Below are 72089 nucleotides of genomic sequence, written 5' to 3'. Positions count from 1 at the left end.
TTGGTTATTCAGCAGTGTGTTGTTCCGCCTCCATATGTTGGATTTTTTAATAGTTTTTCTCCTCTAATTGAGATCTAATCTTACTGCATTGTGGTCAGAAAAGATGCTTGGAATGATTTCAGTTTTTTTGAACTTACCAAGACTAGATTTATGGCCCAGGATGTGATCTATTCTGGAGAAGGTTCCATGTGTGCTTGAGAAAAAGGTGAAATTCATTGTTTTGGGGTGAAATGTCCTATAGATATCAATTAGGTCTAATTGTATCATTTAAAGTTTGTGTTTCCTTGTAAATTTTCTGTTCAGTTGATCTATCCATAGGTGTGAGTGGGGTTTTAAAGTCTCCCACTATTATTGTGTTATTGTTAATTTCCCCTTTCATACTTGTTAGCATTTGTCTTACATATTGTGGTGCTCCTATGTTGGGTGCATATATGTTTATAATTGTTATATCTTCTTCTTGGATTGATCCTTTGATCATTATGTAGTATCCTTCTTTGTCTCTTTTCACAGCCTTTGTTTTAAAGTCTATTTTATCTGATATGAGTATTGCTACTCCTGCTTTCTTTTGGTCTCTATTTGCCTGGAATATCTTTTCCCAGCCCTTCACTTTCTGTCTGTATGTGTCCCTTGTTTTGAGGTGGGTCTCTTGTAGACAACAAAAATAGGGGCCTTGTTTTTGTATCCATTCAGCCAGTCTTTGTCTTTTGGTTGGGGCATTCAACCCATTTACGTTTAAGGTAATTATTGATAAGTATGATCACATTGCCATTTACTTTATTGTTTTGTGTTCAAGTTTATACATCCTTTCTGTGTTTCCTGTCTAGAGAAGATCCTTTAGCATTTGTTGGAGAGCTGGTTTGGTGGTGCTGAATTCTCTCAGCTTTTGCTTGTCTGTAAAGCTTTTGATTTCTCCTTCATATTTGAATGAGATCCTTGCTGGGTACAATAATCTGGGCTGTAGGTTATTTTCTTTCATCACTTTAAGTATGTCTTGCCATTCCCTCCTGGCTTGAAGAGTTTCTATTGAAAGATCAGCTGTTATCCTTATGGGAATCCCCTTGTGTGTAATTTGTTGTTTTTCCCTTGCTGCTTTTAATATTTTTTCTTTGTGTTTGATCTTTGTTAATTTGATTAATATGTGTCTCGGGGTGTTTCACCTTGGGTTTATCCTGTTTGGGACTCTCTGGGTTTCTTGGTCTTTGGTGATTATTTCCTTCCCCATTTTAGGGAAGTTTTCAACTATTATCTCCTCAAGTATTTTCTCATGGTCTTTTTGTCTTCTTCTTCTGGACTCCTATGATTCAAATGTTGGGGCATTTAACATTGTCCCAGAGGTCTCTGAGATTGTCCTCATTTCTTTTAATTCGTTTTTCTTTTTTCCTCTCTGTTTCATTTATTTCTACCATTATATCTTCTACCTCACTTATCCTATCTTCTGCCTCCATTGTTCAACTGTTGGTTCCCTCCAGAGTGACTTTTATCTCATTTATTGCATTCTTCATTATATATTGACTCTTTTTTATTTCTTCTAGGTCCTTGTTAAACCTTTCTTGCATCTTCTCCATCCTTGTCTCCAGGCTATTTATCTGTGTTTCCATTTTGTTTTCAAGATTTTGGATCATTTTCACTATCATTATTTGGAATTCTTTATCAGGTAGATTTCCTATCTCTTCCTCTTTTGTTTGGTTTGGTGGGTATTTATCCTGTTCCTTTACCTGCTGGGTATTCCTCTGTCTTCATCTTGTTTATATTGCTGTGTTTGGGGTGGCCTTTGTGTATTCTGGCAGTTTGTGGAGTTCTATTTATTGTGGAGTTTCCTAGCTGTGGGTGGGGTTGTACAGGTGGCTTGTCAAGGTTTCCTGGTTAGGGAAGCTTGTGTCGGTGTTCTGGTGGGTGGAGCTGGATTTCTTCTCTCTGGAGTGCAATGAAGTGTCCAGTAATGAGTTATGAGATGTCAATGGGTTTGGAGTGACTTTGGGCAGCCTGTATATTGAAGCTCAGGGCTGTGTTCCTGTGTTGCTGGAGAATTTGCATGGTATGTCTTGCTCTGGAACTTGTTGGCCCTTGGGTGGTTCTTGGTTTCAGTATAGGTATGGAGGCATTTGATGAGCTCCTGTCAATTAATGTTCCCTGGAATCAGGAGTCCTCTGGTGTTCTCAGGATTTGGACTTAAGCCTCCTGCTTCTGGTTTTCAGTCTTATTCTTAAAGTAGCCTCAAGACTTCTCCACCGTTTATAAAACATCCAGGTTAAAGATGAAAAGTTTCTCCACACTGAGGGACACCCAGAGAGGTTCACAGAGTTACATGGAGAAGAGAAGAGGGAGGAGGGAGATAGAGGTGACCAGGATGAGATGAGGTGGAATCAAAAAAGGAGAGAGCAAGCTAGCCAGTAATCACTTCCTTATGTGTGCTCCACAGTCTGGACCACTCAAAGATGTTCAAGGAGTTATACAGAGAAGAGAAGAGGGAGGAAGGAGACAGAGGTTGCAGGAGGATAAAGAGGGGAATCAAAAGAAGAGAGACAGATCCAGCCAGTAATTAGTTTCCTAAGTGTTCTCCACTGTCTGGAACATGCAAAGAGATTCACAGAGTTGGGTAGAGAAGAGAAGGGGGAGGGAGGAGATAGAGGCGACCTGGTGGAGGAAAAGGAGAGTCCAGAGGGGGAGAGAGCAGTCAAGCCAGTAATCTCGCTGCCAAGTAAAAATGGGTACTGAAGATTGGGTTCTTAAAGGTACAAAATTGATAACAAATACCAAAAAGCAAAGATTAAAAATCTAGAGTAGAGGTTGGATTTTCAAAAATAAAATATTTAAGAAAAAAAATAAAAAAAAACAAAGTCACAAAAATTATAAAATATATATATATGAAGTTTGTTTTAAAAAATAGGGTCTCTTTTTTTTTTGCAAAGTAATTGTTGGTTATAAAAATTAAAATTAAGTAATAGAGGATTTAAAAATAAAAAAATAAAGAATGATCATAAAAATAATAAAAATATATCTAGGACTTTCTCTGGTGTTTCTGTGGGCAGTGTGGGGGTCAGTTCATTTTCGGATAGTTCCTTGGTCTGGCTTATATTTCTCCAGATCTATAGGCCCCTTCCTATGTAGTCGGTACTAACTACAGGGTTTTAATCTATTGCACCTGTCACTTCCAAGGCGGGTCCCTCTGTTTTAGCTTCTTCTGTTTGTGGGTCTCTTCAGTGTTTAATTTCCACCCTGGCACAAGGGGGCGGTGGTGGACACTTTTTTAGGCTCACTTGTTCAGTCGTGCTGTGGGGAGGGAGGGATGCTGCAAACAAATATCTCTGGCCTGTGTGGGGAGTGCTCCCAGTGTCTTGGCCACACTGGGTTTGCCCCCACTCATGGCGTGTGTGCTTTCCCCGTTTACACAGATTAGGCTCCAAGTTGCTGTGCCGGGAATTGTCTGAGGCCAGCCCTGGGTTATATGCACTTCCCAGGTCTAAGCCGCTCAGGTTCAGGTACTCGTGTAGTCCTCAGAGGCGCAGACTCGGTTGGGCCTGCGTTTTGTGCCCTTCCCAAGTCCGAGCAGCTCAGGTGACCAGGTGTTTGGTGAAGGTGGTCGCTGTGACTTATCACCTCCCCTGTCCCTACCGCTTGGTTTTCTGGGTGTACAACTGGCGCACCTTCTCAGGCGGATGTTGACTGTCCAGAATCCCAAGAAATCTTGGTTAGCAAAGAAAACCTGCTTGCAGTTTGGTAGACGATGTCTCTCTGAGGCCACGATTGCCCCCTTCTGGCTCTGGCTGCCCTCGCCTGCCTGTCACCGGAGGGGGATGGGCTGGTCTGCAGCTGGCTAGCTCTGCTCAGTCCTTTGTTCTGTGAGCGGGCCTGACAGTGTCTTGCTGCTGCTACTGCTAAGTCGCTTCAGTCGTGTCTGACTCTGTGCGACCCCATAGACGGCATCCCACCAGGCTCCCCCGTCCCTGGGATTCTCCAGGCAAGAACACTGGAGTGGGTTGCCATTTCCTTCTCCAATGCATGAAAGTGAAACGAGAAAGTGAAGTCGCTCAGTCGTGTCTGACTCTTAGTGACCCCGTGGACTGCAGCCTACCAGGCTCCTCCATCCATGGGATTTTCCAGGCAAGAGTACTGGAGTGGGGTGCCATTGCCTTCTCCAGTTAGGGCTTTTCGTGTGGTATCTATCCCACAGTCTGGTTTGCTAGCCCAAGTTAGTTCCCTCAGATTGCCCTTGGGGCATTCAGGCCCTGTCCTTACTCTAAGCAATGCAGCCCGCGCCTCCCTGCCCAGACCCTGCTTGCTTGTGGCGGATGCAGGCATCTGCACTGTTTCTCCGCTGGGGGAGTTACCGTTGGGCATGTAATCTGTGGGTTTTAACTATTTATTTATTTTTCCTCCCAGTTATGTTGCCCTCTGTGGTTCCAAGGCTTGCCACAGACTTGGCAGTGAGAGTGTTTCCTGGTGTTTGAAAACTTTTCACTTTTTAAGACTCCCTTCCCAGGACGGAGCTGTGTCCCTACCTCTTTTGTCTCTCCTTTTATCTTTTATATTTTTCCCTACCTCCTTTCGAAGACAGTGGGCTGCTTTTCTGGGTGCCTGATGTCCTCTGCCAGCATTTAGAAGTTGTTTTGTGGAATTTACTCAGCGTTCTTTTGATGAATTTGTGGATGAGAAAGTGGTTTCCCCGTTCTATTCCTCCGCCATCTTAGGACTGCCCCCGTCCTTTAGCTTTTTAAGTTACGGTGTTTTCATATATCTGAGTCCGAAAGGAATTCAGATGAAGTCTAGGGGAAATCAGAAGAAAATCTAAAAGAGACACTACAAAAATCTTTGTATTTTTGCTTTATATTCATTCTCAGCTAGATTTATATTCGTTCTCAGCTAGATTTACATTCATTCTTTGCTAGATTTTTAAAATGTCAGTCAGAAGATTACAAATTTCATGGACTAATAAAAAACCAAGGTTGATATTCAGTGCCATGGCTTGAAGTATAGGGACCACAAAACATAGTTTTAAGAGTACAAATAGTTTTAAGAGTACAAACTTTCCAGAATAAGTTCTGGAGGTCTAATAATGTACAGCAATGTGATGATAGTTAATAATGCCATACTCGAAGTTTGCTAAGTTTGTCCATTCTTACTACACAGACACACACATACACACACACCAAAGATACTTATGTGAGGTGATGGATGTGTTAATTAATTTGATGTGGTTATCATTTTATAGCTTATACATATATAAAATGTATAGAATTTTATTTGTCACTTATACCACAAGAAAGAAAAAAATAGAAATTTATTTAGGGAAAAAAACAGAACTCCCACCCGAACCCCACAGTAGATGATTTTCATTGCAAAGTGAAGTTTAGCATTAATAATAGAGGTTGAAGAATGGGTCTGGGGAGGAAGTGCCAGATGGGCCATCCAGAAGCAAAACAGTAGTATTGTCCCTGTGAACCTTCCATCATTAGAGCTTCTTTTCTGCCTCTCAGGGGTTAAGGCTTCTAAGGATTGATATCTAGGTTTAATTCTAGGACATGCTTTGGGAATAATGAAAAACATTAAGTTCTACAGGGTGACTGAACTCTAGTTAAAATCTTAAAAATCTAGTCTGCCACCTGGATACCTACAAGGCTCATTTGCTAGTTTTTTCATTGTCCAGCTATAGCGACTAGCAAATAAATCAGGCACATCAGATCAGCAGAGACTGTGGATCAATTCTGCTTTTCCAAGAAATGAAGTCCTAGTAGATGTTTTGTCCTTTTAGTGGAAGTCAGACTGATGCTGCAGTTCTTTTTGCCTGTCATGGAGTGGAAGTAGCCCTGGACAGTTAAAGTTATTGTGAACCAGCACTTTAAAAATGCCAGACACTTGAAATTCATTTATTTTGTAAGTGCTTTCATAGGTCATTACCCATTCTTTACCCCTTTGAAACCATTTAAGATATGCTAGGATTGGTAATCAGAGAAAGCAATGGCACCCCACTCCAGTACTCTTGCAGGAAAATCCCATGGACGGAGGAGCCTGGTAGGCTGCTGTCCATGGGGTCGCTAAGAGTTGGACATGACTGAGCGACTTCACTTTCACTTTTCATGTTCATGCATTGGAGAAGGAAATGGCAACCCACTCCAGTGTTCTTGCCTGGAGAATCCCAGGGATGGCAGAGCCTGGTGGGCTGCTGTCTATGGGGTCACACAGAGTTGGACACGACTGAAGTGACTTAGCAGCAGTAGCAGCAGCAGCAGCAGGATTGGTAAGCCTCACACAAAATTCACTTTGGACATTGAATAGGTTGGATTTTTTTGAGCAGTATTTATTCTCTAAGATTCTAGGACTCCTGGGGACCACATCCCTTTGATTTTTGACATTCAGAATTTCCATTTCTTCCATTCTGCCATCTGGGTGTATGAGACTGTGAACCTTGCAAAGAAAAGAGAGAGCTGTTAACATTAGTTTGTGCCAGCACTCTCACAATATATCTAAGTTCTCTATATTGTATTTTGTACTTTTGTACATTTAATTGGATTAAACAGGTACCCAGTGCTTTGTGTGTCTGGAGAAGATTTCTAGGTACTTTAATGTACAGAAAGCAGAGTAAGAGTCCTATGGCCCGAGAAAGCTTACATTCTAATACACACAAGGCACAGTGTGTATCATAGTCTTGAAAGGAAAGACTTTGGGGAGATCTGAGAAGACTTCTTAGAAAGGATGACATAAGACTAGAAGGCAGTCGGGTGTAGTTTTGAACTCTAATACTAGTCTCTTAGAATTCAAATCGCTGGTGTACCACTTACTAGTTGGATGATCTCGGGCTACCTTCTTGCACCTGTTTCTTGAGGAACTCAGATGATAACATCAGATCAGACCTCACAGCAATGTTGTGAGAAGCAAATAAGTTGTTTACTGTAGAGGTCAGGGCCTCTCCATTGGTCTGGGATAGCAGAGGACCCAGGGGGAGGGCTTAGGAGGAGGGTCAGGATTGGGTTGGTGGATTGGATCATGCTGTCTGAGAGGTGAGGATGGAGTGGAGTGGGGAAAGAGTGTAGATGGATGAGGGTGATGTGGTTGCAGGGTTTGAGATGAAAGGGCCTGAACTTGAGGTCTGGTGTGGATGATCAACAGAAGCAGACAGGCATGAGCCCCAGTGCAGAGGCAGATGCTGATCAGACTGGCCCAAATGGGGGCAGAGAGACAAGAGAGTTATGGAGGGTACCTTGGCAACCTTCGTTTGCAGGACTAGATTGATGATGGTCATGCTTAGGAGTTTGGTCATACAACTGGGGTTTTTCTCTGCTAATATCTTGCAACCAAGGGAAGCAAATGTTGGGTTTGTTGATGAATGAGGAAGGGGCAGAAACAAACCTTAGGTCACCTCCTTGCTGCTGATCAGCCAGATTCCTAGGTAGCCTTGGGATTCAGGAGGACAGGGTTGTGGAAGGAACACTCAGTTTGACCATGGACGAGGATGGAGATTACTTAGAGACTTCATGTACAACCCAGGCAAAGGCTGGGTGATAGGATGTAGAGAGCTGTGTCAGAGTGGTGGGTGGCCAGAAAACTCAGAAGTGTCCCATTTATTCAGATGCTGTCTTCTCCAACAATTGAGCCTCCAAAATAGTTCAGAGAGCTTTCAGAGTAATCATCTCAGGATTTAATGAAAGAGAAATAAAGTGGGTGGTGTAGCAAGACCTTTTTACTGAGGTTTGAAAAGCAATGTAGGGGAGACGAGGCACATGTGCAAAGACTCATTTGAATCCCACTTCTGTCAGGTACTTACCTGTGTCCTGTGTCCTGTGTTGATATGCTCAGTCGTGTTTGACTCTTTGCGGTCCCACAGACTGTAGCTTTCCAGGCTCCTCTGTCCATGAGATTTTCCAGGCAAGTATACTGGAGTGGGTTGCCATTTCCTTCTCCAGGGTATCTTCCCAACCCAGGGATCGAACCTGCATCTCTTGTGTCTTCTGTACTGGAAGGTGGATTCTTTACCACTAGCACTTCAGAGAAATTACATCAGCTACAATCTTAAAACTTCTTTCCAGTTTTATTGAGATATAATTGGCATATAACATTGTGTAAGTTTAGGGGGTACAATATAATGATTATATATATTTATGAAATGATAACTTCAATACATTTAGTTAATACCTATCACCTCACATAGTTAAATTTTTTCCCCTTGTGACAAGAACTTTTAAGATCTACTCTCTGAGCAGATTTCAAATATACAATGCAGTATTGTTGACTATAATCACCATGCTGTAAATCACCTCCCCAAAACTTATTTACTAAAATGGGAAGTTTGCATGTTTTGACCACTGTCACTAATTTCCCCCTCCATCTCCTCTCCGTGGCCCACCTCTGGCAACGCCTGATCTTGTTTCTATGAGGTTTGTTTGCTTGTTTGTTTTTAGATTCCACATATGAGTGGCATCATGCAGTATGTCTTTTTCTCTGTCTGATGCATTTCACTTAGCGTAATGCCTCAAGATCCATCCTTGTCAAAAATGGCAGGATTGCCTTCTGTGCTATGGCTGAATGATATTCCACGTGGCAAGTGAGAGTAATAGTACGTTATGCACTGGGCTGTTGTGAGGAATGAAGAGTGGTTCATGAAATACTGACACCAAGCTATGTGCGAATAAACTCCATAAAATTGTGGCTCCACTCTGCTCGAGCCCTCAGCCTCTCCCAGCCCAACTCCTTGGGTCTTCTAGCCCAGTGCTTCTGCAAGGTCATTGTGCATAGGCACCACCTGGAGATCCAGCACCACAATTTATTTAGCAGGTCTGGTGCAGCCTGAGACTATGATTTCAGGTAGGACCCATTTTGCCGAGCTGGGAACCACATTTAAAAAAAAATTGTTTTTAGATTTTTTTTTTTAATGTGGACCATTTTTAAAGTCTTTATTGAACTTGTTACAGTATTGCTTCAGTTTTATGTTTTGGGGTTTTTTGGCCACAAGGCATGTGGGATCTTAGCTCCATGACCAGGGATTGAATTTGTACCCATTGCATTGGGAAATCTGGATTTTGCAATCAATGGGACCTGGATTTAAATTCCAATTCTACATCTTTATAATTGTGTGAGTTTTGTTGAGTTCCTTAACCTTTATAAGTCTTGAGTATCCCAGCTGTAATATCTGGATTATAATACTGACATGTCAAGGTTTTTGTGAGAATTAACATGTAGAAAGTGGCACAGAGTAGCCACTCAAGAAGTGGTAGCTTTCATTAGAGATATATTAACAGCAGTGTAAAGTCAAAAAGACTGTGAGGAAGGTGCAATCTTCTCAGAGAGGGAAGCAATGGCAAAAACAAACAAAACAAAACAAAACTGGCACTACAGAGTGGTTTCTTGATGCCACTTGTTGGGGCAAGAAGGAGAGAACCCTGAGATCAAGCCCCATGCAGTCAGCAAGCCACAGAAATCTAACACGCCAGGGACTGGTGGTATCTCAGATCTGGATGTAGGGTTGGGCCATGAGGATACTTCATGGATGTCCCCATCATCAGCAATGTCAGGGGAAAGAGCCTGGCTCCGTAGTGGTACCGAGCTGCACAGAAGCCTCATTTTCCCTTAGCAAAGCACAGCTGCCCCTCTGTAGCAATGGAGGAGGGGGGTGATCAGAATGACGCTTCTTGGGCGTCTTTCCGAGCACCAAGACAAGGATATTGGCCAGAAAATGTACTTGAAGTCTGGGACCATAATGTAAAGATGCACTAGTAAAGATGCTGTGGGATTGGATGGAGGCAGGGAGGTTCACAGAGAGGAAAGGATAGCAGTCAAGTGGCTGGAATGAACTGGAGGAATGTGAAGAGGAGGGCTCCTAAATGTGCCACAGAAAGGGCAATGGTAGAGAGTGGTCAGGGGGCATTGCTGGGGAGGAGGCAAAGGAAAACGTCCCGGTGGTTTCCAGTAATCCCTAATATACCATCATGAAAAATACTCTTTCATACAGAGAGAGAGCATGCACAGCTCTTCACCCTTCCACACCCCTGAAGGGGCTGAAGTTAACTAGTTAGTAAGCACTCAATCACCAAGGAAAAACTGCCTTCTCTGTGGGGTTCCCTGAATCCCCTGCAGTTCCTGGGAGGCCTCATGAGCTAGTCAAGCGGATTTAGTCTTGTGTTAGCAGCAAGCTGAACTCCACTGGGCTTTCCCCCACCTTCCTCCTGCCAGTCTGACAGAGACAAGGAAGCCCCGGTGACCTCCACTGTGCAATAATGGCCAGAAAGTGTTTGGCTTGTGTAAACATCTTTTCAAATGTTTATGTGGAATTGGAAAGAAAACCAGAGAGAGTGTGAAGAAAAGCAGAATGTAGAGGTGAATGCATCTTTGGCTCTAACTGTGGTTTCCATATATTTGTTTCTTTTTCAAGTAAAAAGCTCCAAGTATTTAAAATGACATTCACAACATCATTGTGGAAGACAATCACGAAGTGTATTTGGAGTTATAAAATTTGCTGTGCATCATCAGGGATCAAGTCTAGTCTTTCTACAGACACACGCATTTTTCTATAAACAATTGCTCAAAAAAGTGGTCTTTCAAATTTCAATAGAATGCTGTTTTTTTTTTTAAGTTTATAGGAAGAAATGCATGATGGCATGCTTCATCAATTTGAAGTTATCTTCTCTCACTTGTATAAGGTTTATTAAATATATTTAATCAGTGAGGACGAATGAAATTTTTACAATTCTCATGTAGACAATAATGTCATTAAATGTGTATGGCATAAATACATCAGCCCAGTCAGTGGGATTTTCCAATTTATTTTCAATCAAAACTTTCTTCAAAAATTATAACTCACAAGATTATATGTCATCACTTGTTCATCCATCTGAAGGGAACATAATTTTCCAATGGTTAAAGTCAAGAATGGAAATTAACCTACAGTGAATTATGCAATATGTGTATCACATACCATGCCAAATAAGCCCAGAAGGGCAAGTGGCAAAAGAGACCCAGAAACAGAATCAGGCTTCCTGATTCCTTCAGAGTCTCCCTAAAGAATGGCTTTTCTTTTCTTGAACATGAGTTCCTCCACAGGCTCTCCCTGCATCAGCCTGAGTGCTTACCTGGGTGAGGTGGTGGACAAGCCAGTCAATGAAGACAATGAGCCCCATAGCACAGGTGCACACACAGCAACAGGTCAAAGGTCCACTCCTTCTGAGACTGAAGCCGAGGTCTGTTCTCAGCATATCTTGTGTCCCCTTCTGAGGACAGTGTCAGGTCAACTGTGTCCGTTGTTGTATTCCTAGCATCCCACACTGAATAAATGTTTGGTGAATAAAAAAAAAAAATGAATGAAAAAACACCAAGTCCTGCCTGCCAAAATGCTGGTGAACAACTCTCACCCAGTTAATCCTGTTCCTAAAAGACAGATTGGCTAAAAAAAAAAAAAAGGCAAACTCAGATCTGCAGAGAAATCTAAAAGTCTCAAAGTGTATCTCTTACTGGTTTTGCAGTTTGAGGGAATGCTGTCTCCAGGTCTCTTACCCTGAGGCAGTGAGGAATACTAAAAGGCAAAAGGTTCTTTCATCCTTCACCATTCTGACAGAATAGTTCAAGTTTCTGTACGGTGTAGTAAAAACTGGCGCTGAAAGAGATCTGCAATTCATTAAATTCCTAATCCTAGTCTTACTTCAATTGCGACTGTGGATTGTCTATATACCCCTCTGAAATTTTGCAATCCATTTAATCCCTGTCCGCACTATTCCTTAGAAGCACACTGATTTACGGCTGATATCTACATAAATTCACTGATTCAAGGCCAGGGAATAAGCACTGCAGGACTAGAAGCTTCACAGAAGGCAGTACCAAAGACTGTTGTGTAATGGACACAGACACCCTCAACCAGTGGGTGGAAAGAACATCACAGGCAGAAAACAGAGCCTGAGTAAGGGCACCAAGGTGAAAGGTCATGGTTACACCAAATGGTCCTTACTGCTTCCTAGCATGTGATCTTGGGTGAGTTACTTAACTGTTTTGAGCCTCTGTGTCCTCATCTGTAAAATAAGAATAATACTAGCACCATTTCACAGGGCTGTTGCAAAAATTCACAGGCATACTGGATATCAAAGTGCCCACCCGAGTGCCAGATACAGAGTAAGACCACAATAAATGCCTATAAACAAAGTGTGATAAGAGACAGAAAGCAGAATAGTGGTTATCAGCTGCTACTGCTAAGTTGCTTCAGTCGTGTCCAACTCTGTGAGACCCCGTAGACGGCAGCCCACCAGGCTCCCCCGTCCCTGGGATTCTCCAGGCAAGAACACCGGAGTGGGTTGCCATTTCCTTCTTCAATGCATGAAAGTGAAAAGTGAAAGTGAAGTCGCTCAGTCCTGTCCGACTCTTAGCGACCCCATGGACTGCAGCCTACCAGGCTCCTCCATCCATGGGATTTTCCAGGCAAGAGTACTGGAGTGGGGTGCCATTGCCTTCTCCGTGGTTACCAGGGACACAGTTTAATAGGGACAAGGTTTTAGTTTGGGATGATGAAAAACTTCTGGAAATGAAGAGTGGTAATGGTTGCATGCTGTGATTCATGGGGTCGCAAAGAGTCGGACACAACTGAGCGACTGAACTGAACTGAATGGTTGCATAGCAATGTGTATGTATTTAATGCCACTCAACTGTGGGCTTACAAATGTTAACTGTTTAACACTGTTTAACACTGGCTCTCATATTATTTTTTTTTAGTTTTATTTATTTATTGGCTACACTGGGTCTTCGTTGCTGCATGGGCTTTTTTCTAGTTACACAGAGTGGGAGTTGCTCTCTAGTTGCAGTGCTCAGGCTTCTCATTGAGGCAGCCTCTCTTGTTGCAGAGCACAGGTGCTAGAGCACAGATTCAATAGTTTTGGTGCACAGGCTCAGTTGCTCCATGGCATGTGGGGTCTTCTTGGACCAGGAGTCAAACCTGTGTCTCCTCCATTGGCAGGCAGATTCTTTACCACTGAACTATCAGGGAAGCCCTCTTGTATTATTTTTGAGAGGTGTTTCTTAATTTTGAATGCCACACATACTAATTAGAGCAGACTTTAAACATGCAAAAAAAAATTAACCTCCCAAAGTTTCCTCATCCAAAGACACCTCTGAATGTTTTTTTTTCCCCTAGTCCTGTTTTCTGCACAGTATTTTATTTGTTCATCTGTATATCATGGTCTAAATGATTGGACTGATATATATTATACAACATTGTTACATTTTCCAGCTAGTATTATAATAATTTTTTCATAATATAGATTCTTCACAAACATACTTTCCAGTGGCTTCTGCACTGGTTAAAAACCATATGAAAAGGTCACTGGAGAGAGTCACAAATGCTGAGACTTTCCATGAAATAAGAAACACAGTCTTGGGAGGATGGATAAAGGGAATTTGAACTCCTAGTCCCAGGCAAATATTACCCTATTTCAAATTGAAGAATGCAACCAGTGTAGACATTCCACATGGAACTTCATTAAATTTCAACTGTGGGAGAGGGTGGGATGATTTGGGAGAATGGCATTGAAATATGTATAATATCATATATGAAACGAGTCACCAGTTCAGGTTCCATGCACGATACTGGATGCTTGGGGCTGGTGCACTGGGACGACCCAGAGGGATGGTATGGGGAGGGAGGAGGGAGGAGGGTTCAGGATGGGGAACACATGTATACCTGTGGCGGATTCATTTTGATATATGGCAAAACCAATACAATATTGTAAAGTTAAAAAATAAAATTAAATAAAAAAAAATTTCAACTGTATAACTCCTCAGGCAGAACAGGCCAAGGTGGCTGAGTCCTTGAATCTATCTGAATTGGTGGAGAGTTTGTTGGAAAGGTCATCAACCCTGAGATGTGTAAGAAAATTCCTTAGTGTTGTAGTCCTTATGCACAGGCTTTCTTCTCCCCTAGGTGTGCATCCACAAAAAGTCCTGCTCTCGCTGCTCTGCTTCCCTTACTGCAGTGTTAAAATGCTGAGACTCTTTAAAGATGTCCAGGGACGATGGGAGACTGAACACAGTGGGCCTAGCTGAGTTGTCCAGTAGTTTTCAGGACATATTCACTTTGTCATTCAAGATTAAGACTTTAGTGTCATTTAGTCCTAAACTGTTTGTGCACATGTTATGTGTGTCACATGGGCCCCAGACATGGCCCCTGCAACGTGCTGCAAGAGCATTAGCAGAAGAAGCCTAGATTGGATCAGCAGAAGCCTAGACTGACATCCAGAGACTGGTACTTCCCTGGAGCTGAACTGTGACTGTGTTGACTTATTTGCTTTTGGCAGTTATGAGACTGTGAAACAGAATGAAGATTCCTTTGACTGTAAATCTTATCCCAACTGAACATTGACGACCTATGCTATCCTAATCATCATACTAGAAAGTATCTGCATCAGTGATGCTCAACCACAGAGAGTAATCATAATCTATCTACTCAGTGTGTTCTCTTGTGAACTAAAACAAAATGTGTGTGTATCTGTGTACACATACCAGAAAATTGGAAGTGGCTTTGCCTCCCCAAAAGAGGAAATCTTTGCAAGCATGACTCATTTGACTTTTTTGATCTTTGTGGTTCAGATGGTAAAGAATCTGCCTACCAATGCAGGAGATTCGAGTTCTATCTCTGGGTCAAAAAGATCCCCTGGAGAAGGGAATGGCAACCCACTCCAGTATTCTTGTCTGGAGAATCTCATGGACAGAGGAGCCTGCCGGGCTTTAGTCCATGGGGTGTCAAAGAGTCAGACACGACTGAGCAACTTTCACAAAATTTGATGAGATTTTTTTTAAGGTGATTTCCCATTGACTTTGGAAAAGGCCACTCAACACACAACTCTGCTATTCTGAAAGAAAATAATTATTACATTGCATAGGAAAATACTTTGCTGGCTACTTTTGGCCTTCTTTTTTTCATTCTTTGTGTATTCTTTTCCCTGTGTCAGTTTCTAAGTCTTTGTTTTAGAATGAATTACTGAGTGGAACAGATCAGTAATTAACAGGTGCCTGGAACGACCTTGTCCAGTGATTAAGGGAAGTCATTGGATATTTAGCAGTGTGGGTTTTTTTAAAAAAAAATAATAACATTTATTTAGCATTCAGAATTTACCACTATGCCAAAAAGACATGTTCATGTAACATGTAACAAGTGACATATTCATTCAATCTTTACAACAAGCCTATGAAATGGTGGGTACTATTATTATTATCCCCCTTTTCTAAGCAAGAAGATTGAAACTTAGTTTAACTTGCCTAATCAATAGTGGAGACAGTATGAAATACTGCCCCTTATATTTATATAATCTGAGAATATATTTGGAGATTCTGGCGGGAAAATTTTTTTAATATTTTTTTTATTGAAGGATGATTGCTTTACAGAATTTTGTTGTTTTCTGTCAAACCTCAAAATAAATCAGCATAGGTATATATACATCCCCTCCCTTTTGAAACTCCCTCCCATCTCCCTCCCCATCCCACCCCTCTAGGTTGATAGAGAGCCCCTGTTTGATTTTCCTGAGCCATACAGCAAATTCCCATTGGCTATCTATTTTACATATGGTAATGTAAGTTTCCATGTTACTCTTTCCGTACATATCACCCTCTCCTCCCCTCTCCCAGTGTCCATAAGTCTTTCCTCCATGTCTGTTTCTTCATTGCTGCCCTGTAAATAAATTCTTCAGTACCATTTTCTAGATTCTGTATATATGAATTAGCATACAATATTCATCTTTCTCTTTCTGACACATTTCACTCTGTATAATAGGTTCTAGGTTCATCCACCTCATCACAACTGACTCAAATATTTTCCTATTTATGGCTGAGTAATATTCCATTGTGTATATGTACCACAAATTGTTTATTCATTCAAAAAATATGGAACACTTCAAGAATTTGCATGTCATCCTTGCACAGGGGTCATGCCAATCTTCTCTGTATCTTTCCAATTTTAGTATATGTGCTGCTGAAGTGAGCACTGGCAGGAAAATTTAATGGTGTGTTTTGACTGTCTTCTCTGTGTAGAGCTGGGTGCTGTTTGGAAATAACAAAGATATATAAAGCATGACTATTGTATGTATGTATTTATTTATTTTGGCAGAGCCTTAACCACTGGACTGCCAGGCAAGTCACCCAACTCTTCTGTTATTGAAGTATTTTTATTTATTTATTTTATTTTTTTAAACTTGTGTATTTAAATAGCTTGCAACAAACTTTATTGCCCCATATATAGAAAGGGCTATATGAAAACATACATACACACATACTCTATGGTTCAGTTCAGTTCAGATCAGTTCAGTCGCTCAGTCTTGTCCAGGTCTTTGTGACCCCATGGACTGCAGCATGCCAGGCCTCCCTGTACATCATCAACTCCCAGAGTTTACTCAAACTCATGTCCATTGAGTCAGTGATGCCATCCAACTATCTTAACCTCTGTCATTCCCTTCTCTTCCCACCTTCAATCTTTCCCAGCACCAGGGTCTTTTCAAATGAGTCAGTTCTTCACATCAGGTGGGCAAAGCATTGGAGTTTCAGCTTCAGCATCAGTCCTTTCAGTGAAAATTCAGGACTGATTTCCTTTAGGATGGACTGGTTGGATCTCCTTGCAGTCCAAGGGACTCTCAAGAGTCTTCTCCAACACCACAGCTCAATAGCATCAATTCTTCCATGCTCAGCTTTCTTTATAGTTCAACTGTCACATCCATATACATTACTACTGGAAAAACCATTGCTTTGACTAGATGGGCCTTTGTTGGCAAAGTAATGTCTCGGCTTTTTAATATGCTGTCTAGGTTGGTCATAACTTTTCTTCCAAGGAGCAAACATCTTTTAATTTCATGGCTGAAGTCACCATCTGCAGTGATTTTGGAGCCCAGAAAATAAAGTCTGTCACTGTTTCCCCATCTATTTGCCATAAAGTGTGGGACCAGATGCCATGATCTTCGTTTTCTGAGTGTTGAGTTTTAAGCCAACTTTTTCACTCTCCTTTCACTTTCATCAAGAGACTCTAGTTCTTCTTGGCTTTCTGCCATAAGGGTGGTGTCATCTGCATATCTGAGGTTATTGATATTTCTCCTGGCAATCTTGATTCCAGCTAGTGCTTCATCCAGCCCAGCGCTTCTCATAATGTACTCTGCATATAAGTTAAATAAGCAGGGTGACAATATACAGCCTTGACGTACTCCTTTCCCTATTTGGAACCAGTCTGTTGTTCCATGTCCAGTTCTAACTGTTGCTTCCTGACCTGCATACAGATTTCTCAAGTCAGGTGGTCTGGTATTCCCATCTCTTGAAGAGCTTTCCACAGTTTGTGGTGATCCACATAGTCAAAGCCTTTGGCATAGTCAATAAAGCAGAAGTAAATGTTTTTCTGGAACTCTCTTGCTTTTTTGATGGTCCACTGGATGTTGTCAATTTGATCTGTGGTTCCTCTGCCTTTTCTAAATCCATCTTGAACATCTGGAAGTTCATGGTTCACTTATTGATGCCTGGCTTGGAGAATTTTGAGCATTACTTAAATAGCATGTGAGGTGAGTGCAATTGTGTGGTAGTTTGAGCATTCTTTGGCGTTGCCTTTCTTTGGGATTGGGATGAAAACTGACCTTTTCCAGTCATGTGGCCACTGTTGAGTTTTCCAGATTTGCTGGCATATTGAGTGTAGCACTTTCGCAGCATCATCTTTTAGGATTTGAAATAGCTCAACTGGAATTCCTTCACCTCCACTAGCTTTGTTTGTAGGGATGTTTCCTAAGGCCCAATTGACTTCGCATTCCTGAATGTCTGGCTCTAGGTGAATGATCACACCATTGTAATTATCTGGGTCGTGAAGATCTTTTTTGTATAATTCTTCTGTGTATTCTTGCCACATCTTCTTAATATCTTCTGCTTCTGTTAGGTCCATAGCATTTCTGTCCTTTCTTGAGCCCATCTTTGCATGAAATGTTCCCTTGGTATCGCTAATTTTCTTGAAGAGATCTCTAGTCTTTCCCATTCTATTGTTTTCCTCTATTTCTTTGCACTTGCTATTCTTTGGAACTCTGCATTCAGATGCTTATATCTTTCCTTTTCTCTTTGTTTTCACTTCTCTTCTTTTCACAGCTATTTTTAAGGCCTTCTTAGACAACCATTTTGCCTTTTTGCATTTATTTTTCTTCTGGATGGTCTTGATCCCTGCCTCCTGTACAATGTCATGGACCTCTGTCCATAGTTCTTCAGGCACTGTGTCAGATCTAACCCCTTGTATCTATTTCTCACTTTCCCTGTATAATCCTAAGGGATTTAGTAGAAATGTCAAAATGATAATGATTTTTTATCACAAATCAAATTTCTATTTATGCATGGAACTGTTCCTAATGGGTCTCTTCTGTCCTATGCTTTGTACCCTTATCTATTTACCTCAAAGATATGTAGTCTTGATGTCTAGTAGAACACATCTTTGTACATTTTTATTATTCAAAATTATTGTATATTTCTGACTTGTTGATATTGATGGGAATTCTGTAATTAACATGTGAAGTTATATAGAAAACCAAACCCAAACAAAAATATACTGAGTTTTGATCAGAGTTAATTGGTAGATTAGTTGGGGAGATCTGATAAAACTATGAAAATTCCTGCCCAGGAATATGACGTATCTTTCTATTTTTTAGATATTTTTATATTAATCAATAAAGACATTATTTTCTGTGTAATAATTTTGCACATTATGTTAAATTAGCTCCTAACACTGTATCATTTCCTTTACTGTATATATGAAGAATCATGTATTATTTAAGAACACAAAAAGTGATTTGAGTAATTATAGAGATTTGGCTTTTTGATGGAACTATATAACATCATAAATACATATAATGCAATTTTAATAAATTTCAATTAGGTTATTGAATATTTTTCAATTTAACATTAATATTCATTATAATCCAGTTAGAAATACTGTCTGATTTTCTGTTTTTAAACCTTTTCCAAAGGTTTATTCATTGATTCAGAAATGATTTACAGGGATGTTATTTAATTTACAAATGTTTGGGGGTTTCCCAGGGATTTATCTGTTTATTATTGATTTCTAATTTAATTCTGTTTTCATCAGAGAACATAGTTTGTATGCCTTTAAAGATTTAAATTCACTGAAACTGGTCTCATGGACCAGTACATTTTGAATCATCATGACAGTTAGAATGTTAAGCCTGTGTTCTACAGTTGCTTGGTAGCAGTACTCTGTCAACAAATGAGGCCAAGTCTGTTGGCAGGCTAGTAAGTCTCCCACATCCTTACTTCTTATCTCTTTATTTGGTCCATTAATTACTGATAGACGAGTGTTTGAACTCACCAGATGTAATGGTGGGTTTGTTTATTCCTCCTTTTAGTTCTTACTTCATTTTCAAGCTTTGTAATTAGGAGTATACCTGTTTAGGATTGTTTTACCTTCTTGATTGACTCCTTTATCATAATGACATGTCCCTCTTTTTCTCTAAGACTATTCCTTACCTAGAGTCTTTAGTATTAATTAAGCACTTAAGCTTTATGTCATTAGGGTTACATAGTATATATATTTCTGTTATTTTACTTATAAGCTGTGACTTTATAATTTGAGTGAGTATCCTGTAGACAAGATAGTTTGGTCTTACTCTTGTCCCCAGTTTTGACACTCCTAGGCTTTGTATTTGTGCCTTTAGTCCACTGACAGTTAACATAATTATTAATACAGTTAAGTTTAATCTACCATCTTTCTATATATTTTCTGTTTCTCCAATTTGTTCTTTGTTTTCTTTGCCTTCTTTTTCTGCTTCTGGATGAAATGAGTAATTAATATTCCATTTTATCTCTTTTCATTTATCATCTATATCTCATGTGTGCTTTATTTGTGTCTCTAGACAGTTTATACTATACATCTTTAATTTATTACTGTCTAATGTGAATTAATATTGTGCCACTTCATGTATAATGTAAGAACCTCATAACAGTAGATTTTTGCTTTCCACCCTCCTGTCTTTTGTATTATTATTGTAATAGATTTGATATCAATATGTATTACAAACCTTACAGTTCCTTGCTTTTATTTCAGTTATCTTTTAAAGAAATTGAAGATGCAAATATTATATTTACTCATGTACATATTATTTCCAGTTATTTTCATTTCTTTATGTAGATATAACTTTCCATCTGGCATCCTTTTCCTTCTATTTGAAGTCCTTACTTTAACACTTTTGATAGTGCTAGTATGCTGGCCTTGACTTCTTCCATTTTTTGTTCATCTGGAGGTGTCTTTATTTTGCCTTCAATTTCTTTGAAGGGTTCATTCTTAATGGATATAGAATTCTAAGTTGATTTGTTTGCCCCCAGAACTTTAAAGATGTTTCATTTTCTCTTGGCTTGGGTTATTCTGATGAGAAGTCAGACAGAGGACATTCTTCCCCATTCTGTATTAAATGTAGCTTTTATTTCTGTTTGCTTTTAAGATTTTCTCTTTGCAATTGCTTTTCAGCAGTTTGTTTATGATGTGCCTTGGTAGCTTTTCATGGTGTTTAGTTCTTGGATTCATTGAGCTTCAAGAATATATGCATTTATGTTTTTCATCCAGTATGGGAACAATTGGCCATTATCCAAATATTACTTTTCCTCTCCCTTCTAGGAATCCAGTTACCTATATTTTAGATTGTTTGATGTTATCCCATCCGAAAGCTCTATTCATTTTTTTCAGTCTTTTCCTAGCACTCTGCTAGATGTGAGGGATGTAAGTTATGCTTCATCATCTTCCCAGCATCACAGGTTGGTGAACTAACTGGCTTGTTCTCAGTATCTGCCCAGGGTTTGACACCTGAGCTTTCTCTTATTTTCTTGAGAGCATTTACAAGATGTTTGCTATATTTTAACAGTGCCTTCTTGTTTAATGCACATGTATTTGAATGTCATTGAATTCTATCTTGACGTTTCAACCTTGAGATGATATGTGAGTCTAATTATACAATTCAAAGCAGAGACTTCTGGTGTTGTCAAGGTCATTCTTCTATGCCGAGGATATCAATGGTATTCTGTGATATCAATGATAAGTGCAGGCTTTTGTCTATTGTGGCATGATATAGTGGGTAGGTATGAAGTTTTCAATCCACATCTGTCTTTGTTTCACTGTCTTTGTTTCATGAAATCAGTGGAAGTTAAAGGAATCTAAGGGTACAGAATTAAACCAACAAGTACCTGACTTTGGGATTAAGCTGTGTAACTTCACAGTGTTTTTGCAACTTTTTCCAAATGCATTCATTTGTAGTATTATTGTGACAAACATTCATTGGAGACCACACAATAAAGCAAGTCTTTAGCATCTACAGATCCTTAATGAGATTTTCTTTAAAAGAAGTAGGCATTCCTCAAGGGAAATTGAGAATTTTGATTAATCTTATCGCTTTATGTGATTCATCATAGATTGATTTCTTAGTAAAATGTGGCTCCACTTTGATTTCAGGATTCTTTGTTTTTTCATTGAAAAATGGATGAAGATGACGGAAGAAAAAGGAAGCGGTATGAATTCCTAATTGACTGATATTTTCCTCAAAGACCTCTCCCCTGTCCTTCCTTCCTTTTTCACATCTTGCAAAATTCTCCTTCCTCTGGGAAACTTGACAAACTCAGAGAAATTTGACCTGTCTGGTGGGTACTTCATATCACTCACCCTAATTGTATTATAATACTTTGTAGGCTTCCTATGGGCTTCCCAGGTGGTACTGGTGGTAAAGAACCTGCCTGCTAATGCAGGAGACTAAGAGACTCAGATTCGATCCCTGGGTTGGGAAGATCCCCTGGAGGAGGAAACGACAATGCACTCCACTATTCTTGCCTGGAGAATCCCATGGACAGAGGAGCCTGACAGGTTACAGTCCACAGAACTGCAAAGAGTCAGACACAACTGAAGCAACTTAGCATGCATGTACCCTTATGAATAACCTTCTTTGTCTTTTATCAATTAGGTATAGAGATTTATCTGAAGATGAGAAAAAGAAGCACATTAGTTCTGCCCTCACAGGACTGCATTATTTTCTCCAGAAGATAAGTTCTCCTGTGAAGAAGAAGAAAATGGAAAAATCACTGGGTATTTCTGCTTTTTCACAAAAGACAGGTTTCAGCTGAGCTTAGCTATATTGAAAATTAGCTATGGGTGGGACAACTGGAACTCTCCCTTTACCACAAACATCATTGTGTGGGATCAATGAAGAGATGGGGCTTCCCTGGTGACTCAGTGGTAAAGAATCCGCCTGCTAATGCTGGAGGTGTGGGTTCAACCCTGGGTTGGGAAGATCCCCTGGAGGAGGAAATGGTAACACACTCCAGTATTTTTGCCTGGGAAATCCCATGGACAGAGGAGCCTGGCAGGCTATAGTGCATGGGGTCACAAAGAGTTGGACACGACTGAGTGACTAAATAGTAACAGCAGTAGCAATGATGAGATGATCTCCTGAAGCAACTTCTATTATGTGGATATTTAGTTTCTCTCCATTTATAATTTTCTTATGTTCGACGCTAAAAGCATTATTGAGGTTCTTGCAAAAGTGGAAAAAGGAAATGAGAATTAGTAGAAGTATTCTGGGCAACAGTAGTGCAAATTTCTGTATTTTTGGCACTTGAAGGCATATATAAATGTTGCTAAGGGAAACAGGGCCCCAAGGGTGTCAAATAGTACCTGTAATATTTAAGTATATTTAACTCAAAACATCTGAGCAGGTTACGCTCACAAGCATGTAATCATGCTGTAGAAGATCTCTCTTACCTTAAAAATATTTTTTCTTGGCCCCATGATACCTTCAGCTGTTGCCCTATTTCTGTGTCCCCTTCACAACAAAACTTCTCGAAATGATTGTATTGACCCTGTGTTCACTTCCTCAAGCCCCATCCTTTCTCAACCCACTTCACTGAGCCTGGAGCTCCCCACCACTCCAGGACAACTACTTCTGTCAGGAATAGCAGTGGCCTCCACATTGCTGGGAGAAGGCAATGGCACCCCACTCCAGTACTCTTGCCTGGAAAATCCCATGGGTGGAGGAGCCTGGTAGGCTGCAGCCCATGGGGTTGCTAAGAGTCAGACATGACTGAGCGACTTTACTTTCACTTTTCACTTTCATGCATTGGAGAAGGAAATGGCAACCCGCTCCAGTATTCTTGCCTGGAGAATCCCAGGGACAGGGGAGCCTGGTGGGCTGCCATCTATGGGGTCGCACAGAGTCAGACACGACTGAAGTGACTTAGCAGCAGCAGCCACATTGCTGAGGTCTTTGGTCCCTTAACTATCCTCATCTTTCATGATATTTCAAAAACATTGGGCTGGTGCACTGGGACGACCCAGAGGGATGGAATGGGGAGGGAGGAGGGAGGAGGGTTCAGGATGGGGAACACATGTATACCTGTGGCGGATTCATTTTGATATTTGGCAAAACTAATACAATTATGTAAAGTTTAAAAAAAAAAAAAAACAAAAAACATTGGACAGGTGACCACTCCCTCCTTCTTGAAGCATTTTTCTCTCAGCTTCCAGGATACCTGGGTAACTGGATTCTGGTTTCTCTCCTAACTCATTGGCCATTCTTTCTCTCTTTTTCCCATCCCCTTTCCCTTTCAACTTTGAATCATGGATGTGCCCTAGGGCTCAGCCCTAGGACCTTTTTTTTTTTCTGTCTACAGTCATTCCCCACGTAATCTCATCCAGTCCCTTAATTTGAAGGGCTACTTGGATGTCAGTGCCTCCCATTTTTAAATCTATCTGCAGCCCGAACCTCCTCCCTTACCTCCATACTTGAGAATTATACTCATTATTAAATCAGCAAGAGAGTTTCCTCTGTGACTTCTTTGCTTGGATATCTAACAGGAAAGGTAACATTGCCATTCAGGACCTCTCGATTCCTCTCACACTCCCAGCCTTGATTTTCCAAGTTTCAGTAAAAGTACCACCATTCTTCTAGCAGCTCAAAATACACTCCAGCTGTCATTCTGTGTTCTCCACCAATCCATCAGCAAATCCTTTTAGCTTTGCTTCTAAAGTATATCTCAAATCCATTCACTCTGCCACTTCCATAGCCTTGGTGGACCAACCTAATCTAGGCCACCACCATCTATTCCATTTGAACACGCTTTCCAGCGAGGCTCCCTTGCTTCACTCTTGCTCCCTAGCTTGACCTATTTTTCATAAGCAGCCATAGTGATCTTTATTTATTTTTTTTAAATTTTATTTTATTTTTAAACTTTACATAACTGTATTAGTTAAAAAGTATATATCAAGGGACTTCCCTTGTGGTTCAGTGGTTGGGATCCAGTGCTCTCGATGCAGGGACCCCTGGTCAGGGAACTCGTTCATGTTTGCCTTAATGAAATATAGAAAAATATGTTTTCTAATATAAGTATTAGAAAAAAAACATATGTCACTCTTCTGCTTGGAAGCACATGCTGTTCCAGTCAAAACAATGCTGGCTCCCTCATGTACACTACATAATCTGGTCCTGCCTGTCTCTCAGACTTCATTTCCCACTGCTCTATCCCTTGGTCACCCTACAGTAGTCCCTCTGACCTCCTGTTATTTAAATTGGCCAAAATCTTTCCTGTCTCCTTTTGTACTTACTGCTTCCTCTGCCTGAGATGCTCTCCCTGCTCCTGGATTTTCACATGGCTCTCTTTCTGCTGTTTTTTACTTTCTCAGCAAGGCTTTCCCTGTACACCCAGTTGAAATTATTGTACTTCAAGGTATATGCAACGACTGATTCCCTGGTCTATGTGTTGGTTTTATGTCTACCTTCCCCACTGGTCTGTAAGATTCAAAAGAATGGTCACTTTATTTGTCTTGTTCATGCTCTATCATTAGCCTCTAAAACAGAGTAGGATATGTAGTAGGAGCCCAGTACATGGTAGTTAAATAAATGAATGAATGAGGTTCAGCTTAACAAGAATTGCCAAGTTCCTATTGTGAGTTAAGTACTATGTAGGACACTGGGGTTTTAGTGAAGATTTGTATATGGTGCCTACCCTAGAAACAAAACAAGGACAAGTTCATGGGTAATATAGTAATGTAGAAAAGCCCTTTATGGTTGTTTTATAAAATACATAGGTTTTATTTTCTGGAAATATATGGACTGTCTTTTGTCTTTTGTATTTCTTTGTAGGGAGTATAGGCAATGAAAGTCACTAGATGGACCTGAAAGTCAGTGGGGAAATGACCTCAGAAATCGGCCATGGGAGAGGGGGCATGGTTTGTTTTCTGAGTTGGAGAAATTGTGACCGGAATTCAGTTTCCAGGCTGGGACAGGGGTCAGGAACACTGATTGTGAGGTGGTTGTGCGACCGGCATGGTTTATATTTCATATTATTCCACCTTCCCACGTAGTTACACACCCTCTTTTCATCCCCTTTTAAGTGAGGGTTCAGGAGCTCTTCTGCTCATGCCTGGGCCCCCTCTTATCTACTCATAGAAAAGGATCTGAGACTTCTGCCCACCAAGACAGCAAGTGCTGCTATTAGATTTGTCTTTGTCAAGGGATGTAACATTTTGAATAGGCATTACAGTTTTATGGGTCTCCTCACCATTTTTGTGAGGAGAAGAAACAAACATTTATGGACATACATTCAAATAACTGGAGATTGGAGGGCTGTGTTAGTGAGGTCCCCGGGTTAGTGAAGTCAGTGGAACAGGTGGGACTGGGGGAGGTGAAGTGGGGTGGATGTTGATAGCAGAGGCTCTGAGTTAGTTCAGGAGCTGAAACTGTTCATTGGGAAAACCAGAAAACCTTAAAGCATGGAGAAGGGGGTATGGGAGACAGAAGGGTGTCTGCAGCTTTGGAGAATTACAATATACAGCTTAAGGATTTTCTAGTTGAGGGCCTTTGCTAAAAACTTAATTTGATGAAACAGTCATGGAATTCTGTATTTTAATCAGGGACTGAGGACATTTTCAGTGTCTTAATACACCTGGAGCATTCAACAGCCTGTACCTTATCTGGTGAATATTGGGTTTGGGTAGAATTCGGAAGACTTATAGAAGTCAAGAAAGGGAAAGAACTGGGAGTTGAAGATCATAACGTTGTTAGAAAGATCGTCCTGCATACAGTAGAAATTGAGATGGATGATCTTCAAGGTCTTTTTCAATTCTGAACACTTCTTTGTTGACGATAGCTTATAAGCAATTAGTTAATCTACTTCAGATTCTTCATTAGCACTCAGCATTTTCTTATGAGAGTCTTTTCTATAAAGTTAATTATAACTTTGAAAAATCTAATACCGATAAGCTAATCATTTTAATGTGACTGTTTTTTATCCTTTCTTCCTTATAAAAATGTCTACAGAAACACCGAATTGGACTCCATCGTTTCAAAATTACGAAGATTTTATCCAGAAGACACTCCAAGTAAGAGGGAGTTTGTTCTCTGATTGCTTTATATGTAGAATGCATGCAGTAAAAGATACAGAATACTGTTTTTCAAAGTGTGGCTAGGGGACTCTACCTTCAGAGTTACCTAGGAACTTGGTAAAAACACAGATTCCTGAGACCCACCTTAAACTATTTGAATTGGAATCTCTATCTTGGTAGGGCCAGGGGCCTTCATGTCTAGCAGGCTGCCTGGATGTTTCTTATGCCAACTGAACCCACCGATCTCCAGTGACAACAAAAACGAACAAGTGTTTGCATAGTTTAGTGGCAAGTTAATTAATTATCTGGTAGATTCATTCAACACAGGTTGTTAGATTCTACAAGATTAAGCCTTTTCATTCCTTACTTTATTTTTTTCCTCAAGGACATGAGATGTTTATGGTTTCTACTTCCAAAGAAACTGGTAGGTTCTACTGAGTTCAAAGGCCACAGACTAAAGCCCGAATGCCCATGATCCTTTGAGTCAGATAGAGAGGGATATGATCTGTGCCTTTATTACTTACTTGTTATGCATCCTTGAGAGAATTGCCATCTCTCAGCTCTGACTTCTTTCTCTGTACAATATCTCTGTTTCACAGAGTGGTTATGAGAGTAAAGTGAACATGTGTAAAATGTCTAGTGCACTTTCCCGCTCTTCTCTGTGTCATTTCATTTCTCTTATCTTCCATTCCCTTGTCTCCTTGTGTTGCATCTGAGTCATTTCTTCAGCTTTGTCTTCCACTTCAGAAGTTATCTTTCTACCTATGCTCTAACTTGCTATTTGACCTACATATTGAGTTTTTATTTTGATATCATTTCTAGACAATTTGATTAATTTTCACATCTGCCTAGTCAGGAGTCTCCTGTTCCTTCATTATATTTTCAATACCCTTTTAAGATTTATTTAAGCATATTAAGCATGTTTTTGGTATATATATTTATTTTTATTAATTTTTATTGCAGCATAGTTGCTTTTAAGCATACTTATTTTACTTATTTTATATTCTATCTCTGATATTTCTTGTATCTTCAGTTTTAAATCTCATTCTGCATTTTATTCTTTATACTGCCTCTTGTTCATGTTTCATGTTTTTCCTGTGTTTGTTAATCATTTATGACAAACTTATGGTATTTGGAAATTTATCTACATTCTTTGAGCCCTGTTTTTAAAATCATTCTCAAGAGGTGATTTCAATTTATTTTCCCTAGATATTTGGGGCCAGGACCATTTGAAAGTAAATAATAGGCTTGGGGTGTTGAGGGCTACACAGGTAGTTAGTGTGAGTGTGGGCTTCTGTTTGCAATTCCCAGAGGAGACCAATTCTTCTTTTCCTTTTCTAGCCAGAGCTGAGGCTGAGGCAAGATAGGCAGGTTATGAGTTCCCTGGCTCTTTGTTGGATAAGATCCTTCTATTTTGTCTGCTGAGAGTGTTCCTTTCCTGGCTTGATACAGGAGTCTTTGATTTCAACCCCCACTTTGTGTGGGTCCAAGCTTTGTTTTCTGTCCCCCTGGCTCTATGCCATCAATGTAGCATAGATGCTCCCAAGCATATGCTTCCCATGCTCTGAAGCATATGCAAGCTTCGATATCCTTTGACTTCTCATGTTCTAGTCATTTCTGTATCAGATTGTTTCCCATACTTTACCGTAAGCTTCTCCCTGTTTTATATATTTTATCCATCATTTTAGGTGTTCTTTACCAGGAGGCATTTGTCTGGATATCTATTCCATTATATAGCAGGAAAGTGAAGGCAATAGCCATATTTATAAATAGAAGACTAAACTAACTACAAATGAAAATGCCCTCCAAAATATTCTTACTGTTTTTGGAATTAATTTTTAATTAAGTGTGAAATAACCAACACATGGAAATGAATCTTCCTAGCTTGTGTTGGAGAGTTTTGTGTTAATTGGGTGTACACTGAAATGTGTTTGTCTAAGTGAAACATCATTTGATAAACATCTCATACTTAAGGTTAAGTAGATTCTGTGTAGGAGGCAGAATAATGGAATTTTAATTAATTCTGGGCTTGCTTTATTGATATTTAAGAACCACAATACATTTTCAGTGTGTGATTATAATTATGCATTTAGAAATAAAGCTATCATTTTTTTATTGTTCCACTATTTAATTACATTATTATTCTCTTTTCTTTAGTCATTGGATGGATTTATGCTAATAGTGAGCATAGATGGAATAATAGTTTCCGTGGCCCCTCGCATCACTTCACTTCTTGGCCATTTACCTGTAAGTTCTCTCAGTTTTTGGGAAAGGATCATGTGCTTTGTTGTATAGGGTTTCATTATTTGTTTTTAGCAGCATACAACTCATCAGAGAAGACATTGTTAATGTGGTCAAAATGTGCACATGTTTTATTGTCCTCTCCATTGGTTTCAGTTTTAAAGCTATTGAAAACAAACTGTGACATGAGGTAATGAAACACTGGGTGTGCACTGGTGTGTGGTTTGTAAACTGCCCTTGAAGGTGATGGCCCCCAAGGTGACTGCTTTGCCAGGCAGCCCTCAACCAGATGGATGTCTCTGATTTTGTACATTTGAGTCTACCACATACTGATTAAACAATGAATGTTATGATTGGGTCATGCTAGCTTGTGACATCCATTTCCAGGTCTGATTTGTGTTTTGTTTCTTTATGTTGAAGAACAAGCCATGATCTAATTTAGGGAAAAAAATAAATGATTGCCTAATTTAGCAATGTTGTGCATATTGCTGGAGAGACACTCACATGCGTTATAGTCAGAGTATCAGATGTTCAAAATAGTCAGTTCTTCCTGAGTCTTTTGGTGTCACTATATCCCTCTCAGGAGAGCTTTCTACTATCTTCCCAGCACCACTGACTTAGAATATGATTTCCTGAATTTTTTTCTGGATCTTCAGGCTGTACACCCACCACGTATATCACTTAAACATGAAAGGACTGCAAACCTTCATAATGTATGCATGCCTGTGTGTGAAAAGGAGCTGTGTAGCATACATCCACAACCACCACCACTCCCAAATCTCTGTCACTTGACTGATTGTGTTAATCATATCTGGATTGTTGCTTTCATTGCACATTCCTCACTCCACAGAATTGTCTGAAGAACTTGACACACCCTCACTCACAGATCTGTGGCATTCAAGTTTGAACCACACACATTAATAGAATTTTGTCAAATTATTCTTTAGTTAAGTTCAAAGAGGATTGCATGCTTATTGCACTAGTTATACTGTTCCAGCCAGCATGTTCTATGGCCCACTTGGAAACTCAGAGAGCTTTTCTACTCTTTTCTCTTTATTTAAAGATACCTGTATCCATTTTTAAACGCCTCATTCTCTTCCTTTCTTTTAGAAAGCAATTTACATTTCCAAATTCAGCTTATATTTATAGGATACCAAAACAGCTGAATAAAATGCAAATATTAGAGATATTCCTGGAGAAGGAGATGGCAACCCACTCCATTATTCCTGCCTGGAGAATTCCGTGGACAGAGGAGCCTGGTGGGCTGCTGTCCAGAGTCCCAAAGAGTCAGATATGACTGAAGCGACTTAGCATGCATAGCATTAGAGATATTCATTGCCTTGGACTTTAGAGGAATCTTATCATAGAAGGAGAATGGTCTTATTAAATGTACATTAAAAGAAAGAATATGAATGTAATACATTCATTAAAGTTTGTTATAGTGAAGACCAGAAAACTACCCAAATTCTTGTAATATTTAATATTACTTAGAGCAAATTGGCCATTGACTGAGACCCATGACTTTTCCTGAGGATCTTCCTATGAGGATTCTTATTCTGTTATCCTTGATTCTTTATTCCTTTTTGGTTCAGAGCTTTCACTCTTAAGAGACTCTTTCACCATTCAACATTTGAGGTAACAAACACACACGCACAGAGTCACCCTAAGGTAGAGGTGTCTGGGACATGGGTTTGAACTGCTCATCTTAAACCAGGTATGTGGTAATCTGAGTTTGGTGTACTTAAAGTAAAGAAGTGAAGTGAAGTTGCTCAGTCATGTCCGACTCATAGTGACCCCATGGACTGCAGCCTACCAAGCTCCTCCGTCCATGGGATTTTCCAGGCAAGAGTACTGGAGTGGGTTGCCATTGCCTTCTAGGGGATCTTCCCAACCTAGGGATCGAACCTGGGTCTCCCTCATTGTAGACAGATGCTTTACCGTCTGAGCCACCAGGGAAGCAAAGCTATAACTATTACTCTGTACACAAATATTAAATGGAAATGAATTTATATATTCTTTTCAGTGAAAAAGAAAGTCACTCAATCATGTCCGACTCTTTGTGATCCCATGGACTATACAGTCCATGGAATTTTCTAGGCCAGAATACTAGAGTGGGTAGCCTTTCCTTTCTCCAGGGGATCTTCCCAACTCAGGGATCAAACCCAGATCTCCTGCCTTACAGGAGGATTCTTTACCAGCTGAACCACAAAGGAAGCCCATATTATTTTAAAACAGGGTTGAAAAACACCATACCTGGGACACAGTTTCACACTTGTGTTTAAATCCTAACTCTTAGTTTTTAACAGCATGTGATTTTTAACCAAGCTTTGATTTAAAATTTCATTTTATAAATCACCCATCTCATATAAATATGGAGACAAAACCATTTCTGGAGCATCTTCCCAGCTCCAGAAATCTACAATTTCATTAAAAATCAAAGGTCCATCTAGTAAAAGCTGTGGTTTTTCCAGTAGTCATGTATGGATGTGAGAGTTGAACCATCAAGAAAGCTGAGTGCCGAGGAATAGATGCTTTTGAAATGTGGTTTTGGAGAAAACACTTGAGAGTCCCTTGGACTGCAAGAGATCAAACCAGTCAATCCTAAAGGAAATCAGTCCTGAGTATTCATTGGAATGACTGATGCTGGAGCTGAAGTTCCAATACTTGGCCACCTGATGCGAAGAACTGGCACATTGGAAAAGACCCTGATGCTGGGAAAGATTGAAGGCAGGAGGAGAAGGGGTGAAAGAGGATGAGATGGTTGGATGGCATCACTGACTGGATGGACCTGAGTTTGAGCAAGCTCCAGGAGTTGGTGATGGACAGGGAAGCCTGGCATGTTGCAGTCCATGAGGTCACAGAGTCAGACACGACTGAGCATCTGAACTGAACCTCTGTCTATTGGGCAGCTCCAAGCCGATAGGATGGTGAGGTGGAAAGAACTTGGTCTTTGGAGTCAAATAATCTAGAGATTAAAATTTAACTCTCAGTCACTAACTACATGAGCTTTCATTTCTCATCTGTCAGTAGGGGACAATATTACCCAGAGAGTGACTGCAGGTCGGATATTACACATGGTGTGGTTAGTGAAGGCCTGTGTGATCAGGTGATGTTTAGACAGGTACTAGAACAGGATAAGTATGTGAGTCATGCAGAAAGTGTGTTCCAAACAGAAACAAATGCAAGTGAAAAGACACTAAGGCAGGAGTATACTTGGTGTGAAAAGCTATCATAAAGAGGTCACTGGGACCGGAGTGCTGTGAGCAAGAAGAAAAGTTGTAGGAGGTGATGAGGTCAGAGCAGTAACAGAGGTCACCTGGTTTAGGGCCATTGTAATGACTTTGCCTTTTCCTCAGTGATGGGAGGAAGCCATTTGGATCTGATGCAGGAAATTATCTGAATCTAACTTTTATCAGAATCACTCTGGCTCTTGTATTAAGAATAGGCTATGAGGGTAGGACAGAAATGGCAAGGACCTAACAGAAGCAGAAGAGATTAAGAAGAGGTGTCAAGAATACAGAGAAGAACTTTACAAAAGATACCACTCTAGCACAAGAGACAACTCTACACATGGACATTGCCAGATGATCAATACTAAAATGGGATCGATTATATTCTTTGCAGCCAAAAATGGAGAAGCTCTATACAATCAGCAAAAACAAGATATGGAGCTGACTGTGGCTCAGATCATGAACTTCTTATTGCAAAATTCAGACTTAAATTGAAGAAAGTAGGGAAAACCACTAGACCATACAGGTATGACCTAAATCAAATACTTTATGATTGTACAGTGGAAGTGACAAATAAATTTAAGGGATTAGATCTGATAGAGTGCCAGAAGAACTATGGATGGAGGTTCGTAACCTTGTACAGGAGCCAGTGATCAAAACCATGCCCAAGAAAAAGAAATGTGAAAAGGCAAAATGGTTGTCTGAGGAGGCCTATAGCTGAGAAAAGAATAGAAGTGAAAGGCAAAGGAGAAAAGAAAAGATATAGCTGTCTGAATTCAGAGTTTCAAAGAATAGCAAGGAGAGATAAGAAAGCCTTCTTAAGTGAACAATGCAAAGAAATAGAGGAAAACAATAGAATGGGAAAGACTAGGGATCTCTTCAAGAAAATTAGAGATACCAAGGGAACATTTCATGCAAAGATGGACACAATAAAGGGTAGAAATGGTATGGACCTTACAGAAGCAGAAGATTTTAAGAAGAGGTGGCAAGAATACACAGAACTATACAAAAAAAGGTCTTAATGACCCAGATAACCATGATGGTGTGATCACTCACCTACAGCCAGACATCCTAGAGTGTAAAGTTAAGTGGGCCTTAGGAAGCATCACTATGAACAAAGCTAGTGGAGATGATGGAATTCCAGCTGAGCTATTTCAAATCCTAAAAGATAATGCTGTTAAAGTGCTGCACTCAATATGCCAGTAAATTTGGAAAACTGCAATACCCACAGGACTGGAAAAGGTCAGTTGTCATTCCAATCCCAAAGGAGGGCAATGCCAAAGAATGTTCAAACTACTGTACAATTGTACTCATTTCACATGCTGGCAAGGTAATGGTCAAAATCCTCCAAGCTATGCTTCAACAGTATGTGAACCAAGAACTTCCAGGTGTTCAAGCTGGATTTAGAAAAAGCAGAGGAACCATAGATCAAATTGATACCACCTGTTGAATCATAGAAAAAGCAAGGGAATTCCAGAAAAACATCTATTTCTGCTTCATTGACTATGTGGATGAAGCGTTTGACTGTGTGGATTACAACAAACTGTGGAAAATTCTTAAAGAGTTGGTAATACCAGACCACCTTATCTGCTTCTTGAGAAACCTGTATACAGGTCAAGAAGCAACAGTTAGAACCAGACATGGAACAACAGATTGGTTCCAAATTGGGAAAGGAATACATTAAGGCTGTATATTGTTACCCTGCTTGTTTAACTTCTGTGCAGAGTACATCATGTGAAATGACAGGCTGGATGAAGCACAAGCTGGAATCAAGATTGACAGGAGAAATATCAATAACCTCAGATATGCAGATGAAGCCACCCTAGATTAGGCAGAAAGCAAAGAGGAACTAAAGAACCTCTTGATGAAGGTGAGAGAGGAGAGTGAAAAAGCTGGCTTGAAACTCAACATTCAACAAACGAAGATCATGGCCTCTGGTCCCATCATTGCATGGCAAATAGATGGGGAAAAATTGAATACAGTGACCGATTTCATTTTCTTGAGCTCCAGAATCACTGCAGATGGTGACTGCAGCCATGAAATTAAAAGGTGCTTGCTCCTTGGAAGAAAAGCTATGACAAACTTTTTTTTGCTTTGCTAAGTCACTTCAGTCGTGTCAGACTCTTTGCAACCCCATGAACTGTAGCCCGCCAGGCTCCTCTGACTATGGGATTTCCCAGGCAAGAATATTGGAGTGGGTTGACTCTGTCAACCCCTTTTCCAGGGGATCTTCCTAAGCCAGGGACTGAACCCTTGTCTCCTGCATTAGCAGGTGAGTTCTTCACCACTAGTGCCACTTGGGAAACCATGCCAACCCTGTCAGCATATTCAAAAGCAGAGATATCACTTTGCTGACAAAAGTCCATTTAGTCAAAACTATGGATTTTCCAGTAGTCATGTATGGATATGAGAGTTGGATCATAAAGAAGGCTGAGTACCAAAGAACTGACACTTTCAAACTGTGGTGCCAGAGAAGACTCTTGAGAGTCCCTTGGACAGCAAGGAGATCAAACCAGTCAATCCTGAAGGAAATCACCCTTGATATTCATTGGAGGAACTGATGCTAAAGCTGAAGCTCCACTCCTTTGGCCACCTGATTAATGCGAAGAACTGACTCATCGGAAAAGACCCTAATGCTGGGAAAGATTGAAGGCAAAAGGAGAAGGGGACGACAGAGGATGAGATGGTTGGATGGCATCACCAACTCAATGGACATGAGTTCGAGCAAGCTCCAGTAGACAGTGGAGGACAGAGGACTCATGTGCAGCAATCCATGGGGTTACAAAGAGTTGGACACAGCTTAACTACTGAGCATGCTCAAGCATGCATTGTCACTGTCACCTTCCTTAAAGAATGTAGTTAATTAATAAGTAACTTATGGCTGCTATTTCCATCCAAGAGAATGTGCATGATAAAAAAACTGTTCACTTTTGATAGGGTCCACAAGAGGTCTCACTCACCTGGTCACCTCTGGAATTCAGCAGCATGTCTCTTTGGTATGCTTCTGCCATGCCACCCTCAGGGGGCCACAGGTGGGAGCTGCGGGGAAATACAGCATAACCAAAAGCAAACAGCAGGAGTACACCAGCAACTGACACTTGAGGCATACACCCAACAACCTCACAGATCACATGCTTCCTCCCCAAACGATACATAACACCCTGCAGAGCAGAGGAAATCCCTCGATGATTCAGACATGTGTGCAAAGATCCTGAACACTGGAGACAAGGGGTACAAGTAGACAATGTTATGCATCATGCCCTGCACAGTAGGAAGTTAGCACCTGAAAGCTGGAACCAAATCTCTACTTTGGCTCTTCCCTGACTTTAAATGGTGTCATCCTGTTTCCACCTGTTCTGGGCGTTAGTTCAGGATAAGATGGCAGAGAGGAAGGGGAAATTAGGGGAGGGGCTGACAACCTATAAAACAAGATAACAATACAAAAATGCAAAAACCAGACTGAGCACTAAAATATTTTATAACACTTGATATAGGGAGTGGTAGGGGACTTTCTATTGGTAGTAATGTATCTTTTTGTTGGTGTTAAAAGGACTCCGAGATAGGTGACTCTAAGAAGAGAAAGCTGAACTTGGTGGGAGATACTGGATAGTCTCTATCAGCTAGAAAACTAACGAGTTGTATAGTGTGGTGTTGAGAGTGTGTAAGCCAAGGACTATAAAGGAGAAGATCATCCACATATTGGAGGACAGGGATTTCCTTTGCTCTGCAGGGCGTTATGATTGTTTGGAGAGGAAGCGTGTGTTCTGTGAGGTTGTTGGGTGTATGCCCCAAGTGTCCATTGCTGGTGTACCCCTGCTGTTTGTTTTTGGTAATGTATTTCCATCCACCTCCCACCCTTGCCCCCTGAGGGTGGCATGGCAGCAGCATACCAAAGAGACATGCTGCTGATTCCAGAGGTGCCCAGGTGAGTGAGACCCCATGTGGACCCTATCAGCTTTGAATTCTTTTAGGTGACAATGCTATACTTTCTTCCACCAATGAAAGAACTGGTGAGCCTTAGCACTTTGTACCTCTTGTTGGGGTATTATTGTATTATTTATTATTTCAGGGCCTGAAATGATCTCAACCTATTATTTTATACTTTGCATTGTAATTGTGCACGTGTCGTCTTCCCTACTGAACTCAGTGTTTATTGAAATTTAGAATAGACATGTCAGGTTCATCTTTTTAAACTATCATAGGTTTCAGCAAAAAAAAAATAATAATAAGTTACTTCATGTAAAATATCCAAAATTCTTACTTCATGTAAAATATCCAAAATTCAGAAGCTGGCCCAGTAGCAAATCAGCCGATTGGACTCAAGGTAGCTGTGGAGTAGTGGAAGGAACAATGAATTTGTAGTTGGGTAGAGCTGGGTGTGAATCTCATCTCTGACCTTCTTTCTATTCCATAATTGGACAAGCCTCCATTTCCTCATGAATTCAATAGAAGAGAGTTCTTCCTCTCATAGGGAATCTGATTAGGTGAGCTAGTTTGTTTGAATGTACCTAGTACAATGTTCTGGCATGGAGCAGTTGTTAAACAGGTGTTAGGTGAAGGAATGAATGAGTGGTCTCTACTGATCAGAGATAACTTGGTTTGGTACCTGAAGTGTATTTCATAACTAAATCAATAAAGTATTTTCATTGAAAAAATTGAAAGAAAAATATCCTATTCTTTTGAGAAGTCAGTTTCTTACTATGTGGCTTTCATTGTCAAAACCTATTGCCTATTAATTCATGTTTTCTTTGCTAAACTAGGGTTGTATTTCTGCCCTGAATTGAGCCAAGAGTTTTCTTGATTGAGACAGGATCCATCTGCTAATTTGAGCATTGGCCAATTTGTAGGCTGGCTTCTACAAATGGACCATAAAAATATATTTCTGAATTTTGACTGTAGATTAATAATATTAATCAGTTAAAATCTTTTAAATTTGTAGTTCATCACCCAAAGCCATCATTAAACTACAAAGAGTACTTTGCTTATTATTTTGTTTCTATCACATTAAAAACTCTTTACTTAATGTCTGACATTCAGCTAATTCACGTCACCACATTTCAACTACATGGTACAGCATTATTCATTCATCCAACTAATATTTATTGGTGCTCACTCATGTCAGACTATGTTTTAGGTGTTGAGGATGTAGCAGTAAATAAGACAGTCAAGGTTTCTCTTTTAATGCAAGTTATATTTTATTGAGGGACCCTATCCATTTTTTATTTTATATTGTATATTTTATACATGTGACTATGATGTCAGGTAGTGATAAGTGGTATACAAAAAGACAGGAAGAGAATGTCAGGGAGTTGATGCTATTTAAAATACTTTCGAGGGACTTTCCTGGTGGTTCACTGGCTAAGACTTTGAGCTCCCAATGTAGGGGGCCTGTCATGATGGAAGGAAGATCAAAGATCCCACATACCACAATTAAGACCCAGCACAACCAAATAAACAAATACTTGCATGAACACACTGGAAAGGTAGGAGGTGATGGTCATAGAATGGGTCAATGTGAATTGAGACTTTAGAAGTTTAACAGGTCTGACTATAAGATGGCTGAGGTGGGGCAGGTGATAAGTTTAATGGAGGTAAGGAGATAGAGAAATTAAATGCCAGTAATGCATATAACTAAATTGATTCCCTCTTTCCCTCTTGAGAATGACATCGTGGGTAAAAGCTTCTTAAGCCTTCTGCCTGATGACGAGAAAAGTGAAATATTTTCAAAGATGACTTTCAAATCTGCTGTATCGAATTCAGGTACAGATATTTTTTTTCAAATAGTAAATGCTTAGATTTTAAGAGACAGATAACAATCACTTAAAGGAATAATAAAGACATTAGCGCCAATATAGCTGCCGATCATATATTAATTTAACTTACTATAGTTTTGCAAATTTTATTTCTAATATTAAACTTTCTCCACTATTAAATCTTGTTCTTTATCATGAACCTTGAATTTTTCAGCTTTTGTATAATTGCATTATTATTATGTAAATTATGTTTTAGATGATACCCCACTCTATAGGGGTAGAGGAAAGATTGAAGGCAGGACAAGAAGGGGACAACAGAGGATGAGATGGTTGGATGGCATCACCAACTCGATGGACATGAGTTTGAGTAAACTCCAGGAGTTGGTGATGGACAGGGAAGCCTGGCGTACTGGAGTCCCTGGGGTTGCAAAGAGTCGGACATGACTGAGCGACTGAACTGAACTGAACCACTCTATAGATACAACATAGATAGCTATGCAAGTGCTAATATTCATGAAAAGAAAATAATATTTTTAAAATCTAGTCTAAGTAAGACAATAGTCATATGAAATAATCCTTCAGAATATAGTTAAATACAAATGTAAAATTGTTTTGTGTCTGTTTTTGTTTTTTTTAAGTGGGAAAGCATATTGACTTTTGCTGTCATTTCAAAAGAGGAGAAGCTGAATCAGATAACACCTCTGCTTATGAATATGTTAAAGTCATCCTGACTCTGAAAGATGTTTCTTATGGTAATCAATAGAGTTTTTAATCTTATTTATATGAAATTCATGAGTTATGCAGCCCTTCATTGGTAATATAAATGCCCTTCTACTGTTGGCTACTCTCTCTGCTACCCCTGTGATCACAGGTTTTGGTGGACCACAAACATTAATTAGACTTTAAAAAGTTATAGCAAAATTTACAAGGTGAGGTCATATGGTAACATGGTAGACTGAGCTGATAAGGATGGCTCTTTCCTTCTACAAAAAACAAGGAAATTATTGCTTAAACATAACCTAAGGAGTGTATTGCATAGACAACCTTAAAAGAAAGGATAAAGTACAGGACACAGTGATAAGAAGGAGTTGATTTTGTGCTGGGCCTAAGTGATTTTTAAATCATACATTGATTCCATGGACTGCAATCTGGAGTAGTAACACTTGTTCAAGGACCAACACATAAAACTTAGAGACTTAAAATGATCAGTAAAATTCTGCCCATTGGCTTAGATGAAGAGTAAGTGTGCTAACTCTCTCAGAGTTTGAGAAAAAATATGTGTTATTTAGAGGAAATCAAAACCCAAATCTGTGTGTCTTAATGTGAATACAGGATCAGAATTTGAAATTCTCAAGGTTTCAGGAACCACACACTGATAAATTAATATAAACACTGTCTTGGGGCCATTAAAAGATCTAGGGCTTGAATCTGAGGTAAATAGCCCAACAAATATGTGAAAAGATGCTCAAACTCACTAGCAAGTAAAGAATGAAAAATTAAAAAACCAATGAGTAGCAATGTACACACATCAGAACAGCAACAATTAAGAGTGTGAATAATACCAAATATTGGTGAGGATGTGAGAAATGAAAACATTAATACAGTGTCGAGAGGAATGTAAACTCAAGAAGCCATCCTGGAAAACAGAGTGAAATTAAGTCAGTTATCTTGTAACTCAGTAATCCTATCACTGGATGGAGATACCACAGAGGCGAAGCTGCAGAGATCTGTGTCTAAGGGGACTTGCACTATGTATGTCATAGTGTTGTTTGTAGTAGGAGGGAGTTGGAGACAGCCTAGGTGTAATCATTAGGGAAATGAACAAGTAAAATTTTGGGGAAATATACAATATAGAAAACTTTATAGTAGTTAAAAGTAATGAACTCTAGATATACATAATACCACATGTATTTTAGATCTTAAAACCATGTTGTTGACTGAGAAGCAATGAGATCTATAGCACAAGACAACTTTTGTAAATTGTGAAAACATAATAGTACATAGAACCAGGCTACATATTTAACTGGGGCTCCCAGGTGGCGCTGACTTCCCTGGTGGCTCAGACGATACAATGCGGGAAACCCGGGTTCAATCCCTGGGTTGGGAAGATCTGCTGGAGAAGGGAGAACCCGGGATTGAACCCGGGTCTCCCGCATTGTAGGCAGACACTTTACCGTCTGAGCCACCAGGGAAGTCAGAGCCAGCTGGGAAGCCCCAGTCAAATATGGCCTGGTACCTGGTGGCTCAGAGGTTAAAGCATCTGCCTGCAATGCGGGAGACCTGGGTTCAATCCCTGGGTCGGAAAGATCCCCTGGAGAAGGAAATGGCAACCCACTCCAGTATTCTTGCCTGGAGAAGCCCATGGACAGAGGAGCCTGGTAGGCTACAGTCCCCAGGGTCGCAAAGATTCGGACACGACTGAGCCACTTAACTTCAACTTTCCAGGTGGCGCTAGTGGTAAAAGAACCCGCCTGCCAATGCAGGAGACATAAGAGATGTGGGTTTTATCCCTGGGTTGGGAAGATCTCTTGGAAGAGGGTACAGCAACCCATTCCAGTATTCTTGCCTGGAAAATCCCATGGACAGAAGAGCCTGGTGGGCTACAGTCCGTGGGGCCACAAAGAATCGGACACCACTGAAGCAACTTAGCACATATTTGACAAGGTGGTATATTTGACCACATGTTAAAGGTGGTAGATAATAGTGGGTGCCCATGGGTGGGAAAGGGACAGAGAGAAAAAATAAACAAAAGTGAGAGTGGGAATTTTATCTGTGTTCATAATATGCCATGAACTAAGAATATGATTAACTCAGTTCTTTGCCACTGAGGTCTAAAAATATAACAAATGAATGAATGGGTAAGTAAAGAATGAAAATTAGCTCACACAGTGGTTGGCAGGTATCTTTGTCACATGCCTTGGAAACTAAAAGTCAAATACCTTAAAAAATACTTGATTCTATGTACACACAAATTACACATATTTGATATCCACATGGTCTGTGTAAAGAAGAGGAGCAAATTTCTTTTGGAGTTAAAACGTCCATTCACAAGGTAAGATTAGAAGACTGAAAAATCACCCTAAACTCACAATTATTTCCCAGTAATGACTCCTTGTTCTTGTGGAGACCAGGGTGGGGAAGGTGGTTGGAATGGAAGGAAGACAGGAAAAATTGGTGGTTCAGAATTCTGAAAATTGTCAATGGGTTGATAAATGGCACATGGATGGGACAGGTGACTGTTCTTTTGTGTACCTGGCCTGCCTTTCTATTAGATTGTCACTTGTGTGTCTCTCTCTCCCTTAGAGCATCCTGCACTGTTCCACAGCTTCTCCACACCTGTCTGTGGGCCATCTACTGTAAATCTTCCTTTGGATGATGCATTTTACCTAGTGGGGACCATTTGTGTCCTTAGGGCTCATACTCTACAGGTAAGTATGTTGGGTGTGTGTCTCCCCCGTTGTGGCCATGCAGGCTTCCTTTAAAGGGACATGTCCTCTTTGGTCTCTCAGCTACTGGACAGCACTGCTAAAGCACCTGATGTGTGCAGAGGGTTGTGTTAGGATATGTGAGTGAGAAAAGACCAGCCCCTGTGTTTCAGAAGATGAACACCCTAAAGAGATGCACACTCATTGACAAGTGGTTTTGATAGTATATTAAACAGGTATACAAGGTCTGGGGGCTGGGACATAGTAAGAGAGAAATCACCATTTTGGCGGGTGGATAAAAGAAGGCTCTGTCACCAGGTGAGTTTTGAAGCAGCTCTTCTGTCTGCCCGTTGCTCACTTAGTATCTTTCTAATACAGAATTCCCAGATTCTGTCTCAAAAAAAAAAAAAAAAAAAGGAAAAATCTTTAGTCTTTAGATTCATTTGATTGGTTCAGACTAATGAGTTATTTACCAAGTGACGTACTTAGCAAGCACCTACTATGTGCCAGGCACTTTGCTTGGTGCTGGAAAAACAGACAGTAGACAAGTAACATTAACAGATGTCATGGAGATGATAAAACAGAATTGTGTGCTAATGACTGGTGGGAGTGGGAGTCCAGTAGAGTGTCAGGGAAGATCTCTCTCTGACGATGTGTCTTTTGAACAGAGACTATGAATGATGATAAGACGCCAATCTAGGAAAGAAAGGAAGGCAGTTCAAGTAGAGGGTTCAGCAGCTGTAAAAGTCATGAGGTAGTAACTTGCATGGAGAGTTCCAGGGAACAAAGACCATCATATGACTAGACAAAGTTGTTAATATTGTGATGATGCTGTAATATACAATACATGTACTTACATGAGAGGCCTCTGGATCCAGAGTTCACAACCTTTCTTACTAGCTACAAGAGCTTACCCAAGTCACTTACATCTTTTAGCCTCAGGTTCTTTTTCTATAAATTGGGAAAACAGTACCTCTTTGAGGGTTGTTGTGAAGTGCAAATAAGACAGCCCCTGGTTTATGGTTCAGTTCAGTTCAGTTCAGTCACTCAGTCATGTCTGACTCTTTGCAACCCCATGAATCGCAGCACGCCAGGCCTCCCTGTCCATCAGCACTCAGTAAATTTGAGTCCTTACAGTCAGGATCATCATTGTCATTTTTATCATTATTATTAGTATCATTACAATCCAGAGGGGGCAAAAGATCTGCTTTACTTTTCCTCTCTGGTTTAAAATCTGGGCTTTAACTGACCACATTTCAGAAGCTGTGAGGGACTTCTTCACACTCAATTTAGAGTAGTGATCTATGTGATCTTTAGAAAATTGAGAAAAATTTTAGAAAATTTAGAAAAAGAGAAAAGCAATTAAAGTAAGTTGCTAAATCTGTTGGCCCCATTCAGTATCCCTCTCTAGCAGTTCTCTGGGATTTGAGCTTTCATATTTGCCATGAGAAGGCAAACATCCCATTTAGAGGTGGCTCAATGGTAGAGAATCTGCCTGCCAATGCAGAAGACATGGGTTGGGAAGATCCCTAGGTTGGGAAGAGCCCCTGGAGGAAGAAATGGCAACTGATTCCAGTATTCTTGCCCGGGAAATCCCATGGACAGAGGAGCCTGGTGGACTACAGTCCATGGGGTCACAAAGAGTCAGACATGACTGAGTGACTAAAACATCAACAACCCCCAAATCTACTTCCTCATCTGAGAAAGAAAAATCTCATTTGAGACGGCGCCCTCACCCTGGGCTCCCTCTTGGCACAAGGATCTCTGTTTGTGACCTATGCCAGTTTTTCTCTGGGTTTCTGGGATATTTGTTTCATATTAGTGGTCATTTCAAAGAACAAATCTTGTGAGAAAAGAGGGCTTTTTGGAGGAAGACTTTGTTCCCAGTGTGTCTGTGTAGCAGTGGAAAGGTGGTGAACTCAAAGAGTTTAACTTTGAGGTGGACCTACTTTGATCCTCCATCTACGAGTTGTACATCTTTGACCAAATCATCCTAGCTCTCAAATTCTCAATTTTCATGTTTGTGAAATTGAGTGCCTTTCTCACAATGATATACAGATGAGTTGGATTTTCAAATTTACTAAAACCTATACAAATATGTCAGATATTTTTACTATGTAAGTACATTTTAAGTATCTAAAATGCCAATTTTTCTGCAGGGCTTTTTCCGTACAAATGAGCCTAGTCCATTGGTCCCAAATTTGAATGAGGATGAGCTATCTGAGGATCACAGGTGAGAAGCTATTGTTGTAAGTAATGGGGAACTAGGGTACACTTTTATCCAACAAAACTGAAACAAGAGAAATCATATCTATGACTATTTTTCCATCAAAATGGGAAAAAAAAAACCAATTGAATCCAGATGAGCAATCTACTAGTTTGAACTTCCTTTCTCAGCTAGTATAATTCATATTTTTTCTAACTAATATAAATACAAGTAATTGGTTTTCTATAAAAGAAATAAAGCAATAAACATAGCAACCTTAACTGACACAGATGTTTAATTACTTTCAAATTAAGACAGTACAGTACACATAGACTTGATTGCTTCTTTTTTAAAAAACACTTTAAATGGTAGAAGAACGAATAAGCATTGTAGAAACTGCTATTATACAGGTGTTCCTCTTTTTTGTGAATCTAATCTATTCTTTAACATTTGTTTGTTAACAAATTTTCAGAGAATAAAGGGGGTAATTCCATTATTTTGACTGGGAAAAGTAAAAACGCACTCCTGACCTATAGAAAAATGCCAACTTGCTAGATATCACTTCAACCCCTTAATTCGCCTATTTAACAATCTACCAAGAATTTTTACAAAATAGAAATTTTTTGCAATACTATCTAGTCACTTCATATTTGATAAACTCATTAGTAGATATTTTATATGTAATAAGCCATAATAGTAGACATTGCTCAGTGTAGGATATTGAGAATGGATTACATATTCCTTCTGCATTGCAGTGTACGTGGAGATGTAAATAAATAGCAAAATAATACATTAAAGATGAGCACTAGATGCCAGTAAAAGTTAGCAAAATAAAATAAACAAGATGATGCTTTGAGAGGATTCTTCTGATGGAAGGCATGTTTATGTGAGGTCTGGTGGTGGGAGGAGAGAGCTGGAGGCTGTGGTCTCTGTTAGGCTTTGGTGGTGAAATGAGGTAAGGAAGAAACAGCTGGTAAAGAAATGAGTTAAACAGGAAATGCCTGAGGTTCATCTGTGTCTGAATCTGAGGAACAGGGGAGAATCTTCCCTTTCTGGCAGGAGAGCTCAGAGGTGTTTGGTGAGGAACCATTGTCTAAAGCTGCACACCAGAGCCACAGGATGAAAAACAGAGCTCATGGTGGCAGTCTGTTTGCGTTCCCTTTGCTTGGTGCCCAACAACTCTTGCTAACACGTGACCGAGTTTGTAATTGTGTCACAGGTCTGCTCATGCCACCATCACACTCACATGCCCCAGCAAGATTTTTTTTTTTTGAGAATCTCAAATTTCTTGTACATATTCATCACTATATTTATGGTTCATAGGAGTTAGGGACACGTGCATGGCCAAGTTTAAGACTAACAGCCATTCAAAATTCTTAATATGTTTTATCAAACACTACAGTGTTTCTTGTAGTGCATGCACTTCTTTGGGCCTCTTGCTGCTGCTGCTGCTGCTACTGCTAAGTCGCTTCAGTCGTGTTTGACTCTGTGCGACCCCATAGACGGCAGCCCACCAGGCTCCCCCGTCCCTGGGATTCTCCAGGCAAGAACACTGGGGTGGGTTGCCATTTCCTTCTCCAATGCATGAACGTGAAAAGTCAAAGTGAAGTCGCTCAGTCATGTCCGACTCCTAGCGACCCCATGGACTGCAGCCTACCAGGCTCCTCCATCCATGGGATTTTCCAGGCAAGAGTACTGGAGTGGGGTGCCATTGCCTTCTCCACTGGACCTCTTAGACTTACCCATCTCCTTCATTAGTTCCTCTACTTTATTAGAAGACCTTTTACTGCATAAGGTGGGAGAGAGGATATCTAGAAAGCATACAGTGTTTAAACACGAGCTCTAGGTACTACTCTGTGAGAATACCTGAGCTACGATAGCAGCCAACCATATCCTTTCACCTGAGGGTACATGACTTGAACATATTCTTCCATGCAACTTACAGCAGGTTTGTTTAGTAGGTTTGGGTAATGAATTTTGTGTCAATTAGTAGATCATTATGGCAAATCTTCAGAGAGTGAGAGTTCAGAGACTGAAGAGACCTGCATTTTATTTTTAAGTGGAACTTAATTGAATGAAAAATATTCTGATGCAGAAACAAGCCAGCTACTACATCAGTGCCACTTGGTCTCCACTCAATATAAGGAAAGGCTTAAAATCATATCTTTTCTAATATAGTGAGAAATTATCATTATTGGAGGGATGCACCATAATGTTATATATTTTAATACTTTCATAAATATGCCTACAGTTTCTTCAAATATTAGGCAATAGATTTTTCATCATGTAGACAATAAGATAAAAACATGACAGGAAATAACTGATGGATTTGATGAAGAAAATTCTGTTTAATTCCAGCTGTCCTCACTTCCCTCTCATATCCCTCTCCTCTTTTCCAACACTATGGCTGCTTTTCCAGGTCCAACCACCTCAGGTCTCACATGATGGGTTGTTGGTGGACCTGGCTCATCCACTAGTCTGAAGTCTATAAAGGAGGACCTGTCAGCCTCATACCTGTTTAGCACAGAGCTTGACATTGAGCAGGCATAAATGAACATCTGCTTAGGGACTCACTGATGGATCCTATCAAAATGATAATCCATTCTGTGTCATGAGACTTCACAAATATAGTACAGTATTGTTACACCTCAGTGTGAACCAGTATTGCCTTATTTTTTTTTTCATAGACTTATTCTTTGTCCTCTGGATATTTTCAGATAGCAACAAGAAGAGAGATACATGTCAGGCATTAGTTTGTAGGCACCCTGAGTGGCAATTGATAATCTGTTCCCCTTTTGTGGTCTGAGGGATGGTTGAAAAAGTAATCAGGCACAAAGTTCATAGGGACCTAGAGCTCCCCAGATGCTTCTGGAACTTCCCTTGGTAATTTTCAGTGTTTTTTTGAAAGGCAAGAAGCATCCTGTTAAGAGGCTTGAAAGGTTTGTGCTTATGAAAGAAACACAGAGAGGGAAATTTAAAATGTTTAGAAGAAAGGGTTTCTTTCCAGGCAAGATGTCCTGTCCTTGCATGTTTCAGATCTGAGGCTAAAGAATCTTTCATTTCAGGAGAGGGACTCAGTGGTTGGGTTTTCCATTTGAGCTACAGATACACTGGAGGAGAAGGTCTTGCTTGAACATAGAAAAATAATGAATACTTCAGAACTGGTGAGGAGTAGGCACAGAATTGAATACTGTATGGCCCTTTCCCATCTTCCTACTGCTATAATCAGAGGAAGCACTGAACTACTGTTACTACTCTTAGTTTCTATGTATCAGTGAGGCCCCAAATTATGTCATAACATCATCTTGATAGAAGTGCATCTTGTACTTTATTCCTCATGAGGTGATCTCATGTTTATTGACTTACTCTCCACAAATTGTTAGCTAGATTTTAGACTCATTGTAAAGATGAGAAAGTGCAGTCACAGAGGATGCATGATTTGCCCAAAGCCATGCAGTTGGTTAAGCAGTAGAGCTGGCATGGGGACCCAGATTCTCCTGGGCTGGTTTCTGTTAGGATGTCACTTAAAGGCACTGTGGCTGGTATTGGGTTCCAAGGAGAAAACTCCAGGAGTTTGGGAAGTACTTGATTGGGGACATTACTTTGAGAAGACATTTTTTCTTTTAATGTATGTCATCTTAAATTGAGAGAGAGAGGAGTTAGTATGGTAGGAGATTACATCAATTAGCCCAAACATTTTTGACAAAGATAGTATCTTTTCCCCCAAAGGTAGAGTAGGTAACACTGGAAAATCAGATGACACGTATGTCCGAGAGTTCTAGTAGCTCTTCCCTTTGTCTGCAGTCTTCAGAAACTCTCCTGTAGAAGGTGGTCCCCAGGGAGACTCCACCTGTCAGCAACTGCACCAGAAAGAATGTCCCTGGTGAATTCCCCTTTCATCTTGTTTCGGTGAAGTGTTATCTTGTACAGAGCTGTGAGGAGAATCCTGCAAAGATGTTCAGTTCAGTTCAGTTGCTCAGTTCCATCAGCCTCTTTGTGATCCCATTGACTGCAGCACGCCAGGCTTCCCTGTCCATCACTAACTCCTGGAGCTTGCTCAAACTCATGTCCATCCAGTCGGTGATACCATCCAACCATCTTATCCTTTTTCAGCCTTTTCTCCTGCCTTCAAGCTTTGCCAGCATCAGGGTCTTTTCCAATGAGTCAGTTCTTCACATCAGGTGGCCAAAGTATTGGATATTCAGCTTCAGCATCAGTCCTTCCAATGAATATTCAGGATTGACTTCCTTTAGGATTGACTGGTTTGATCTCCTTGCTTTCCAAGGTACTCTCAAGAGTCTTCTCCAACACCACAGTTCAAAAGCATCGATTCTTTGGCACTTGGCATTCTTTATACTCCAACTCTCACATCCATACATGACTACTGGAGAAACTATAGCTTTGACTAGACAGACCTTTGTCAGCGAAGTAATGTTGCTGTTTTTTAATATGCTATCTAGGTTGGTCATAACTTTTCTTCCAAGGAGGAAGTGTCTTTAATTTCATGGCTGCAATCACCATCTGCAGCGATTTTGGAGCCCCAGAAAATAAAATCTGACACTGTTTCCCCATATATTTGCCATGAAGTGATGGGGTCGGATGCCATGATCTTTGATTTTTGAATGTTGAGTTTTAAGCCAGCTTTTTCACTCTCCTCTTTCACTTTCATCAAGAGGCTAATACAGTTATGTAAAGTTTAAAAATAAAATAAAATTAAAAAAAAAAGAGGCTTTTTAGTTCCTCTTCACTTTCTGCCATAAGGGTGGTGTCATCTGCATATCTGAGGTTATTGATATTTCTCCCAGCAATCTTGATTCCAGCTTGTGCTTCTTCCAGCCCAGCATTTCTCATGATGTACTCTGCATACAAGTTAAATAAGCAGGGTGACAATATACAGCCTTGACGTACTCCTTTTCCTATTTGGAACCATTCGGTTGTTCCATGTCTAGTTCTAACTGTTGCTTCCTGATCTGAATACAGGTTTCTCAAGAGGCAGGTCAGGTGGTCTGGTATTCCCATCTCTTTCAGAATTTTCCACAGTTTATTGTGATCCACACAGTCAAAGGCTTTGGCATAGTCAATAAAGCAGAAATAGATGTTTTTCTGGAACTCTCTTGCTTTTTTGATGATCCAGCGGATGTTGGCAATTTGATCTCTGGTTCCTCTGCCTTTTCTAAAACCAGCTTGAACATCTGGAAGTTCATGGTTCACGTATTGCTGAAGCCTTACTTTATTATAAATATGACTTACTTTATTATAAATATGGTGCAGAACTACTTTCTCTGTAGGAAAAGTGACACCTCAAAGATTGACGATGTTATGTATTAAGAAAAATAAGAGAGTTAATATTAGTGTATCATATGTTAATTTCTTTTTTAATGAATAGTATTTCTTTGTATTCTTAGGTCTAATTTTCCTTGTTATGGCTTCTTAGATACACCCATCATTTAAAAGTAGACATTTAATTTCCAAATACATGGTTTTTTTTAAGTATCTTTGATGCTAATTTCTCATTTAAATGCTTTCTTCTCTGCAGTCACCCTCTGTGTTTTTTTCAGTCTTAACTTTATTGATGCTTTCAGTGGCTAAGTCAAAGATCTCTCTTGGTAAATGTCACATTGCACTTGAAAATATATGGGTTATTTTCAAATATCTTTTGATATTGATTTCTAACATAATTCCACAGTGATAAGAGAACAGACTCTATGATTTCAATACCTTTAGACCACCTAGTTTTACATCCCTGGATATGTTCCAGTGTCTCCTAGTTTATAGTCTATGGGAATTTAAAAGAATTTGTATCCTACTCTTGTGTGAAAATGGTATAAATCTTAACTGTGTTGAATTAATTGGTTTACAGTGCTTTTCAGGTCTACTATATCCTTCTACTTTTCTATATATCCATTCTGTTAGTTTCTGAGAGTTTGATATTAAAACTCCAACTAAAAATCTTAGTTTACCTACTTCAAAATAATTGTAATATATGGTAGAACTATATGTAACTTTGTTCTATATTTTCCCACTCACCTATAAATATATTATCAATAATTTTTTTTTAAAAAAAGAGAAAAAAAGAAAAATAAAAGAGATTTTTTTTCTTGTTTGAACTGTTAAAAAAACAAAATTTAACTGAATAAATATGAAGATCTAATTGACTTTATGAGGCGATTCATGAATTGGGCAGCATCCCAAGAGTTGTATAGAATGGAAGTTTTTTTATAGGAAGAGGAGTGGGGCCAGGGAATTAGTAGCAAAAGCAAAGAAAGGATTATTTTGGGGCCAGGACATTCTTCTTCCTTTGGGGGATAGAAAGGAGCATGTGACAGATTACTTAATTGGTGCTGACTAGGAAGTTCCAAACTGGTTGATTAAGATTCCACTGCTGGTAAAGGCTGAGACTGCAGTTAGGTTAGGCATTAAATCTGGGTTTAGTAACATGGGTTTTAACACAAGTGATACCATTTGGGGTGTTTGTTTTTTTTCTTAACAGAACCTCATTTTTACTGTATTACAGAGAATTTAGTGCTAAGTGCGATGTGTTTTAGTTCAGTTCAGTCACTCAGTCGTGTCCGACTCTTTGTGACCCCATGAATCACAGCACGCCAGGCCTCCCTGTCCATCACCAACTCCCGGAGTTCACCCAGGCTCACATCCATCGAGTCAGTGATGCCATCCAGCCATCTCATCCTCTGTCATCCCCTTCTCCTCCTGCACCCAATCCCTCCCAGCATCAGAGTCTTTTCCAATGTGTCAACTCTTCGCATGAGGTGGCCAAAGTACTGGAGTTTCAGCTTCACCATCATTCCTTCCAAAGAACACCCAGGGCTGATCTCCTTCAGAATGGACTGGTTGGATCTCCTTGCAGTCCAAGGGACTCTCAAGAGTCTTCTCCAACACCACAGTTCAAAAGCATCAATTCTTCGATGCTCAGATTTCTTCACAGTCCAACTCTCACATCCATACATGACCACTGGAAAAACCATAGCCTTGACTAGACGGACCTTTGTTGGCAAAGTAATGTCTCTGCTTTTCAATATGCTATCTAGGTTGGTCATAACTTTCCTTCCAAGGAGTAAGCATCTTTTAATTTCATGGCTGCAGTCACCATCTGCAGTGATTTTGGAGCCCAAAAAAATAAAGTCTGACACTGTTTCTCCATCTATTTCCCATGAAGTGATGACCATCTCTCTTTTCACCTATTTATAGGAGTAATCAAGAGGAAACAGGACGTTTTGGAATGGAATCCTCAGAATTTGAAATTACTGATGTAGAAGTACGTACATTGAGTACATAGAGTCATGCTTTATTTCCGTAATGTTGACTGTTTAGTTAATGTGTGTGGCCAAGGTGGGGGAAGAAAAGAATTTTCCTGCTACCCTTCTAGGTTCTCAGGTAAGATGCCCCTGTAATTAAGACAGGATTAACAGGAGAAAGACGAATAGAAGCTTAGTAATGGGTATTTATATATCTCTTACATACATGGGAGAGACCCAATAATATTGAATAACTCTCTGAAATGACTCAAGCCACCACCTTGAATACCGTTTTCAGCTAAGATAAAAGAAGGTGATGGGAGTGGGGAGTCAGTAGTGGGGATACAGTAAACAAGGGTTAAGGTTTTCTGCAGATTTAAGTCCTGGCCTTCTGCATTAATAAGTTTCTAGAAACTAAGAGTCATCCTTTTCTACCTGGTGCGGAAAGGGAGACACACTTATAAATGGAGATTTCCCTTATAAATATAAATGTATCTTACAAAAGGGTAACTTCTATTGGTTTTCAGAGCTCCTCCTCTGCCTGCTGTTTCTTAGAAATAACCAGCTCAAAATAACCCTTATGCCAACAAGTCATATTTTGGGGTGGCAATTTCAGCCTCCCTCGACCTACATATAAAGGTTTTTAATTTGAAGTATCCCATATGGACACAGAACATGAGTGGTATTCCATAGTTGCCATTTTATAGTTATTTCTTATTGGAAGCAGTAACAGCCATGCTTGGAATGGTCCCTGTAGTAGCTTTACAAAGAATTAAGCTAGCCTCTGTGCCAGACATCATTCCAAGTCTTTTTGACTTGTGAGTGCATTTTGAAATCAGAGGTTATATAGCCTATAGCCTGCTCCTATAGGCTATGTGAGTAGACTCATGAGATGGCAGAGTCCTCTGCCAATTATGGGTAGAACGAATCCCTAATTAATGTGAAATGTCCTCCATCCTTTCCTTAAGCCATTAAATGTATTATCCAATTATCCATTCACCAGACGTTCCGCTAGAGAACCCTATAGGGATATACCTGAATAGAAATATGAAACTTGGGTCTGCCCTCAATAATCTAAATTCTAGCCTGGGGGATAAGATCGAAGTGCAAGAAAACCAGATATAGAACAACAAATAACCATCCCAGGAAGCCTTCCCCAATGAATAGTCTTTCACCTTACTTGTTACTCCATGGGTGCATATAACATAGCTACTAGGCTGATTCAGTGTGGTGGTGATAGTACTATAGAGAGAAAAGACGGCTTGGGTATCAGAAGATAAGAGCTCAATTCCTGATTCTGCCATTTACCAATTAATTATGTGACCTGGAGAATGTTATTTTACCATGGGAAGCTTCAGTTTCATTATGTGTAAAATGGGAGTGGTAATAATCTCTGCCAGGCTACCTCATAAAGATTAGGTAACACTCAAAGGAACTGCATTTATTGAACTGGCCAAAAAGTTTACTTGAGTTTTTCCACATGATGTTACAAAAAACCTGAGTGAACTTTTTAGCCAAACCCGTCTCAGGATATTGTCTGTATTCCTGCAATAGAATGAATCTTCTATGAGAGCAGGGGTAGTATTGTTCATCAGCATGTCACCAAACACCTTGAACAGTACTGGCCACACATAGTAGGTGTTCATAAATATTAAATACACAAAAGAATATTGTATGATGAAACAGTCTATTTTTATAGCACTCTTCAAATGTCTGGTAAAGGGATTTAAAGAACAATATTGACAGGTTGGATGTGTAGACTGTCACTTTGGCTTTCAGCCTTTCATGTGATTTTGCTTAAAAGTGTTCACATTCATGAGACTGTGCAGACAGCAGGTGTTTTTAGTATTTAAGTTCTTCTGTAACATGGAAATACTATGAACATGTATTTTCAATATGAAGTGCTGGATTTTCTATTATATTTTCTAACTCTTGCTCATTCAATAAGCTACTTCTGTGTAGATAAAACTTCTCCCTTCTGAAGAGGTACCTCTGCTTAACCCAGCTTTCTGTTCAAGATGGTATGAAACAGCAAGGAAATTAGGTAGAACAAAGTTAATTTAAGTGGAACAATGCTCTGTTTATACACAAACTAATTTCAGTTATGCTAGGAAAAGAGGCCAAGACATCCATATAGCTCTGGCCATCAGTCTGACATCTACATAGCTGACAGCCTGACTTCATCAGTCTGTCAACAAATATTTACCCAGGACCTGTTGTGTGCTATGTGTGAAGAATCCAGTCCTTCAACTTAGTGTTTTGAGGAAAGTTGGATTAAAAAAACTCTCACTTTATAAAACCTAAGTAATTTTAACATTTAAAGGTAAGTTTGTTTTTTTTAAAGAATCTCATAATCTTATCACAATGGCACAATTGCTATTTAATTTTGCTATTTCCATTCAGTCTTGGTCTACCATCACTTCTGTTTTTAACTTTGTTATAAATGATAGCTTGCCTGCTACTCCATTTCCTTTGGTCATCACTTATTGCTAAAGTCTGTCTTTGGACAGTCTCAAATTTAGTCATTTCAATAACTGGACAATATACTATGGTATTAAGGGACTTGTGTTTCCAATCAAGATGGAGCAACAGGGACCAGATTGACTTTCCTGCCCAAAACAGCCAAAAATAAAAAACAAAAAATATGACATAACAGTTTTCACCATAATGGACAGAAGGCAACAAAAGACAGGGACTCTTAAGAGATAGGAAATGAATGAAATGAGCCCTGCAATTGCCATAACTTACTACCTAGAGAGTTTCCAGGCCATGTAGCCAAGAGGGAGGACACACAGTGATCCCAGTAGAATTCCTGAGCTGAGGATACTGAGGTGAGACTAGATAGTCTAAAGTTGCTTGCAGATTACCAGAGAGGAGAGGGCTGCATGGATGAAGGTTGCTATGGGGATCTGTAAGGGGAGAGAACCACTCAAGAAATTAGAGGAAACAGTGCCAGAATTCTTACAGGGTCAGTAATGCTTCCTGTTTCTATCTGCCACACTGGAAATTCTCATAATACACAGGACACGAGGCATAAGAGTACACAGAGAGATCTTGCCTCAGTTATGGGGGAAAGTTAGCCCCAGGGTGACTATTGCTCTGGTTCTGACTATCAAGTCATTAAGGCAAGACCAAAGGGATCCTAAAGGAAATCAACCCTGAATATTCATTGGAGGGACTAATGCTAAAGCTGAAGCGCCAATAATTTGGCCACCTGATGTGAGCCGACTCATTAGAAAAGAACTGGATTCTGATAAAGATAGAAGGCAGGAGGAGAAGGGGACGACAGAGGATGAGATAGTTGGCTGGCATCACCAACTCAATGGACATGAGTTTGAGTAAACTCTGGGAGATGGTGAAGGACAGGGAAGCCTGGTGTACTACAGTCCATGGGGTTGCAAAGAGTTGGACACGACTGATTGACTGAACAACAGCAACAGCAAATGGGCCAAATTGTTTTCAAGTAATTTAACTACATTCCAAAACAAAGATAGAGTGTTTCTAGGAATGCAAAATGATCCATAATCCAATAAATAAAATTAACAATATTTGGCATCTAGTCAAAGATTACCAGGCATTTAAAAAAGCAATAATATGTAACTCTTATTGAAGAGAAAACCCAATCAATAAAAACTCACCCAGATCCAATACAGGTTTTAGAATTAGTGGACAGGGATATTAACATATGTGTTACATATGTTCAAATTTTCAAGTAGAGATGTGGAAGATGGGATAAAGTCTCAAGTTAAAATTCGAGCAATGAAAACAACACTGGATGGGATTGATGGCAGATTAAACCTTGCAGATTTTTTTTTAATTTAATTTTATTTTTAAACCTGAAACACTGTATTAGTTAGATTGGGAAATTTAAAGACGTTATAATAGAATTCTCCAAATAAAGAGAAAAAAAAGTTTAAAAAGAACAAGAAAAAAGAAAAGTGTATCAATTGGCTGGTAGAAACTTTTCAAGTAGCCAAATGTACATGTAAATGTAGTCTCTGAAATGTAGAGGGAAGCACAAGAAAAAATATTTGAAATAATAATGGCCAGAGATTTGTCCACATTTGATAAAAGCCGTGAACCCAGAGATTCAAGGATCTCAACTGAATCTAAGCAAAAGAAGAGTGAAGAAAACCACACAAAGCATACCTTGGTCCCTGCCAGGTATCATAATATTTTGATCTGTTGGCTGTTACTATGCACTATGTTATATTTAATAAAGCAGGTTCTGTTGAGAGCAGCTACTAAAAGGCTTCCCTGATAGCTCAGTTGGTAAAGAATCCGCCTACAGTATGGGAGACCTGGGTTCGATCCCTGGGTTGGGAAGATCCCCTGGAGAAGGGAAAGGCTAGCCACTCCAGTATTCTGGCCTGGAGAATGTCAAGGACTGTATAGTCCTTGGGATCGCAAAGAGTTGGACACGACTGAGTGACTTTCACTTCACTTTTCCAACTGGCAGGGAATTGAGAACAAGGCAAAGTATTGAGAACAAAGTTCTCTCCACAAAACCACCACTTCACTGTTTGAACAGCAGTGGCTTTAAGTAGTAGTATCAATGCTCAGTTCAGTTCAGTCGCTCAGTCGTGTCCGACTCTTTGAGACTACATGAATCACAGCACGCCAGGCCTCCCTGTCCATCACCAACTCCCAGAGTTCACTGAGACTCATGTCCATCGAGTCAGTGATACCATCCAGCCATCTCATCCTCTGTCGTCCCCTTCTCCTCCTGCCCCCAATCCCTCCCAGCATCAGAGCCTTTTCCAGTGAGTCAATTCTTCACATGAGGTGGACAAAGTACTGGAGTTTCAGCTTTAGCATCATTCCTTCCAAAGAAATCCCAGGGCTGATCTCCTTCAGAATGGACTGGTTGGATCTCCTTGCAGTCCAAGGGACTCTCAAGAGTCTTCTCCAACACCACTGTTCAAAAGCATAAATTCTTTGGCTCTCAGATTTCTTCACAGTCCAACTCTCACATCCATACATGACCACTGGAAAAACCATAGCCTTAACTAGAAGGGCCTTTGTTGGCAAAGTAATGTCTCTGGTTTTCAATATGCTATCTACGTTGGTCATAACTTTCCTTCCAAGGAGTAAGCGTCTTTTAATTTCATGGCTGTAGTCACCATCTGCAGTGATTTTGGAGCCCAGAAAAATAAAGTCTGACACTATTTCCACTGTTTCCCCATCTATTTCCCATGAAGTGATGGGACCAGATGCCATGATGTTCATTTTCTGAATGTTGAGCTTTAAGCCAACTTTTTCACTCTCCTCTTTCACTTTCATCCAGAGGCTTTTTAGTTCCTCTTCACTTTCTGCCATAAGGGTGGTGTCATCTGCATATCTGAGGTTATTGATATTTCTCCTGGCAATCTTGATTCCAGCTTGTGCTTCTTCCAGCCCAGCGTTTCTCATGATGTACTCTGCATAGAAGTTAAATAAGCAGGGTGGCAATATACAGCCTTGACGTACTCCTTTTCCTATTTGGAACCAGTCTGTTGTTCCATGTCCAGTTCTAACTGTTGATTCCTGACCTGGATACAAATTTAAGAGGCAGGTCAGGTGGTCTGGTATTCCCATCTCTTGAAGAATTTTCCACAGTTTCTTGTGATCCACACAGTCAAAGGCTTTGGCAGAGTCAATAAAGCAGAAATAGATGTTCTTCTGGAACTCTCTTGCTTTTTTGATGATCCAGCGGATGTTGGCAATTTGATCTCTGGTTCCTCTGCCTTTTCTAAAACCAGCTAGAACATCTGGAAGTTCACGGTTCACATATTGCTGAAGCCTGGCTTGGAGAATTTTGAGCACTACTTTACTAGCGTGTGAGATGAGTGCAATTGTGCAGTAGTTTGAGCATTCTTTTGCATTGCCTTTCTTTGGTATTGGAATGAAAACTGACTTTTTCCAGTCCTGTGGCCACTGCTGAGTTTTCCAAATTTGCTGGCATATTGAGTGCAGCACTTTCACAGCATCATCTTTTAGGATTTGAAATAGCTCAACTGGAATTCCATCACCTCCACTAGCTTTGTTCATAGTGATGCTTCCTAAGGCCCACTTGACTTCACATTCCAGGATGTCTGACTCTAGGTGAGTGATCACACCATTGTGATTATCTGGGTCATGAAGCTCTTTTTTGTACAGTTTTTCTGTGTATTCTTGCCACCTCTTCTTAATATCTTCTGCTTCTGTTAGGTCCATACCATTTCTGTCCTTTATCGAGCCCATCTTTGCATGAAATGTTCCCTTGGTATCTCTAGTTTTCTTGAAGAGATCTCTAGTCTTTCCCATTCTGTTGTTTTCCTCTATTTCTTTGCATTGATCACTGAGGAAGGCTTTCTTATCTCTCCTTGCTATTCTTTGGAACTCTGCATTCAGATGCTTATATCTTTCCTTTTCTCCTTTGCTTTTGGCTTCTCGTCTTTTCACAGCTATTTGTAAGGCCTCCCCAGACAGGCATTTTGCTTTTTTGCATTTTGTTTCCATGGGGATGGTCTTGATCCCTGTCTTCTGTACAATGTCACGAACCTCTGTCCATAGTTCATCAGGCACTCTATCTATCAGATCTAGTCCCTTAAATGTATTTCTCACTTCCACTGTATAATCATAAGGGATTTGATTTAGGTCATACCTGAATGGTCTAGTGGTTTTCCCTACTTTCTTCCATTTCAGTCTGAATTTGGCAATAAGGAGTTCATGATCTGAGCCAGTCAGCTCCCAGTCTTGTTTTTGTTGACTGTATAGAGGTTCTCCATCTTTGGCTGCAAAGAATATAATCAGTCTGATTTCAGTGTTGACCATCTGGTGATGTCCATGTGTAGAGTCTTCTCTTGTGTTGTTGGAAAAGGGTGTTTGCTATTACCAGTGCATTTTCTTGGCAAAACTCTATTAGCCTTTCCCCTGCTTCATTCCATATTCCAAGGCCAAATTTGCCTGTTACTCCAGGTGTTTCTTGATGTCCTACTTTTGCATTCCAGTCCCCTATAATGAAAAGGACATCTTTTTTGGGTGTTAGTTCTAAAAGGTCTTGTAGGTCTTCATAGAACCGTTCAACTTCAGCTTCTTCAGCGTTACTAGTTGGGGCATAGACTTGGATTACTGTGATATTGAATGGTTTGCCTTGGAAACAAACAGAGATCATTCTGTCGTTTTTGAGATTGCATCCAAGTACTGCATTTTGAACTCTTCTGTTGACCATAATGGCTATTCCATTTCTTCTGAGGGATTCTTGCCCGCAGTAGTAGATATAATGGTCATCTGAGTTAAATTCACCCATTCTAGTCCATTTTAGTTTGCTGATTCCTAGAATGTTGACGTTCACTCTTGCCATCTCTTGTTTGACCACTTCCAATTTGCCTTGATTCATGGACCTGACATTCCAGGTTCCTATGCAATATTGCTCTTTACAGCATCAGACCTTGCCTCTATCAACAGTCACATCCACAGCTGGGTATTGTTTTTGCTTTGGCTCCATCCCTTCATTCTTTCTGGAGTTATTTCTTCACTGATCTCCAGTAGCATATTGGGCACCTACTGACCTGTGGAGTTCCTCTTTCAGTATCCTATCATTTTGCCTTTTCATACTGTTCATGGGGTTCTCAAGGCAAGAATACTGAAGTGGTTTGCCATTCCCTTCTCCACTGGGCCACATTCTGTCAGACCTCTCCACCATGCTAATCCAAAGCACATTGTCATTAACTGACTCTGTCCCAAAGACTTTATTTTAACGATGAGTTTAGATGAGTTGTTGCCAGCTATTGACATTCTGTCACCCATCTGTAGAGATCTGTTGTTCCTGAACTGTGTTGCACTACATAGGCATTTTGGCAAAATTGGAACTTGTACATTTTCAGAATGCTTTTCCACTCAAATCCATTCTGCCTGGAGGTGGCAGGCAATTATTCAGAAGATGCTGGCTTTGACCCTGTACCAGGGGCTGAGTAGGGCAGGAGAACTGTAGTGTACATGAGACTTGGAAGCACTTTACCCAAGCTATGTATTAATGAGGAGGACAGGACAAACCTGACTCAGGGAGCAATCATGAAAGCTTCTTCCATTGATTTTATAGCTACAGTGTTCAGTTCAGTAGCTCAGTCGTGTCTGACTCTTTGCGACCCCATGGACTGCAGCACACCAGGCTTCCCTGTTCATCACCAACTCCTAGAGCTTGATCAAACTCATGTCCATTGAGTTGGTGATGCCATCCAACCATCTCATCCTCTGTCATCCCCTTCTCCTCCCACCTTCAATCTTTTCCAGCATCAGGGTCTTTTCCAATGAGTCAGTCCTTCCCATCAGGTGGCCAAAGGATTGGAGCTTCAGCTTCAGCATCAGTCCTTCCAATGAATATTCAGGACTGATTTCCTTTAGTATGGACTGGTTTGATCTCCTTGTAGTCCAAGGGACTCTCAAGAGTCTTCTCCAACACTACAGTTCAAAAGCATCAATTCTTCAGTGTTCAGCTTTATTTGTGGTTCAACTCTCACATCCATACATGACAGAAAAACCATAGCTTTGACTAGATGGACCTTTGTTGGCAAAGTAATGTCTCTGCTTTTAAATATGCTGTCTAGGTTTGTCATAGCTTTTTGTCCAAGGAGCAAGTGTCTTAATTTCTTGGCTGCAGTCACCATCTGCAGTGATTTTGGAGCCCAAGAAAATAGTCTGTCAGTGTTTCCACTGTTTCCCCATCTATTTGCCATGAAGTGATGGGACTGGATGTCACGATCTTCATTTTTTGAATGTTGAGTTTTAAGCCAGCTTATGGGGAAAATGTTAAAATTGGGGGAGAAACTTCTGGAGTCCCGCCCTTGCGATATACACTCATTTCTAGTTCACAGTTGCATCAGGTCTTGGAGACTGCATTGGTAGCCTGCTCCATGTCTAGCCTCAAAGGCCATACTTCTCTTTTAAATCCTTTAATGTATTATTCATGGAAACAATTATGGAATAAAAATGAATCTGAAAGTCCTCTTGAATTTGTGTGAGCTTACTGTTTGCTTTTCTGCCTCCATGTATTCATGTTCATTTCATCTTTCCTTTTAGCTTGTAGCTGCCTCTTTTGAAAGACTGTCTTCAGGCCTTCATCCTAACAGTATTTTAAACTAGAAGATTCTTTGCTTTGTTTCTTTGCTTCATTTTTTCCCAAGCCATTTACTATTACTGTACATGATTCCATCAGTTAAGATCACTTAAACTCACTGCATTTCTGTTGATGGGCTAAAAATTATGAATCTACATAAATGGACATCTTAACATCCAAGTAAATATATTTCCCTTGAAAATCACCCAGGAAGCAAGGAGCTAGTGATTAAATTGATATATAGCTATGATAAAGAGCATAACCAAGAGGACAGAGAAAGAGAGGTCATATCATATCTTAATGAATATCTCCCCAGCCGAATATCTTTCTCAGCATAATGAAAAGATTACTACATCCTCAGAAACATATTGCTCATTTTGAAGAGTACACAACACTGTACTTGAACAGTGAAGTTGCATAGTTTCCTGAAGTTCAAATGCTGGGACCTGATCTAGATGAATGTGCTCCAACAAACAGCTTCCTTAAGAAAAAATGAGCATGCGTCTATGTGTTAATCTAGTCTAAAACAAACACACAAACACATGCACAATCTTTTGGCAGAGATTTCCAAGATTTCACTGATAAACTAGATACTTAAATTTCATATGAACAGTGAGCCCCAGACTATTCAGAAAGGCTCCAGTTGTTATGTAAGTGGAAGTGGATCACTAAGTGTGAATATAATGTGTATGGTTTAAAACAACAGATAGCTTAGACTGAGCTTGAAATCACTGGAGTATATCACTCATTCTGCTTCTCACTTGCTGTATGACCTCCTCCTTTTTGACACTATCAAATGGGGAGTTTGCACTAGAAGCTCCCCAGGGTCATTGCTGTCTCTCTGCTACTATATAGTAAAGGTACTTTTGTTAATAATACTTTCAACTTTAGTTTGTATAAAAAAGAGAGAAGTGGTTAAACAGCCCCCAATTGTCCTTTCCTTTCTCTAAACCTAGTCTGCATGTGGAAGATCTGTAGAAAAATGGCCCCATCAGTGGAGGGTAGTTCTCTTACAGCCTTCCCACTTTTCTGAACTAGCATGCTACCAACACCTCTGAAATGCACACACACACGTGTGTGTGTGTGTTTGTATAGCAACAGCCTTCGATTGGTACACATTTTTCTTATGCTTGTGCTTTTACCACATCTATACCATATTTCTCTTCTGAGTTTTGATGTTGGATAGCATATGACACCCATAATCTCTGCTTGTTGTTACCTTCCAGCAATTTTTTTCAAGTACATGTTTCATGATAATTTTCTGTTAGGTATTCAATTTATTGAAACAATGTTAGAAATGATGTGAAATATATCCAAGTTTGTGTTCTACCTGTGTTTTCTGTTGTTTTATATATCTCTTTGTCACCAAATTGAGATGTCATCTTCTCCTTCCCTTTTGGAAATTCCTAGGAACCAGAAAATACCACAGAGACTGAACTTTCTGAATCATCAGATTCTACGGACTCCTTTAATGTAAATCCTAATATGTCTGATGACTTCAACACAGTGTCTCTCTTGCCAAGCCTATCTGCATCGCCTGGTGGGTACATTTTAACATTTGGATGGGGACTATCAAAAGAAAAATAGTGACCTACAGAGTAGTTACAGTTTTTCAAATGAAGATAGTGTTCTGTTTATAATGGTATGAAATCACAAAAGTGAATTGTAACTTTCTTCATCATCTGTAAGTTTTTGTGAATGATGATTTGAGAGCAGTGCAAATTAATATCTCAGCAATGGTTCAAGTGTTTGGGAATGGTATTATTATCTCCAACTTATTTTTTTAAGGTTTTTATTGAAATATGTGGAATCTAGATAAAAATGGACTCACAGACATAGAAAACAAAATTATGGTTACCAAAGGTGAAGCATGGGAAAGGGATAAATTGTGAGATTGGGACTGAGATATACACACTACTATTCATAAAAAAAGATAACTAATAAGAACCTACTGTATAGAACAGAGGACTCTACTCAATACTCTGCAATAACCTATATGGGAAAAGAATATATATATAATTGAATCATGTTGCTTTACACCTGAAACTAACCAACATTGTAAATCTCCCATTTAATTTTGATCTAAAGATTGGTGCTAGATCTCAGTCCTTGGAGGAGTAGCACCTTATCTTTTCAGACTTATGCAGCCTTTTTTGCTATGGTATATTAATTGCAGTCCAAAGAAATCTCTTTTTAAAAAAAAAACTGTACTATAAGAAGAATTGTTACTAAAGAGTGAAGTGATAGTCTCTCAAAAACAGTGATATTTACTACAGAAGTTTAAATATTAAAAACATTTCATTAATATAATTGTATGAAAAATAGAATACAAAACAACAGTGGAGGCAAAATGCAAACCATGCCTTCCAATTAGCTGATCTTATCATTGATAACTTGTAGAATCCTCATATATAGAAGTAATGCCTGTATTTTTGAAATATTCTAGTTAAAAATTCTTCCAGTATTGTTGTCAGTCTCAAACCTTTGTTTAAAAAATCCTTCTAAGACAAAGACAAGTACCATATATTAACACATATATATGGAATCTAAGAAGATAGTACTAATGATCCTATTTGCAGAGCAACAAAGGAGACACAGACATAAAGAAAGGACTTTTGGACACAGTAGGGGAAGGAGAGTGTGGGATGATTTGAGAGAATACCATTGAAACATATACATATATATATGTACACTATATGTACACTAGATAGCCAGTGGGAATTTGCTGTATGACGCAGGGAACCCAAAGTCTCTGTGGTGCTCTGCGACAACCTAGAGACGTGGGATGGGGAGGGAGGTGGGAGGGGCATTTAAGAGGGAGGGGACATATGTATACGTATAGCCTATTCATGTTGATGGATGACAAAAGCCATCACAATATTGTTAAGTAATTATCTTCTAATTAAAATTTTTTAAAAAAGAAGAAAAATCCTTTCTAACCAATTGTTTTTGGTGGAGCATGGGCAAAGTCCATGAGCCCATGACTGTGATTTTGAAAATGTGTAAGACCAATTTAGTTTACACACTGTAAAATCCGCTCTTTGAGGTGTACAGTTCTTGACAAAGGCAAAGTCATACAGTTATCACCACAGTACAAACAGAACAGCTCTGCCACCTCCCAAATTCCTTTGTGCTGCCTCTTTGAACTCAAACTCTGTCCCCCATCCTCTGGCAACCATTGATCTCTACTCCATTGATCTCTGGTTTCCTTTTACCAGAATGTCATGTAAATGGAATCATACAGTGTCTAGCCTTTTTGGCCTGTCTCTGCTAACATAATGCATTTAAGATTCAAATGTGTGAATCAGTGGTTCATTCCTTTTTTCTTGCTGAGTAGTACTTCATTTTATGAATGTACCACGGTGTTTTTTTTTTTTTTTTTTTAATTCATTCATCTGAAGAAGAACATCTGGATTGGTTCCAAGTTTTTGGTGATTATAAATAGAGCTACTAAAACATTTGCATAGAGGTTTTTTTGTGCGCCTATACACTTTTAAAGCATTTGGGTAAATTCTTGGGAGTGGGACTAGTGGGTCCTGTGGGAAGTGTGTGTGAAGAGAACTGCCAAACTCTGTACTGAAATGATTCTATCATTTTGCATTATTCAAATAATGTTCTGGGGGATGCTGAAGGAAAGTCATGTCACACCACCTCCAAGAGCACTTCAGGCAGATCCAAGATCCTGTCTGCTTGGGAATCTAGTTTTTCAGAAGTGCCTTATGACTAGGTTTGACTTGATTTGATTAGTTGAAACATACCAAATTCAAGTAGCAGAGCCAAAAGAACTTTTATAATGAAAAGACACAATGTGAATGGGTTGGATGCCTGCTTATGCTTGGGTGTATGGACTTCAAATGTGAACAGATTTTTAAATAATGTTCTGAATTACTCCTGGTACCTGGTGCATCTAATGCATAACATGGAGTAAAAGTGTACCTTCCTGTTTCTATAATATATAACAAGAAATAAACAGAGAAATCTGTGTAATCTGTTTGGGGATGTTAGTAATTTAGCCTTTTTCATTATGAATTCCAATTTTTTCTTCCTCAGAAATGTACTCGAGGCAGAGCTTTGAATCAGAACCTGAGATGGGACATGTGACTCATGTGTATGAGTTGAAGCATGTACACAAGGTGAGTGTTATGGATGATACTGAAGAGTCAGACAAGAATGTCCATGAGAACCATGAATATCAAGAAGATGAAGAAAACCATGAGGAAGTCCAAGAAAACTGGACTGGTCAAGAAAACAAGGACCAAGAAGACGAGAAGGGCCAGAAAGAACAAGAGTATCAGGTAGGCTGGGTGGGCCAGGTGGACCAGAAGGGCCTGGGGGACCAGTAGTAACAGCAGTATGAGCAGTACCAGCAGACCCAGGAAGACCAGGTGAACCAGGTGGAGCAAGAGACTGGTCCTCCAGTTTGGCTGCTGATATCAGAGATCGGGTGCTCGGGGAGTCTTGCTCCACATATCTATCTGTACCACTATCCCTAAAAAGCCCCAAATTTCCACTCTTGTGCTCAATTTCACTTTGCAGAAAGAACACTCTTTGTTTATTTTAAAACTGTATCATTATTTCTGTTGTACTGGATTCTCTGATGCTGCTGAGACTCCAATGGGCCCTAGCCAACAGGGAGACTGGAGGTTCTTTAAGTAAGATGAAGTACTGTTCTCCTCTTAACTTGAAATATCCAAAGACACTCTGTACTTGAGAGAAAGTTTGAGTCAAATAGGAAGTTTAACTACTAACAAAAGGCACTGTATTTAAGCGCTCTGCTCGTTATCTGTGAGGAGATGCTAACTGTCCCATGGGAGGATGGTTTTCCTGCCTACCCATACCAACACTTCCGCACCACAAGCTAGGTCTCCCCAGTGGGTTGTCAGAATGTTAGATATATCCCACTTTCAACTGTCAGCACCAATGTATGGTTCAAGGCCAAATCAAAACAGTTGGATTCATGACTCTGTTGTTGTTCTATGTCCAAATTTATCTACATAATCACAGGTTTGGGTGATTATCTTCATATTAGAAAGGATTATTGTCATCAGGATTGGCAGCCAAGATAATGAGTTTATGGTCTGTTATGTGGAATTGTATGCAATAACTACCAAGCGTTAGGTGAGTCTCTTCATTAGATGGCATCCTCTTCTAATGAGAAGAAGCAAGGGCTAGAAAACAACTGTTTTTTGGCCCCAGCACTGTGACCTTGGCACACCCCTGAGCCTCAGTTTCTTCACCTGAAGTGGTCTGCTTGCCTTGCAGGGATTTTTAGACTGCTATAAAAGTTCTTTGAGCTACTTAAAAGAAAATTTCTGAAGAAATACATTTGTCTTTGTTTATGTCCCTATCAGGCTAGAAAGTTGTGCTTTCCCTTTCACTGATGATAGCTTTCTCTTCTTCTTTGAGTTAATTTCTTTTTAAGCTTTAAATATACCTTTTGTTTAAAATGGTCAAAATAATCAGCAATGTGTGTAGCCTGGCTCTTCCTGTGATAATGTAATAGGCTTGTTTCTGGGTGCCATGGACTGACAGACTGGAGTATACCCAGAAGACAGAGAAAAGCTGGAGAAGGGAAATTTTAAAAGATTTTTTTCCTTGTGACAAGAACTCTTAGGATTTGATCTCTTAACAGCTTTCATGTATAATATACAATAGTGTTAGTTATATTTTTGTCACGTTGTATGTTACATCTCTGTAACTTATTTATCTTTAACTTGGAGTTTGTATCTTTTGACTGCCTTCATCCGTTTCCCCACCACCCCCACTCACCTGTGCTAACCACAAATCTGATCTCTTTGTCTATGAGTTTATTTTTGCAGTGTAATTGACCTAGAACACTATGTTAGTTCCTGGTATACAACACAGTGGTCTGATATTTTTATACATTTTTAAATGATCACCACAATACGTCTAGTTACCATCTGTCACCATACACATATATAATTATTGACTATGTTCCCCATACTGTACTTTTCACATCTGTGACTCATTTAATTTGTAGCTGAAAGTTTGTACTTCTTAATCTCTTCATCTTTTCCTCTAATATCTCACTCTTGTCCCCTCTGGCAACCACCTGTTTGTTCTCTGTATCTATGACTCTGATTCTGATTTGTCTTACTTGTTCATTTGTTTTGCTTTTTACTTTCCATATTTAAGTGAAATCAATGTATTTGTCTCTCTCTTTCTGACTTAACTTAGCATTATACACTATTGGTCCACCCATGTTGCTGCAAATTACAAAGATTCATTCCTTTTAATGACTGAATATATATATTCCATATAACATATAATATTCCAATTATATGTTTGGGCTGTGCTCAGTTGCTCAATAGTGTCTGACTCTTTGTGACCCCAAGGACTGTAGCCTACAAGGCTCCTCTGTCTATGGAGTTTTCCAGGCAAGAATACTGTAGTGGATTGCCGTTTCCTTCTCCAGGAGATCTTCCCAACCCAGGAGTTGAACCTGCATCTCTTGTATCTCCTGCACTGGTGCACAGGTCCTTTACCATTGTGCTACCCGGGAATCTCAAATGTATGTATGCTCCATCTTTATTCATTCATCTTTTGCTGGACATTTACATTGCTTCCATATCTTGGCTATTGTAAATAGTGCTGCAGTGAACATCAGATCAGATCAGATCAGATCAGTCGCTCAGTCGTGTCTGACTCTCTTCGACCCCATGAATTGCAGCACGCCAGGCCTCCCTGTCCATCACCAACTCCCAGAGTTCACTGAGACTCACGTCCATCGAGTCAGCGATGCCATCCAGCCATCTCATCCTCTGTCATCCCCTTCTCCTCCTGCACCCAATCCCTCCCAGCATCAGAGTCTTTTCCAATGAGTCAACTCTTCACATGAGGTGGCCAAAGTACTGGAGTTTCAGCTTTAGCATCATTCCTTCCAAAGAAATCCCAGGGCTGATCTCCTTCAGAATGGACTGGTTGGATCTCCTTGCAGTCCAGGGGACTCTCAAGAGTCTTCTCCAACACCCTTCTCTAATTAGTGTATTTCTTTTCTTCAGATAAATACCCAGGAGTGGGATTTCTGGATCTTATGCTGGTTTCATTTTTCATTTTTTGAGGAATCTCCATACTGTTTTCCCATAGGGACTATACAAATTTACATTCCCACCAACAATGCAGGAGAGTTCCCTTTTCTCCATATCTCCACCAACACTTTGATTATTTGTTGTCTTTTTGATAATAGCCATTCTCACAGGTGTGAGATAACATCTCATTGTGATTTTGATTTATGTTTCCCTGATAATTAGTGATGTTGACCATCTTTTCATGTGCCTCTTGGTAATATGTATGTCTTCTTTGGAAAAAATATCTGTTTGGATCCCCTGCCCATTTGGGGACTGTTTATTTGTTTGTTGATGTTGAATTGTATCAGTTCTTTGTGTATTTTGGATATTAACCACTAATCAGATATTTCTTTTGCAAATATATTCTCCCATTTTGTAGGCAGCCTTTTCATTTTGTTGATAGTTTCCTTTGCTGTCCAAAGGCTTTTTAGTTTGACATAGTCCCATTTGTTTAGTTTTGCTTTTGTTTCCCTTGCCTGGGGAGACATATCAAAAAATATTACTAAGACTGATATCAAAGAGCATACTGCCTATGTTTTCTTCTAGAAGTTTTATGGCTTCAGGGCTTACATTTAACTCTTTAATCCATTTTGAATTTATTTTTATGTATGTTGTGAGATTCTTTGGCATGTAGCTGTACAGTTTTCCCAACAACACTTATTGAAGAGACTGTTTTCTCTCTATTGTATATTCTTGCCACCTTTGTTGTAAATTAATTACCCATATAAGTGTGGGTGCATTTCAGGGTTCTCTTTTCTGTTCCATTGACCTATATGTCTGCTTTTGTTCCAGTACCATTCTGTTTTGATTACAGTAGCTTTGTAGTATAGTCTGAAGTCAGCAAGCATGATACCTCCAGCCTTGTTCTTCTTTCTCAAGATTGTCTTGGTTATTCAGTGTCTTTTGTGTTTCCACACACAATTTTAGAATTATTTGTTCTACTTCTGTGAAAAACACCATTGGTATTTTGATAGGGATTCCTTTGAATCTGTACATTGCCTCTGGTAGTATGGTCATTTTGACATTATTTCTATCTATGAGTACAGTATAACTTTCCATCTGTTCATGTCATCTTTAGTTTATTTCACCAGTGTCTTACAGTTTTCAGAGTACAGGTCTTTAAACCCCTTAGGTAGGTTTATTCCTAAGGATTTTATTGCTTTTGATGTAATTATAAATGGGATTATTTTATTGATTTATCTTTCTGATAGTTTGTCGATAATGTATACAAATGCAACAGATTTCCATATATTAATGTATCCTCAACTTTATCAAATTCATTTATAAATTCTAGTAGTTTTTTGGTGATGTCTTTAGACGAGATCCTGACAGGGCCGTCTGTGGGGCTACTGTGGTCCTGGAGCTGGTATCTTCCTACCAGTGGATTGGCCTGGGACCCAGGGTGTCTTGGGGACAGTGCCAGCTCCTGGTGAATGGAGCTGGGACCTGATATTTCTGGCTGCAGAGCCCTCAGGGTCCCAGAGCTGATGTTGCCCAGCTAGTGAGCAGGGTGGGGACCCAGGAGGTACCAGGAGTAGTGGCAGTTCACTGGTGGGCAAGTCCATGTCCTGAGCCCTCTGGTGGATTGGGTCAAGTCCAGAGGTAGCTGAAAGCTCAGGTGGTCCTGAGGCAGCCAGCCTGTTGGTGGGTGGGCCTGTACCCTTGTATGGCTATTTGTTTGGCCAGATCAGAGGCATCTCAGAACTGGCACCTATAGACTGTTGGGCCAGGACAGGGCTGGGTCCCAGGGCTAATAAGCTTGAGAGAGGATCCCACAATGGCCCTTGCCAACACCAGTGTCCACATAGGAGAATGAACTCCAAAAATGGCTACTGTCAGTGTCTATGTCCCCGAGGGGAGCCACAGTTGCCTTCTGCCTCTTGGGAGGCTGTCCACAATCAGCAGGTGGGTCTGACCCAGCCTCCTATCCAGTTACTGCTTCTGTCCTGGATCCAGGAGTATGTTAGACTTTGTGTGCATCCTGTAAGAGTGAAATCTCTATTTCCTATGCCCCTTGGCTCTCCTGAAAGTAAGTCCCACTGGCTTTCAAAGCCAAATGATCTGGGAACTCAGCTTCCTGGGCAGGACCCTCAGCCTGGCAAGTCTGATGTGGGGCTCAGACCTCTCACACCCCAGGGAGAACCTCTGCAATTGTAATTGTCTTCATGTCTGTGGGTCACCTACCCTAGGGTATGTGACTGAACTGTCATGCAACTCCACTCTTGCTACCCATCTCTTCATGGTTCCTTCTCTGTAGAGAAGATCTGTAGTTGTAGAAGATCTTTTGTTCTGGTCTTCAGATCTTTCTCATCAATAGTTGCTCGGTAGATAGAATTTTGGTGCTCCCATGAGAGCAGATGAGCTCAGGGTCTTCCTACTCTTCCATCTTGGGCACTCCTCTGACTTTTCCTGTCTGTCTCCTGTCTCTGATCTGTTTCAGGTCCCAGTTATCTCTGTCTTAAATTAACTCTGTTGCCTCCTCACTAGGTTTTTTTTCTGACTCCAGACTTACTTTGTCCTGTCAGTTCATCTTCCACACTGCTGCCCAAAGACATGTTCTACAACACTAATCTGAGCATGTCACTTCCCCAATCAAATCTGTGCTTTAGAACATGCCTCCTGGCAGCAGTGTTTAAGTTCCCTGGCCACCTAAATGTGTATGGTCTGCACAAGGCTCTTTTCCCAGCTTCCCTTTCAAGTGTGACTTGCCTTATCCCTTTTCTGCCAATGCAAAGCATTAGTTTGTCCTGCAACACAGTTTCTAATTTTATTAACCTATACATTTGTTTGGGCTTCCCTGGTAGCTCAGTTGGTAAAGAATCTGCTTGTAATGTAGGTTCGATTCCTGGGTTGGGGAAAGCCCCTGAAGAAGGGATAGGCTGCCCACTCCAGTATTCTTGGGTTTCCCTGGTGGCTCAGGAAGTAAAGAATCCGCCTGCAACGTGGGAGACCTGGGTTTGATCCCTGGTTGGAAAGATTCTTTGGAGGAGGGCATGGCAACCCACTCCAGTATTCTTGCCTGGAGAATCCCCATGGACAGAAGAGCCTGATGGGCTCCAGTCCGTGGGGTCACAAAGAGTCAGACACAACTGAGTGACTAAGCACACACATACATCTGTTTATCAGCAGATCTGAGGCTGATACTCAAGTTAAAATTAGATTTCTAGGGCTAAGGGGAGAGTGTTCCACACAAGTTGTATGTGGATACCATAGTTGTGTGAAAGTCAGATCTGTGGATTCTGATGGTGCTTAGATGAGTGCTTGGATGAAAGGAAGTGCCAGTTGAGCCTCTTTCTTCTTTCTGCATCACTAGCAGGAGCTTTGATGGATGTTTCCACATGTCTCATTTGTGATCTGACCTGCTACACTCTGACTCTTTCACTAAGGACTGTGGGAAGGTTATTTCATGTCTCTGAGTCAATGTTTGGGGAAAAATTAGACTAAACATTCCCCATAATCTTTTCTGATGATAGGATTTCTGGATTCCCTAACATTTCTTCACACTTTCTAGTAGTGAATGAAATCAGGGTTGGGGTGTTGTTGTTCACATTATCAGTATGCCAAAGCTTGGGAATGAAACCATGTGGTAGAATTTGGAGAAGCTGGTGGCCCCATATATAAACCATAGTGATGTCTCCCCACAGCCCCTACAGCTGTCACCGCACATCACCTCATACCTCAAGAGACAGGAAGAGGAAATGATGAAGAAATTCCAGGAACAGCTGAATGAGAAAACACAACTACTGAAAACTGAACTAAAAAACCAGAGGAGCTCCCTAGAAACTTTGAAGAAGCAGCTCCAAGAGAGGAACAATTCCAAGCCACAGGTCAGAGACCAGTTCCATGCCAGTGGCAAAAGGGAGACGAGTAAGGGACCTGGACAGCCTCCAAGGGGTTAGTCGATAGGGCCTGCTAGTAGTGAGGGCAACTGCCTCCAGGGAAGCATGGCACATCTGGAATGATCTTTTGCAGGGACTTAGGGCTTTGCTCCTTTTCTTTTAGTTGCAGGAGCTGAGATGGGCCAAGGCTTTCTGTGAGCTGGCAGTCTTGCTCCATGACCCGCATGTCTTCTGCCCTAAGGAAAGCTGTGGGCCCTGAGTAAGACCTTTGTGATACTGTGTCCTTACAGGCACTGCCATCCATCTTAGGCCGTGTTCTTAGTCCTGATTTGTTGGAGCCAACACCCAAGAAACCACACTCTGAGGCAATGAAGAGTCCCTTCTCCGATATTTCGGAGGCCACATCTGTCAGTGGTTCATGTTTACCACGTTCTTCTCAGATCCACGAGGAGCTTCAGCAGACTTTTGACACATTTTCCAAGGTACAGCAGGCCGCTTTCATCGCTGTAGCCAAAGGCAGAGTTCATTCTTATGAAAGCGTGGGCTCCCTGTTTCTCTGGTGGGAGTGGTGGTTTCCCGGTTGGGTACAGTTCGTTTGCCTGAGATAAAACATCCAGGCCAGCTGTACCTGGGTGCACATGCACACATGGGTTCTGGACCACAGCTTCTCACAGCTGGGAGCAGAGTCACCAGGCTGCCGGGGCACCCAGAGAGGAAGTGTTCCTGTTGTCTTCTGCCACAGAAGATGGAGAGTTTGTTCCATGTATGAGGCTCTGGCAGACACTGAGTTGCTCTTCTCTCTTTCCTGTGGATGCAGGTGCCCATTCAGGAGGAGGTGAACCAAGAGCAGCAGCAGCAGGAACAGCAACAGCAGCTGCTGCTGCTGCCCGAGCAGCCACAACAGTGTAATACCACCAGAGAAAACCAAGCAATGCAAGTATTTGTGCCAAACCAACCTAGTTTCTCTATGTTGCGCTACAATGATGGTTTCATGCCCCTACCCCTACCCCTATGACGACGACCACCACCACCACCCATGTTTATTCCTACCCAAATGGTGGCTGAACAGCAGCCTTCTGGCTACTATCGTGCAGAAAATCTCAGTGCCTCTGGCTACTATCGTGCCGAAAGCCTCAATGCCCCTGGCTACTACCTTACTGAAAACTTCAATGCTTCTGTTTACTATTATGCAGAAAACTTCAATGGCCCAGAAAATGGTAGATTCAGGTAAGGAGGCCGTGAAATGGTCATAAGGACTGAGGTCACTGCTTTCCTATGGTGGCTGGACATCACGTCTGAAACCATGGGCAACGTGCCCATGGGCACCCAAAGTCCCCTATCCCAAGCAACATGCTCCAATTCATCCTGCTCTGTGGCCTCACTGCCTCTGCTGGCATGATCCATAGCCAAGCATGCCTTGATGGAACAGAGTTGTCTCCATGAAAATAAGGAGGCTAGATCAGGAAGTCTCCAAGCTAGGGAAGTAGCACGCCGATCTTGAAATTGCTTGACTTCTAGCCAAGCCAAGTCTCATGGTACAGGGTGTCTATTGGGAAGTCTTGAGCGTCCCCAGCTGAGTGACTCCTGGCTCCTAACTCCCTGCTTCCATTTTCCTGGGATCCTGTGGTCACAGTAGAGCAGGT

General features: G+C 40.3%; 1 protein-coding gene and 1 non-coding gene across 2 annotated transcripts; one reads left to right on the top strand and one right to left on the bottom strand.

Annotated features, from left to right (window-relative positions):
* Positions 1 to 15834: 15834 nt before the first annotated feature.
* LOC112582449 lies at positions 15835 to 15941 on the bottom strand. The gene has a single exon (XR_003106979.1). It is a non-coding gene; the product is annotated as a U6 spliceosomal RNA (small nuclear RNA).
* Positions 15942 to 19164: 3223 nt separating this feature from the next.
* On the top strand, positions 19165 to 71461 carry PASD1 (PAS domain containing repressor 1). The gene is made up of 15 exons (XM_025276198.3): positions 19165 to 19212; positions 21419 to 21474; positions 21921 to 22042; positions 26271 to 26332; positions 28493 to 28582; positions 37467 to 37566; positions 38198 to 38311; positions 40863 to 40987; positions 43144 to 43217; positions 50397 to 50463; positions 60930 to 61059; positions 63570 to 63814; positions 70252 to 70434; positions 70737 to 70928; positions 71264 to 71461. Exons 2-15 carry the CDS (start codon positions 21443 to 21445, stop codon positions 71459 to 71461), a joined length of 1734 nt encoding a protein of 577 aa, XP_025131983.1. The 5' UTR covers positions 19165 to 19212; positions 21419 to 21442.
* The last annotated feature ends 628 nt before the right edge of the window (positions 71462 to 72089 follow it).

The sequence above is a fragment of the Bubalus bubalis genome, chromosome X (genome assembly GCF_019923935.1).
Source record: "Bubalus bubalis isolate 160015118507 breed Murrah chromosome X, NDDB_SH_1, whole genome shotgun sequence".
Classification (NCBI taxonomy): domain Eukaryota; kingdom Metazoa; phylum Chordata; class Mammalia; order Artiodactyla; family Bovidae; genus Bubalus; species Bubalus bubalis.
The sequence above is the reverse complement of the archived record's forward strand: the minus strand, read 5'-3'. Positions and strand labels throughout refer to the sequence as shown.

Coding starts and splice junctions, on each gene's coding strand:
- PASD1 (XM_025276198.3), top strand. CDS start 21,443: ATGGATGAAGATGACGGAAGAAAAAGGAAGCG. Junction 26,333..28,492: donor TTATCCAGAAGACACTCCAA/GTAAGAGGGAGT, acceptor TCTTTTCTTTAG/TCATTGGATGGATTTATGCT. Junction 50,464..60,929: donor TTGAAATTACTGATGTAGAA/GTACGTACATTG, acceptor GGAAATTCCTAG/GAACCAGAAAATACCACAGA.